Genomic DNA, 72089 nt, shown 5'->3' on the forward strand with positions numbered 1-72089 from the left:
TAAAGAGACTGTATTTTTTCCATCGGATATTCTTTCCTGCTTTGTCAATGATTAGTTGGCCATACTTTTGTGGGTCCAATTATGGAGTCTGTATTCCATTCCATTGGTCTATGTGTCTGTTTTTGTGCCAATACCATGCTGTCTTGATGATGACAGCTTTGTAGTAGAGGCTAAAGTCTGGGATTGTGATGCCTCCCGCTTTGGTCTTCTTCTTCACTATTACTTTGGCTATTTGGGATCTTTTGTGGTTCCATACAAATTTTAGGATGGCTTGTTCTAGCTTTGAGAAGAATGCTGGTGCAATTTTCATTGGGATTGCATTGTATGTGTTGATTGCTTTGAGCAGTACTGATATTTTAACAATATTTATTCTTCCAATCCATGAGCACGGAATGTTTTTCCATTTCTTTGTATCTTCTTCAATTTCCTTCATAAGCTTTCTATAGTTTTTTTTATTTTTATTTATTTTTAATTTTTTTTTCAACGTTTATTTATTTTTGGGACAGAGAGAGACAGAGCATGAACGGGGGAGGGGCAGAGAGAGAGGGAGACACAGAATCGGAAACAGGCTCCCGGCTCTGAGCCATCAGCCCAGAGCCTGACGCGGGGCTTGAACTCACGGACCGCGAGATCGTGACCTGGCTGAAGTCGGTCGCTTAACCGACTGCGCCACCCAGGCGCCCCTCTATAGTTTTCAGCATACAGATCTTTTACATAATTGGTTAGGTTTATTTGTAGGTATTTTATGATTCTTGGTGCAATTGTGAGTAGGATCAGTTTCTTTATTTATCTTTCTGTTGCTTAATTATTAGTGTATAAAAATGCCATTGAATTCTGTACATTAATTGTGTATCCTGCGACTTTACTGAATTCATGTATCAATTCTAGCAGACTTTTGGTGGAGTCTGTCGGGTTTTCCATGTATAATATCATTTCACCTGCAAAAAGTGAAAGCTTGACTTCATCTTTGCCAATTTTACTTTTGTAGCAACGTGGATAGAACTGTAGAGTGTTATGCTAAGTGAAATAAGTCATACAGAGAAAGACAGATACCATATGTTTTCACTCTTATGTGGATCCTGAGAAACTTGACAGAAGACCATGGGGGAGGGGAAGGAAAAAAAAGTGAGAGAGGGAAAGAGCCAAACCATGAAAGACTCTTAAAAACTCTAAAAAAATCCATGAGAGAATGAACTGAGGGTTTGTGGGGGTGAGAGGGAGGGGGGTTGGGTGATGGGCATTGAGGAGGGCACCTGTTGGGATGTGCACTGGGTGTTGTATGGATACCAATTTGACAATTAATTTCATATTAAAAAAAAGTTAAAGCTTTACTTCATCTTTGCCAATTTTGATACCTTTGATTTCCTTTTGTTTGATTTCTGGTGCTAGAACTTCCAACACTATGTTAAACAACAGCAGTGAGAGTGGACATGCCTGTAGAGTTCCTGATCTCAGGGGGAAAGCTCTCAGTTTTTCCCCATAGAGGGGGATATTAGCTGTGTGCTTTTCATAAATGGCTTTGATAACATTTAAGTATGTTCCTTCTATCCCGACTTTCTCGGAGGGGGGTTATTAAGAAAGGATGCTGAATTTTACCAAATGCTTTTTCTGCATTGATTGACAGGATCATATGGTTATTATCTTTTCTTTTATTAATGTGATGTATCACATTGTTTTGCAAATGTTGAACCAGCTCTGCAGCCCAGGAATGAATCCCACTTGATCATGGAGAATAATTCTTTTTATATGATGTTGAATTCGCTTTGCTAGTATCTTATTGAGAATTTTTGCATCCATATTCATCAGGGATATTGGCCTGTAGTTCTCTTTCTTTCCTGGGTCTCTGGTTTGGGAATCAAAGGAATGCTGGCTTCATAGAATGAGTCTGGAAGTCTTCCTTCCCTTTCCATTTTTGGGAACATCTTGAGAAGGATAGGTATTATCTCTGCTTTAAATGTCTGGTAGAATTCCCCAGGGAAGCCATATGGTCCTGGACTCTTATTTGTTAGGAGATTTTTGATAACTGATTCAATTTCTTCACTGGTTATGGGTCTGTTCAATTTTTCTATTTCTTCCTGTTTGAGTTTTGGAAGTGCGTGGGTGCTTAGGAATTTGTCCATTTCTTCCAGGTTGTCCAGTTTGTTGGCATATAATTTTTCATAGTATTCCCTGGTTATTGCTTATATTTCTGAGAGATTGGTTGTAATAATTCCATTTTCATTCACGATTTTATCTTTTTGGGTCCTCTCCCTTTTCTTGTGGAGAAGCCTGGCTAGAGGTGTATCAATTTTGTTTATTTTTTCAAAAACAAAATTCTTGGTTTCATTGATCTGCTCTACAGTTTTTTATAGATTCTATATTGTTTATTTCTGCTCTGATATTTATTATTTCTCTTCTTCTGCTGGATTTGGGGTATCTTTGGTGTTCTGCTTCTATTTCCTTTAGGTGTGCTGTTAGATTTTGTATTTGGGATTTTTCTTATTTCTTGAGATAGGCCTGGATTGCAATGTATTTTCCTCTCAGGACTGCCTTTGCTGCATCCCAGAGCGTTTGGATTGTTGTCTTTTCATTTTCATTTGTTTCCATATATTTTTAAATTTCTTCTCTGTCTGGTTGACCCATTCATTCTTTAGTACTGTGTTCTTTAACCTCCATGCTTTTGGAGGTTTTCCAGACTTTTTCCTGTGGTTGATTTCAAGTTTCATAGCATTGTGATCTGAAAGTGTGCATGGTATGATTTCAATTCTTGTAAACTTATGAAGGGCTGTTTTGTGACCCAGTATGTGATCTATCTTGGAGAATGTTCCAGGTGCACTCAAGAAGAAAGTATATTCTGTTGCTTTGGGATGCAGAGTTGTAAATATATCTGTCAAGTCCATCTGGTCCAATGTATCATTCAGGGCTCTTGTTTCTTTATTGATTCTGTGTCTTGATGATCTATCCATTGTTGTTAGTGGAGTATTAAGGTCCCCTGAAATTACCACATTCTTATCAATAAGGTTGCTTATGTTTGTGATTGTTTTTTATATATGGGGGTTCCAGTATTCGGTGCTTAGACATTTATAGTTGTTAGCTCTTCATGATGGACAGATCCTGTAATTATATAATGCCCTTCTTCATCTCTTGTTACAGCCTTTAATTTAAAGTCTAGTTTGTCTGATATAAGTATGGCTACTCCAGCTGTCTTTTGACTTCCAGTATCATGATAGATAGTTCTCCTTGCCCTCACTTTCAATCTGAAAGTGGCCTCAGGTCTAAAATGAGTCTCTTGGGGCGCCTGGGTGGCTTGGTTGGTTAAGCGTCCGACTTCGGCTCAGGTCATGATCTCACGGTCCGTGAGTTTGAGCCCCATGTCGGGCTCTGTGCTGACAGCTCAGAGCCTGGAGCCTGTTTCAGATTCTGTGTCTCCCTCTCTCTCTGCTCCTCCCTTGTTCATGCTCTGTCTCTCTCTGTCTCAAAAATGAATAAACGTTAAAAAAAATTTTAAATGAGTCTCTTGCAGACAGCAAATTGATGGATCTTGTTTTTTATCCATTCTGATACCCTATGTCTTTTGGTTGGAGCATTTAGTCCCTTACATTCAGTGTTATTATTGAAAGATATGGGTTTAGAGTCACTGTGATGTCTGTAGGTTTCATGCTTGTAGTGATGTCTGGTACTCTGTGGTCCTTGCAACATTTCACTCACAAATTCCTCCTTAGGATCTCTTGTAGGGCTGGTTTAGTGGTGATGAATTCCTTCAGTTTTTGTTTGGGAAAACCTTTATCTCTTCTTCTATTGTGAATGACAGACTTGCTGGATAAAGGATTCTAGGCTGCATGTTTTTTCTGTTCATCACATTGAAGATTTTCTGCCATTCTTTTATGGTTTGCCAAGTTTCAGCAGATAGGTCTGCTACTACCCTTATGTATCTACCTTTGTATGTTAGGGCCCATTTATCCCTAGCTGCTTTTAGAATTCTCTCTGTATCCTTGTATTTTGCCAGTTTCACTATGATGTGTCGTGCAGAAGACCGATTCAAGTTATGTCTGAAGGGAGTTCTCTGTGCATCCTGGATTACAATGCTTTTTTCCTTCCCCACATCGGGGAAGTTCTCAGCTATGATTTGTTCAAGTACACCTTCAGCCCTTTTCTCTCTCTCTTCCTCTTCTCGAATTCCTATCATATGGATATTGTTTCATTTGATTGCATTGCTTAGTTCTCTACTTTTCCCCTCATACTCCTGGATTTTTTTATGTCTCTTTTTCTCAGCTTCCTGTTTTTCCATAGTTTTATCTTCTAATTCACCTATACTCTGCTCTGCCTCTTCAATCTGTGCTATGGCTGCATCCATTTTATTTTGCACCTCATTTATAGCATTTTAGCATTTTATTTCTTAGTCTTTTGATCTCTATACCAATAGATTCTCTGCTGTCCTGTATGCTTTTTTCAAGACCAGCGATTAATTTTATGACTATTATTCTAAATTCTTTTTCTGTTATATTGCTTAAACCGGTTTTGATCAATTCATTAGCTGTGTCACTTCCTGGAATTTCTTTTGAGGAGAATTCTTCCGTTTTGTCATTTTGGTTAGTCCCTGCAGTAGCTCCAAACTGCTAAGGCACTTCCCCTGTGCTGTCTGGAGTAACTTGTGTTGGTGGGTGGGGCCACAGTCAGACCTGATGTCTGACCCCAGCCCACCACTGGGGCCACAGTCAGACGGGTGTGTACCTTATCTTCCCCTCTCCCATGAGCAGGACTCACTGTGGAGTGGTGTGGCCCCTGTCTGGGCTGCTTGCACACTTCCAGGCTTGACGTGCTGCTTCGAAGGGATCTGGCCAAGGGCATATAGACGGGGTGGATCCGCAAGGTGCACAGGGGTGGGAGGGGCGGGCTTAGTCAGCTTTGCCATCAGTGGTCCCCTGTGGGAGGGTTCTGCAGCACTGGGAGGGAGACAAACCCATCAGAAGGATGGATCCACAGAAGCGCAGCATTGGGCGTTTGCGCAATGCAAGCAAGATTGGTGGCAGGAACTGGTGTCCTTTGGAATTTTGGCTGGGCGATGGGAGAGCGAAATGGTGTTGGCCAGCACCTTTGTTCCCCTGCTGAGCTTTCTCCTTCCGGGGCTCAAAAACTCTTCCTCCCGGAGTCCTCTCACCCTCCCCGTTATCTGATAGCAGAGCTGTTAACTATTAACATTCCAGCTGTTAAGTTCTGCTGGCTGTCAGAACTCACCCAGTTCAGCCACTCTGCTTTTGCAAGCCAGACTTTGGAGTCTCTGCTTTGCCCTTGGGCCACCCCTCCACTCCCCCAGCTCCTTACTTTCAGTCCGTGTTGCACGCACCGCCTCTCCGCCCTTCCTACCCTCTTCCGTGGGCCTCTTGTCTACACTTGGCTCTGGAGAATCTGTTCTGCTAGTCTTCTGGTGGTTTTCTGGGTTATTTAGTCAGGTGTGGGTGGAATCTAAGTGATCAGCAGGACGCGCGGTGAGCCCAGCGTCCTCCTACGCCACCATCTTCCCCTGTTTCTAAGAAGTCACTTCAAATATGTTTGTCCTTTAAGTGTTAAAATATTCTAGAATGTGCATATATATCATATTCTCCTCAGAAGAGTTGTATGGCACATTAGTGTTGTGATGTGGAAAACTTTTAACTCCACGAAGGCTAAATTCAAAGTCTATGTTGGCCATGTTGGTAACATATATAATGAAAGTTGGTGTATATAAAAATCAAGGGAAGAACCTTTGTTTCTACAGGTAAATGCCTTCCCTCCAGTTTTCTTGAAATAAACAACACTGTCAATCTTTTACTTCCCCACTTTTCATTAAATAAAGACAAGAAATATTTCAGTTTTCTCTTCACTGTAAGAAGTAATAGCATTCATAGTAAAATAAAAAATGAACATTCTGTGTCAGTGTGGGAAGTCATGCAATAGGGAGTGATAAATGTTATGATGAACTGCTAGTGAGGGAACTGCTATCAGCTCCAGCCAGTTGTTTTCTTAAGGGAATGTAAAAATGTAGGCTCCATGTGGCTGAATCTTATTTTTTAAGATAAGCCAGAAAGCTGTACTTATATATATATGAAATCTCCCAATTTTCAGATGTTGACAACTATTTAAATAATAAACATTATATGCAAAAATTGTGGTCCTTAGGTCACCAATTTTTATCCTCTGTTGTAAACTATACTAATTAAAGGAATATGAGACATCTAAAACCAGATAAGCTAAAGTCAAAAGATGTGTTTGATTAATATTTCACGATTATCTTTGAATAAATAGAGTCAGAAAATCAGAAGTAAAAAAATAAATGGAATGAAATTAAAAGCAGAAACATGAAAAAGTTAGCATTACATACTTCATCTGGATATCGAAGAGAAGTTTTTTCATTGCTTGGGTTATTATGGAAGTTAATGAAAATGTTTGCCAAATTTTCAGAACTATCAAGGATAAATATAATATTCAACGAGAAAAATGGTGACACTACAACCATCCCTCAAAGACCCTTCCTAAAATAAGAATGCTTCTCATTTTTGACATGTCATGAGTAGTATAAATATGGCTTTCTTGTATTGTGCAGGCATTCTCAATTTATAGGCTCTTGTATAATGACCACAGTCTCTTTTTTGGCAAGGAGTGATAATATATATTTCATAGGTCAGGAAATCAAGGGCATAAACCTTGTTAGAGATAAAGGACTAGGAATAAATAACCTTTTATTCATGTAAATCTCAGTCACAAGTTCACATAGTGAAAGCAGAAATGTCAACTGGATGTCTAGAAATCAGAAAAGTCAGCAACAGTCTTTGCTGAGCTTTGAGTACTATTTTTAAAATCTTATCAATGTGAAAGATTCAGGACACCTTTTAACCTCATTTCTAAGGTTTTATCTTCTAGTACATGGGCAATATTTACAGAGAAAGAAACCTATTGATCATTTGACTCTGAAAAAAAAAAAACCCACCAGTTCAAAAATCTCACTGTCAAAACTAAGCAAGAAGCATACAAAAACAGAATTTCCTACTAAATAATTTTTCTCAAATTTAAATATTTTATTTTAATGCACTCACTAATGAAAGATTGAATAACAATATGTTTGCTTGTGGGTAATATAAATACAGACAATGCAACTTGAGAACGAATTTAGGTTTCCTTTATTCTTATTTAAAGGATGTTTGACCCTCACCCTCCCAGAAAACTGTCTAACTATGAATACTTTCTATTAATTTCTCAAAATAACTATGGCTGAATACAAAGCATCCTTGTTCTTCCATTGAAAGAATTCATTTTCATACACTGGGAACAAAAATGGTTTGGCAAAAGGCATGAGAACAGAGTGTTAGTTTAAAGTGAAGAAGTGAATGTCCACAATGAAAAGGCAATAGACTTTCTACTCAAAATATTAACTTACACGTTTATCATTAAACTGAGAATTCCAGGGGCGCCTGGGTGGCTCAGTCGGTTAAGCATCTGACTTCAGCTCAGGTTACGATCTCGCGGTCCGTGAGTTCGAGCCCCGCGTTGGGCTCTGGGCTGATGGCTCAGAGCCTGGAGCCTGCTTCCGATTCTGTGTCTCCCTCTCTCTCTGCCCCTCCCCCATTCATGCTCTGTCTCTTTCTGTTTCAAAAATAAATAAAGGTTAAAAAAATTAAAAAAAATAAACTGAGAATTACAATTTGATTCTCTTCTAGCACAATGGTGCCCAAATTTGCCCTCTATACACTTAGATCAACAAAACTACCTAGGGCCTTTATCTCTGTATAACTGCTCTGGTTGTCCTCATTGGCTCTGATTGCACCTGGCTTTTCCTACTCCAGCACTGTCTGTTCCCTCGAAAATATTTACAGTCTCTCAGGTTAGTCTTGCCCTCCACCCAACCACTCTCCATCATGTGGTTTTGTTTATATGAGTGGTTGTGGATGGGTGGGGAGACAATAAGCAGTGGTGGCTTACTTGATCCTATGGCACTAGGTTGCTCCCTGCACTGGTGACTGCTGAGATGTGACAGATTTTGGCTATGGCTTATTTTTTTGCTTTTCCCCCAGCCCTTTCATCTATGCAGTGTTTTCATAAATAGTGAATTGCATCTCTATTATCATATGTAAATATGAATGGAAAATAATGAAGGAAATAGATATTGCTGAGTAGGAAAATTCCTGCCTAATAGGATTTTGATGAAGAATATCAGATAAGCTATAGAAAGTGTCTGGCATATACTAGGCCTTTAAGAAATGTTAAGAATGTTACTCCCAGAATCCTCCTTTCTATAAAAATGAGATTTTGACATAAAAGAAATAGCATGACTAATAAATAACATATAAAAACATACACAAAAAACATGAAGTGTACACACATTTATGAGCTTTGGTACTATTTTTTTTCATTGTAGTATATGTTTCCTGATGGAGTTGGAAAGAGGAAAGGATATTTTTGCCATTTATTTTTATTATTTAATGATTTATCCTGTCTGATTCTTCAGTCTTCAGTTTAACAGCAGAGAAACGAATACACATATACACACTGGCTCTATACACGTAGAAAGGAATTGTAGTCATTTTTCTCCCAGTGACCATGTCCTGTAGGTAGTTGGAAATGAGAGTCTGGGGATCAGAGAGAACAGTGGGATGAACACGTGGACTTGAGCCAGCAGTGCTCCACATATATGTGCTGAATAAATGAATAGTTGTGAGAGACTCAGTTCTAGAAGTCATTAACCAATGAAACTGGTATACATACGATTTCAGTCATAAAATTTTATATATATATATATATATATATATATTCCTCTATATATGTGAATTTAAAAATAAATTTAGGACTATTTATTCCATAGTCTTTGTCTCTTTTTGTAAAAATTGACTTTTCTTTTGCAATAAAGGTAACATATTGAGATAATCACTACCTGCTGGTCAGAGTCACAACTACATTTCTGGATACCTCTGGTGGAGGCTCCACACGGATTTGGGGAGGGAGGGGCCTCTGGTCTGACCACCAAACAGGGCTTGTTCTAGATTTGAATGGCAGAGGCAGACCGTCCTGCAGAGTCAGATGCTGCCTGGTTCTCTGAACTTCTGACAGGAAGTTTCACCCATGCTTTATGAAGTGAAAGCTGCCAGTGTGAGTTTCTCTGAGGGATTGTGTGTTTGTGTGTGTGTGTGTGTGTGTGTGAATATGTGGCTATTTTTGGCCATATCCATTTAGACACATTTGTACTTACACATATACATATACGTTTGCACTTTGTTGTATTAGCAACAATAACTGGGATTATACTGTATATACCTCATGTAATCTGCTTTTTTTTTAATTTAGCAATTAACTATGAATTGCCAATAGATTTATATGAGGCCAATAGATTTATTTGAAAACAGGGATCAAATCATAACAAGTTGTTTCTTGTTTTCCAAAATTTATCTCATTTACATTTCTCAATTATAAAACTAATATATATTTGTAGTTGATAGAAGTCAAACAGTAAAGATATGTATATGTGGAAAATGAAATGATCGTGTATCTACCTCCTTTCATCCTGCTGAGCTATCTTTTGTTGATGGTGTGGAACACCTTCTGCAGAAGCTTTTCTCAAATGTATATGTACAATGTATATGCATATGCACAATATGTATGAGATACATACTTTTTATGTAAGAATGGGATGGCAGCAAACTTTCTCATGAAATTTATATTTTTTGGCTGAGAATAAATTTTCATGACTTTTATTTGTAGGTTTGTTGTTGTTGGATATCTTTTCATAAGTTTAATTGCATTCTTCTAGTTGTCTATGAGATTTTTGGTTTTCATCTATTTATCTCCTTCATGATTCAAGAGGGTTTCTGGTATACAAAGTATTTGTTGCAGTATATTTGGACAATTTCCCCTCTAACTTTTGATATATCTTTTAATCTTTAAATCTCATTGATTTTTATGATGAACTCATTTGATATTGTCAATTCATTACCAAAGTTTTGAAGGAGTGTTTGGAAAATGTTTATTGCTGAATTAAGGAATTAATTATGGTTTTATTTTACATACTGTTTCATAATCTCCATTCAAAGCAGAATTTGTTCATCTTGCCAAATGAATATTTTTTCACTGAAAAATAAAATTTAGTTGGTGCCATCTGGTGACCACATCCAGAATTGCAGTTTGGCTTCACTAGCCAGAAGCCTTAAAAGGAGGGAGAGAGGAAAAGAAAGCTTTCCCAGTGGAAGCCCTCTGGAGGAAATTTTATGGGGTTTATATGGCAAAGGAAGTATTAAGTGGTGATGCAGACAGAGCCCATGGTTATTAACTCCTGTGACAGGAAGTTTTCTTTGGCCCTTCTCTCAAATGATGGAATGCATGTATGGGTGTGGTTATACATGCAAAGCTGTGTGCAATCTTTTTATGTTCTAATATATTTAACATATTTAATGTCAAGAAACATATTTTTCAGCATTAGTTTTATAAATAAAGACACAACTAGGTTTATCTTATGCTGTCATAATTTTATCTTAGTTATTTTGTTAATTAAAAATCAGTGCATATGTTTCCCCAAGTCCCTGGAAACATAGGAGAAATATAGATTTGTGAGAGGAATTATCCTGTATCCCCTTCTTCAACTTCTATTTCCTTCTCAAAATAACCACTCAATATATTTGTTAATATTCCCCATACATGTTTGTGTGGGATTGTTTATAATTTAAAATATGACATATGTATGTTCTTATGAAAATATAAATATTTCAAAAATTAGGTCATGTTGTACATTATGTTCTATATCTTTTTATGTATTTATATATCTCAGTGTTTCTATTGCATTTATTTTTCATTTAACTTTTGGTGTGGTTGAGCAATTTTACATATATTTGATTGACATTCATTTTTCTTCCTTGAATTATCTGTTGGTATATGTGAACATGACTCTTTCAGCTAGTCAGATTTCCTTATATGGAAATTAATGGTATATTAATTATATCTGTAAACTATGTTGCAAATGTGTTGTGTTTGGTACAAAACCCTGACCTGATCCCATATCTACCTCTTTTTTCCCCTGCACAGACACTTTATGGATACTCTTCTGGGAAGAGGTGGCCTGGTATCTACCCTGGACTTACACTACTGAGCTGTGACTGGTCCCTTCTGCCTTTAGGGAGGTGAAATATACTGGCACCCAGTTCTTACTTCTGAGATCCAGACCACTGTTCTAAGGGCATTACATCTCTGTACATTATGGCCTCTTTGCTCTGACCCTAAGCAGTTTTGTCCACTGGCCTTCTCAGCACAGGGTTGAAGCCATTTAAATATGGCAGCTTTTACTATGAGTTATACATTTTAAAATAAAAATAGAAGTTTCATGGCTTATACAGATCTTAAAAAAAAGGACAATGACTATGAAATAAATAAGTCATGGGATGTAATGATGTAATGTAAAAAAAAAAAAAAAAAAGAAAAAAGAAGGAGGGTGCCTGGGTGGCTCAGTTGGTTAAGTGTCCAACTCTTTATCTCAGCTCAGGTCATGATCTCATGGTTTGTGGGATTGAGCCCTGGGTCAGGCTTAGTGCTGATGGTGTGCAGCCTGCATGGAATTCCCTCTCTCCCTCTCTCCCTGCCCCTCCTCTGCTCTCTCTCTCTCTCTCTCTCAAAGTAAATAAACTTAAAAAAAAAGTTTAGGGGCACCTGGGTGGCTCAGCTGGTTAAGCGGCTGACTTTGGCTCAGTCATTATCTCACATTTCGAGAGAGAGTTCGAGACCTCTTCAGGCTCTGTGCTGACAGTTCAGAGCCTGGATCCTGCTTCGGATTCTGTGTCTCCCTCCCTCTCTGCCCCTCCCCTGCTCATGCTCTGTCTCTCTGTCTCTCTGTCTCTCTCTCAAAAATAAACATTTAAAAAAAAGTTTAAAGAAAAAGAAGGAATACAGTCATTTCAGAATAAGGGTTATTATTTAATTGAAGAGTATTTAATAACGAGTATTTAAAAATAAAATTTTGGGGATTTTATTTATTTTGCCAAATTAGTATATCAGGATATTAATTCTGTGGCCAGAACTCCCACACCAACCAGAAGATACTCATTATTAATTATGTGATGCATATTCTGTCAATTTTTTCCAGGATATATGCTAATAAAATGCACAGATATTTATTCAGATATAAAGTGTATATTTTTACAAACTTGTGATCACTATCTACATATTGTGTTGGTATTTACTTGTTTCACTTAGGATGAGAGCATTTCATCAGTTTTTTAAAGGATTTTATGGGGCATTTATGTTGCTTTGAATGAACATTCTCTGTTGTAATCTTTGGTTCATTTTCTTGTTGGTTGGAAGAATGAAGATGTTAACCTCATATCTGCAATATATCTTCCAAATATTTTCTCCCACCTTTTCATATACATGCTACTTTTAAATTTTGCTATTAAAAACCATCTGTATAGCATATATAGATATATGTATATGCAGTGTATATATACATATATATAGTATACATCAGACATATACCGCCACCATATATATATTCGAATATATATATATTCAAATATAAAAGTAGTAATGAATTCTTAAAGCAAAACTCTAAATGATACACTTAGCTTCAATGACTCCTTACCCAAATAGCAGAGCAGAAAAACACTGGCACTTTGTGTAATTCCAGGTTTTGAGTTCCTGAGCATTAATTTATAAGGTTATTTTCCCTGGGTAAAGTTACCTAATTTCTTATAACTCCTGAACCGTAATCTGAATAATGTCAACAATGAACACAAATTGAATAGCCATAAGGATTAAGTTAATGTATAAAGTACCTGTTGACTAAAGTCCTTGTGTAAATGTCAACAACCTTTTCTCAGGTCACCCTCCAAAACAGGCAACAGCTCTGTTGTCACAACAGCCTTGCTTAACACCTCAGAGACCAGCTCATCCATGTGGTTTCTAGGCGTGGTCCTCCTGGCACAAGGTTCCATTTCTAAATTAAGTATCACATTGACTACCCATATGGACATAGTTCCAGAAGAGTTTAAAACAATCAGTTCTTGGGGCGCCTGGGTGGCGCAGTCGGTTAAGCGTCCGACTTCAGCCAGGTCACGATCTCGCGGTCTGTGAGTTCGAGCCCCGCGTCGGGCTCTGGGCTGATGGCTCAGAGCCTGGAGCCTGTTTCCGATTCTGTGTCTCCCTCTCTCTCTGCCTCTCGCCTGTTCATGCTCTGTCTCTCTCTGTCCCAAAAATAAATAAATGTTGAAAAAAAAATTTAAAACAATCAGTTCTTAAACTGTGGAAGCCCAACAGCGAAAAGGGAAGCTGATGGGTATATTGTGGGGAGTGAGAGAGAGAGAACCCCATTCTTGTTCCTGACTTGATGTGTAACTCTGGAGATGTATAGTGCTCTGTGAGCCTATCTTTTATCATCTGTATAATGGGAATAACAATACATTCTTCACAGAATGGGGAGAAATGGAAAAAACCTATAGAAACGTCTGGCACATTGTAGGATTTGGACAAACATTAGTACTGCCCAGCCTGCCTCTTTCTGCCCATAAAAGAGCTGACTTTGTAAAAAATTATGTATGTATGTATGTATTTATAATTTACATACAAGTTATCATATAGTGCAATAATGATTTCAGAGTAGATTCCAGTGATTCATCCCCTACATATAACACCCAGTGCTCATCCCAGCAAGTGTCCTCCTTAATGCTCCTTGCCCATTTAGCCCACCCCCCACCCACACCCCTTCCAACAACCCTCAGTTTGTTCTCTATATTTGAGATTCTCTTATGTTTTGTCCTCCTCCCTGTTTTTATATTATTTTTCTTCCCTTCCCTTATGTTCATCTGTTTTGTATCTTAAATTCCACATATGAGTGAAGTCATATATTTGTCTTTCTCTAATTTTGCTTAGCATAATCAACTCTAGTTCCATCCACGTTACTGCAAATGGCAAGATTTCATTCTTTTTGATTGCCAAGTAATACTCCATTGTATATATATACCACATCTTTATCCATTCATCTGTTGATGGACATCTGGGCTAAAAGGGCTGACTTTTAAGTAAGCCAAAGGGCATATCTCTCATAGAGAGTATCCAGAAATGTAGCCAAGGGAGATAAATGTACAGACATTTTCCTGGTGTATGAGCTTTGGTGTCATTCCTGTGCTGTCTGATGAATTAACCAACAAACTTTGAGAAAGGTAAGAAAATAGGTTTATTTTATTGCAGGTGATTTCCTGTCCCTTTCTTTTACCTTGTAGTTTGTTACTGGTGGAACAGTTTCCAACTGAGCCTCAGAAAAAGAGAGCATATATGGGAACAAAGTAATAAAATGTCTATTGGACAGAAGAATAGCTTCAGGAGACCTGTGCCCGTGTCAAACCACAGGACCTTGGGTGAATCATTTCTCCTGTGCTGGCCTCAGCCCTAACACAGAAGAAATATAACATAAAAACAGTGGTTCAGGGCATGGATTTGACCATGGGCACCTTTAGTTGCAGGATGCATTATTTTTTTCCTGATGTTTATTTATTTCTTAGAGAGAGAGAGACAGAGAGAGAGAGAGAAAGCACAAGCACAGGAGGGGCAGAGAGAGAGGGGGAGAATCCCAAGGAGGCTTCATGTTGTCAGCATAGAACCCAATGTGGGGCTTGATCTCACCAACCACGACATAATGACCTGAGCCTATATCAAGAGTTGGTCAATTAACCAACTGACTACCTAGGTGCTCCAGGATGCGTGATCTTTAGTGATCAGTTTCCTTTGAGTCCCACCTTTTCTCTTGTATTAAACGGAATCGGGATGGTAGTTGTCCCTTAGAGTTGTAGTTGTAGTGAAGATTAAATGAAACACTACATTGAAAGCAATCAGAACAATGAGCAATGAAAGCAATCAACACCTTTAGTGTTGAGTACATCTCTGTGTCATTCATTCTAATTACCACTACTCCCAGTCATTCAAAAGGATAATTGTGCGGATGGGCTTCACATTGCCAGGTAATGTGATTGTTCTGTGGTGCTGTAATTTCATCACTGCTGGGAAACAGACTGGTTGACATACAGATTAAGGAAGACTAGAAACCTCATGAGCAGGACCAGGTATTTCCATTATTTAATATGAAACAGGTGTGGCATTTCCAAGCCTAAGGATTAAAGTGCATTGTTCAAGAACTGGAACAGGTACAGTTGTAAAGGTTCAATAAAAATAGAAATTTAAAACATGGATGCATGTCATCATACATTTGTCCAAACCCATAGAATGTACACCAACAGTGAACCCTAATGTAAACTATGTACTTTGGGTGATTATGACTTGTCATTGTAGGTTCATTAGTGGGAATAAAAGTACCACTCTGGATGTTGATAATGAGGGAAGTTATGCATGTTTGGGAGCAGGTGGTAACTTCCCCTCAATTTTGTTGTGAACTTAAAACCTCTCTAAAACAATAAATAAAGTCTTTAAAAAATCAGAGTTAAATACTTTCCTCATACCCAAGTGACTTTTTTAATGTTTATTTATTGTTGACAGAGAGACAGAGCATGAGGGGGTGGAGGGGCAGAGAGAGAGGGAGAGAATCTGAAGCAGGCTTCAGGCTCTGCGCTGTCAGCACAGAGTCCAACCCGGGACTCGAACCCACAGACTGCGAGATCATGACCTGAGCTGAAGTTGGGCGCTAAATGGACTGAACCACCCAGGCACCCCCAAGTGATTTAATGTTAATTACAAAAATCAAAAAGATGGTAATAACATAAAAACTGCATATATGGTATCACAGTTCTATGAAATGCCAATGTAATGTATATACAATATATTTACATATATGCAAGAAAATTAACGTTAGGGGAATTGAACACAGCAAAGTGTGACTCTTTTTCAGTGATAGTGGGATTGTTGATTATTGATGTTTTCATCTCTGTAGTTAACTGTAGTTTAATTGTTTGGTAAAATGAATATACATTTTTGATAAAAAATTCAGACCTTATAAGTTTGTTACTTATCAAAAATATAAAGTATACTAAATTTTACAAAGAGCTATAAAAACCCACTTGTGTACCCACAACCTAGGTTAAGCAATAAACTACACAAATGCTTTGAGTCCATCTCCTTGATTGAACCATCCTTCTTTCCCCTCAGATGTAACTAATAACCAGAATGAGGTGTTTGTACACTCCATAAATTGCTTTATACTTTAGCTGTGAATGAAAGTATCTTTAAAAAATGTACAATAGCCAAATTATGGAAAGAGCCTAAATGTCCATCAACTGATGAATGGATAAAAAAATTGTGGTTTATATACACAATGGAGTACTACATGGCAATGAGAAAGAATTTAATATGGCCCTTTGTAGCAACATGGATGGAACTAGAGAGTGTGATGCTAAGTTAAATGAGCCATACAGAGAAAGACAGATACCATATAGTTTCACTCTTATGTGGATCCTGAGAAACTTAACGGAAACCCATGGGGGAGGGAAAGGAAAAAAAAAGAGGTTAGAGTGGAAGAGAACCAAAGCATAAGAGACTCTTAAAAACTGAGAACAAACTGAGGGTTGATGGGGGGTGGAAGGGAGGGGAGGGTGGGTGATGGGTATTCAGGAGAGCACCTTTTGGGATGAGCACTGGGTGTTGTATGGAAACCAATTTGACAATAAACTTCATATATTGAAAAAAACAAAACAAAACAAAACAAAAAATAAATAAATAAATAAATAAATAAAAATGTTATATACACATACATGCATATACATATATATTAATCTTCCATTTGATAATTTGATATAACATTACATTTTTAAGATGTATATATGGCTTGATTTCTATAGGTCTAAGACATTCATTTTTACCACTATACAATATTACACTGTAAGAATGAATCACAATGCATTTTTTTGTACCACTTTTGATGGACATTTTCTTTTTTCCTATAGTTTTCTCTCACAATGCTGAAATGAACATTATTATATTTTTTTTTTTTTTTTAAATTTTTTTCAACGTTTTTAGTTTATTTTTGGGACAGAGACAGAGCATGAACGGGGGAGGGGCAGAGAGAGAGGGAGACACAGAATCGGAAACAGGCTCCAGGCTCCGAGCCATCAGCCCAGAGCCTGACGTGGGGCTCGAACTCCCGGACCGGGAGATCGTGACCTGGCTGAAGTCGGACGCTCAACCGACTGCGCCACCCAGGCGCCCCGAACATTATTATAAATGAAGCCATGTGCTCACTTGCCAGATATTCTCTAGTTTCTTACTAGTCAAAATGTGATCCATGCAGTAGCAGTTTCAGCATTACGTGGTGTATTAGTTAGGGTTTTTCAGACAGAGTCAATAGCACATGTGTGTGCATGCATGTGTGTATGAGTATACATTTTTGATTTTATTCTTTCAGTTTGAGACATTATTGACATACAGAACTGTAAAGTTTAAGGTATGCAGAATAATGACTTGACATATATATTGTGAAATGATTACTACAATAAGTTTACTTAACATCCATCCTGTCACACAGATATTGTAAAAAGAAAAAAAATGTTTTTTTTCTTGTAATGAAAACTTTGAGGATTTGCTCTCTTAGCAACTTCCAAATATACCATACAGCAGTGTTAACTATAGTCATCATGTTGTACATTATATGGCCACTACTTTTTAATGTTATAACTTGAAGTTTGTACCTTTTTTCACTTTCATCCAATTCCCCACCCCTTACCCCCACCCCTGGCTTCTGGAAACCACAAATCTGATCTTTTTTCTATGAGTTTGTTTGTGTTTTCTTTTCACACATAATTGAAGTCATACAGTATTTGTCTTTCTCTGTCTGACTTATTTCACTTAGAATAATGACTTCAAGGTATATCCATGTTGTCTCAAATGGCAGAGTTTCTTCTTTTTTATGGTTATACACACCACCAAGAGTAGACAAGTGTACACTAGCATTTATATTTCTTTGTCTTTTTGGTGATAGCTATTCTAACATGTATGAGGTGATATCATATTGTGGTTTTGATTTGGATTTCTCTAAGTTAAGTTCCTTTTCATGTATCTGTTGGCCACTTCTATCTTCTTTGGGAAAATGTCTATTTAGGCTTTTGCTCATTTTTTAGTTGGATCGCTTGTTGTTATTGAGTTGCAAATGTATTTTATGTATTTTGGATACCCCTTATCATATATATGATTTGTAAAATTTTCTCCCATTGCATAGGTTGACTTTTTGTTTTGTTATTTATGTGTGTGTGTGTGTGTGTGTGTGCAGAAGCTTCTTAGTTTGACGTAGTTCCACTTGCTTATTTTTTATATTGTTGCTTGCCCTTAAGGTGTCATACCCAAGAAATCATGGCCAAGACTCATGTCAAGGAGCTTTTCTCTCTATGTTTACTTCTAGGAGTTTTATGGTTTTAGGTCTTACAAAACCTATAGTAAAAGAGAGAAGTCTAGTTTTATTCTTTTATATGTGAATATCTAATTTTCCCAGCACCATTTATTGAAGAGATAGCTTATTCTCCATTGTGTATTCTTGGTTTGCTTGTCAAATATTGGTTGACTGTATATACTTGGGTTTATTTCTGGGCTCTCAATTCTGTTCTATTGGTCTATGTGTCTGTTTTTATGCCAAATACCATGTAGTTTTTATTGCTATAGCTTTGTGCTATAGCTTAAAATCAGGAAATGTATATCTCCCAGTTTGTTCTTCTTTCTTAGGATTGCTTTGGTTATTTAGCATCTTTTGTGGTTCCATATAAAGTTGAGGATTGTTTTTTCCATTTCCCTCACAAAAAAAATGCCATTAGAATCTTGATAGGGATTGCATTGAATATATGGCTTTGGGTAGTATGGACATTTTTACAATATTCTTTCCATCCATGAAACAGGATACCTTTACAATTATTTGTGTTTTCTTTGATTTCTTAAATCAGTGTTTTGTAGTTTTCAGTGTAATGATCTTTCCCCTCCTTGGTTAAATTTATTCCTAAGTTTAATTGCTTTTGGTGCTACTGTAAATGGGATTGTTTTATATCTTTTTCAGAGAATTCACTGTTGGTGTATAGAAATGCTACTGAATTTTGTATGTTAATTTTGTATACTACCACTACTGAATTCATTGATTATATCTAACAGCTTTGGGTGAAATCTTTAAGATTATCTCTGTATAAAATAATATCTTCAAATAGAGATAAATTCACTTATTTCTTTCCATTTTATGCCTTTTATTTCTTTTTAACACCTAATTTCTCTGGCAAGGACTTCTGTGCTATGTTGAGTACAAGTGGTCAAAGTGGTCACTTTTGTGTTATTCTTAATCTTTGAGAAAAAGGTTTTAACCTTTCACCTTTGAGAATTATGTTAGCTGTGGGCTTGTCATATATGGCCTTTGTTATGTTAAGTTCTTTCTATAACTAATTTGTTGTGAGTTTTTATCATGAATAGATGTTGGATTTTGTTAAATGCTTTTTCTGCATCTATTAAATTATCACATAATTTTTTCTTTTGTTCTACTGATGTGATGTATCACATTTACTGATTTACATATGTTGAAACATCTTTGCATCTCAGTGATAAATCCCATTTGATTATGGTGAATTATCCCTTAATGTGTTGCTGGAATTGGTTTGCTGATATTTTATTGATATTTTTTGCATCCAAATTCATCAAGGATATTGGCCTGCAGTTTTCTCTTCTGGTAGTGCCCTTTTCTAGTTTTGATATAAAAGTAATGCTGGCCTCATAAAATGAATTTGGGAGTGTTCTTTCATATTCATTTTTTTGGGAGGGTTTGAGAAGGATTGACATTATTTTTTCCATAACTCGTAAAATTCGCCAGTGAAGCCATCTGGTCCTGAACTTTTCTTCATTGGGAGATTCTTTTTCATGCTCAATCTTCTTACTAGTAATTTGTCTGTTCAAATTTTTTTTTATTTCTTCCTAATTCCATCTTAGTAGGTTGTATGTTTCCAAGAATTTTTCCATTTCTTCTGGGTTGTCCAGTTTGTTGGTGTATAGTTGTTCATTCTTTGTTTTTAGTTAAGGAGTTCGCTGATGGTATTGTGGAACCTGACAAGCCCCAAAACTGCAGGAGAGGCTGGAAGGCTGGAGACCTAGGGAAGAGCTGCAGTTCAAGTTTGAAGGTGGTTCCTTGGCAGAATTCCCTCTTCCTTCAAGAAGGTCAGTCTTTTCTCAGGGCTTTCAAATGATTCGATGTGATCTACCCACATAATGAAGAGTAACCTGCTTTTCTCAAAGCCTACTGATTTAAATATTAATCTAATACCTATCCTCACAGAAAAATCCAGAATAATGTTTGACCAAATATGTGGGTACCACAGTCTAAGTAAGTTGACACATAAAATTAGCCATCACAGCTGGGATCCTGTTAAAACTGCAAAATTTCAGACCCTGACACAGACACTTGCCTTTCCTAACCCCTCCCCCCCCCCAAATCATGCCATCTTACCATTACTACCTTTCTTTGATGCAAGTTAGGGTGCTACACACAGCACTTCTCCCTGCTTTATTTTATACTGCTGGGGTGTGGGACAGTGTCTAATTTTGCATGATCTAGGTCTAAGACTTCTGCTCTTGGATATAGTCACTAAAGGGGTGATGTGATCACATCCAATGACTGACTTTATCCAGCACAGAGGTTATAGGGTGATAGAAATAAGGAGCAGTGCCTGAAGATAAATTTTGTGATCATTAAAAAATGGTAACATTAAGGCCTTATACGGAGGCAAATAGAATCCATATTTAGGACAATTAAGCAGAAGTTATACACTAGAGCTAGGGGTGGACTTCCCAGGCATGGATCCTAGAGATGAGGGTATTAGTTCAAAGCAAGATCTGGGACAAAGTGTTGGAAGCAGAGTAACAAACTGGCATCAGAAGGATTTTTAGTGAAGGCACAGAAGTTACTTGGAGATAGAAAAAGTCATCATCAAGGCTGCTCTTCCTGGAGTTCCTGCAGCTGCTTCTGGGGTTCCTTTCCCACAGAGGCTTCTAGGTCATGATAGGGTACAGTGAGGGGTCCACCAGCCATCTCCAGCAGCAGCCTTTGTGATAAGTGCATCTTGGAGTTGTCCATAAACTTGATGCCTTTGTACCAACGGGCCAAAGGAATTGGGAGGACTGGCAGAAGAATGAGTGACTGGAGGACCATGGCATCTGAGTTAGCTAGGGGATGAGGCCAAGGATGTGGAAACCTAATTATGTATATGTAATGATGTGGAGAGAATAAGTAAAGGGGCCATGAGATAAGTACCATGGTCCCTGCCCATGAGGGAACTCAGACAACTTGGAGAGCCTAATTTGAGCCAGATACTGAAATTTCTTGCTAACATGTGAGGCTGCCTCTGTTCCTCACAATGTGGCTGGAAGGTGTGCACTGCAGTCTCTGTCTTTGCACTTCTTGTCTTTGATCACTGAGACACTACATGGAATAACATGGAATTACTCCTTATGTAATAGCAATTATTCCCTTAGTTCACATTTCCAAGAAATCCACACACCACTATATGGGTTCTTCCTGTAAATGTACATAAAGAACTGTAAAGTGGCAAGTGGTAGGAAATAACTTGTGTGAGACCTGATAATAGAGGCATAATTTGTAAACTGGTGGTACCTCACCTGTGTCATCACTTATAGGATGGCAACTTGAAATTTGTTACTGTTATTATTTTAATTTCAAAAATTTCAAAAATGCCTGCTGGTGGTCTAAAGTCCAAATGTTACAGAAGCATGGAAAATATATTGTACAAGTGTCCCTTTCAACTCTTGCCTGCAATTCTCAACTTCCAATTGCCAGTCGTTGAGAAAGGTCCTACAGAACTGGCCATAATGTGAGATTCTATGCTACTGTTGTCTGTCTGGAATGAAGCAAAATGTCTGAATCCCCTCCCCACCCCAAGTACATGGATATAGAGCACCCTTGTCAGCTGTCTGAGAAATTAACTGGGGAGACAGTCTGACTCTCCCTCACTCTCAGGTGCTGAAGTGAGATCCCTCCTACAGTGCACTTTCAGAAAGGATGAGGGGGCAGTAGAGTGGATGGATGAGAAGACAAATGCAAGCATGGTGAGAGGTGTGAAAAGGCCCATTTCCCATTCACCTGTGTGCAAATCATAAAACTGATGATGGTGTGCCTTTGAATGCATTCAAATGATCAGGAATAAGAAGTAAAATAGGTGAGTCCTCATCTTCCTTCCTTCCACAGCCCTCACTAGCCAGTAGGCAACCCTTGCAAAGCCCCTGTTGTTCCAGGTCACATGGCTGCTTCTGCATGCCTCCAGGTAGAGCATCTGATTGAGCCACACTGTTTCCAAAGACCAATCCCTGAAAGCAGTGCGTGTCCCTTCTCATCAGAATTTATTGACACACTACCTATGAAGTCAAGCCTGGTGTACCTGCAAGGGGCCGCCAGTGTGAATAATGTGGAGGAGAGGGCAGGGCTTTTCAGTCCTGGACCCATTGCCTCATGCTTGGGGTAGGGGAAGAGCAATCTTGGACACACATACAACATGCAGCATCACTCTTTATTATGACGATAAACAGAAATCACGAGTGGGGGAAATACACAGAACAACTAATACTTCAGGTGGTTATGTCACCTGGCCTGCTAGTTAAAGATAACTTTGGTTTCATGGTTAGCCTGCCTCCATCCCCAGCCATGAACATGACCTTAGGCTGGAGTAAAGATAACCAAGATGATGTGGACATCCAAGGCTTCTTCTAGGCGATTTGCTTGAAGGCGTCCTCTGGGATCTTTCCCTCATTCTGAAGGGAAGGAGTTGGGACGTCAGAAGAGCCAGATCCCAGAGTTTCATTCCCAGGCTACCCAGCCTCCACCTTCTTGGCCTTCCTGAAGGCCCAGAAGCACCCATCCAACCTAATGGATCCCAGACCTCACCTTGAGCATAGTGAAGACCTGACCAGCTCTGGTGTAGTTCCACTCATTGTCCTGAAGGCACCTGGAGTGGGAGGACAGATGACCTCCATTAGTACCACAGTACAGAGACGCTGACCATGCGATGCTAAATATATGCCACCTTTTTGCTGGTATTCATGTACCACCAGTATGAGCACTATGTGTAATGGTGAAGAAAGACCTAGTGAAAATGTCTATCACATTGACACAAAATGCCATGCCCACTAGACTTCAAAACAGAAAATTAGAGCTCTCCAAAGAACAAGGGAGTTTAATATATGTTGATAAAGAAAAACATTCAAGTAGATAAATGGAAATTTATTAAAAGTACAAGTTTCCAATCATTTTTTATTGAGATATAATGTACATACCATTGTGTTATTATTTTCGTGTACATACCATTTTAAAGTGTACAATTGTTTTCTTAGTATATCCACAAGATTGCTCAATCACCATTATTTAATTCCCAAATAATTTTATCACCTCAAAAAGAAACTCCCTAGACATTAGACATGGCTCCCTATTCCTCCCCTTTCCCCAGGCCCTGGAAACCACTAATCTGCTTTTGGTCCCTGTGGATTTGCCTATGCTGGACATTTCATAGAGACGGAATCATACACTATGTGACCTTTTGAGGCTGGCTTCTCTCTCTTAGCATAATGTTTTCAAGGTTCATCCATGTCATGGCATACATCAGAACTGTATTCTTTTCTATGACTGAATGATATTCTACCATATGAATGTACCAGTTTCGTTTATCCATTTATCAGCTAAAGGGCATTTGGGTTGTTTCCACTTTTTGGCTATTATAGATAATGCTGCTATTAACGTTCCTGTACAAGTTTTAGAGTGAACATACCTTTAGTTCTCTTGGTGTATACTTAACAGTGGGATTCCTGGTTTATATGGTAACTTCATTTAACATTTTAAGGAACTGCCAAAACGTTTTCCCTAACCACTGCTCCATTTTACACTCATACTTGTAATATATGAGAGTTCTAATTTACTCACATCCTCACCTATGCTGATCTTCCATTTCAGTGACTAAAGCCATCTTCATGACTGTGAAGTGGTATCTCATTGTTTTTGATTTGCATTCCCTAATGACTAATGATGTTAGGCATGTTTTCATGTACTTGTTGCCCATTTATTTGTATATCTTAAGATAAATGTTCATCAAACAACTTCCCCATTTTTAAATTGGGTTGTCTTCCTATCATTGAATTGTTAGTCTTTCAGGTATGCTCGACAGTAGACCTTATTACATATGAGATTTGCAAATATTTTCTACCATTCTGTAGGTTGTATTTATATTTTCTCAGCAGTGTCCTTTGATGCATGAAGGCTTTTAATTTTGATAAAGTCTAATTTATTTGTCTGTTTTTTATTTGGTTGCTTGTGTTTTCGTGTCATATATGAGACCATTATCTATTTTAAGTTCATGAAGGTTATACACTTATATTTTATTCTAAGAGTTTTTATAGTTACAGATCTTACATTAGATCTTTAATCAATTTGAGTTGATATGCGTGGCATGGGTCAAATTTATTATTTTTTATTTTTTATTTTTTTGCATGTGGATATCCAGGTGTCTCAGCATTATTTGTTGGGAAGATTTTTTTTTCTTCATTAATTTTTTTTGGCACTTAGCTGGAAATCAATTGACTATAAATATCAGGGTTTATTTCTGGAGTCTTAATTCTATTACATTGACCTATATGTCTACCCAAATTTTAGTACCATGCAATCTTGATTATAATACCTTACCAATGAATTTCAAAATTGTGAGGATTGGGAATTCTGAGTCCTCCAACTTTATTCTTCACTTTAAATATTGTTTTGGCTATTCTGAATTCATTGCATTTTAATGTGAATTTTAGGGTCACTTTATCAATTTCTGGAAAGCAGCAAACTGGGATTTTGATACGAATTATGTTGAATATGTACACCACCTTAAGTAGTATTTCTATCTTAAAAAGGTTTTCAATTCATGAACATAGCATGTCTATTCATTTTTTAGGTCTTCAGTTTATTCCAACATATTTGAATGAACTTGTGTATCGATATTCTAATAGTTTCTTAGTGAATTACCTAGGATTTTCCATATGCAAGGTCTTGTCATAGGAACATTATAATGTTTTAAAAGTTTTTAATATATATCATCATAAAATTAGGATACTTTATTCACAGGCCTTCTTTTTTGGGGAAGCAAAATATCCAAATACTTATTTTTCAAATTGCCTATGCATTCTTATTATTTATTCTCCCAGCTCCCTCTTATTCCCCTGTATACCCAATCTCACTTCTGAGACCACTCGGGTTTCATCCCAGACTGAGTGGAGAAAGCCTGCACCATTTCCTGCTGCTCCTTGGAGAGGATGAACACAGAGCTGGAAGTGGATGAGGACACTGGGATGGAGGACATACTCTGAGTCTCATTTGGGCTGGCATCTCTCACAAACAGCTCGTCATTCACGATGCATAAACTGGAGGAAAAATGGACCCTCAGACAACTGACAAATGGACAATCCCACACCCCTAACAATGACCCTGCTGCCACTGTCTCTCAGCAACCAGATTCCTTCCATACCCCTGTGCCTGTCCCATAGCTTCCCTGGGTGGTAACTCTAGCCCTCCCACAGATGCAACTGTGGAGAGTTTGTCTACTAGCTTCACTAGATTTGTAAGTTTAAACCCAATGCATTTATTATGCAAAAACAGTCCAAGGGGCAGGATAGTCTAATACCATTTTCAGAGGAAGATGCTGTTTCACTGAAGGATTATGTGATTTGGCTAAGGTCACTCACCTAGTGAATGTTGGGGTCAGGAAAATAACACAATGCTTTGACTCCAGAGCCCACGCTCTTAACCACTAGGCAAGAATAATACTTTCCACAATACTGACAAAACCTCAAGGACATACAGTGCTACATTCCCAAACCCCTGAATCTCAGATGAATGGGGTGTTTCCACACACAGCACAGCACTCACCTGGAATTGTTGGTAGGTGTAGCAATAAAGGTCCGGGTGAAGGCGCGAACAGAACCCTGAGACCTTCCTTCCACTTCAACAACAAACAACAAGCAACTGTTCAGTTCATTAGAACTGAACATGCTTCACATGCTTACATAGCATTCCCCAGTCAGAGTTTAACTTGATATTCATGTTGAAGGGTACAATTGTTCTATGAAAGTCAGGATGCCGGGAATGGGGAGGGAAATAGGAACAGTCTGCTCCCAGTGACACAGACCTTTTTATGTGCTAGGCCCTGTGTAAATAACTTTATGAATTCATTTGATGAATTTTCACAGGCACACAAAAGATGGGTGTTATTAGCCCCATTTTGAAAATGAGGAAACTTGGAAGCTTAATTAATGGGCCTTCCTTCTCCGAGTGAGGATCTGGGATGAGAGCCATCAAGCTACATAGCCTGTGTCCCTAACGCCTGAGATCTGCAGGGCAGATGGGCATGGACCCATGTCAGATCAGGATGGTTTGGGAGCTGAGTGGAGGCAAGAGAACACTGCAATATGAAGAGAAGGGGAAAGAAAGTTGAGAGGGAGCCCAACCAGAGGGAAGGGAGCAGTGGGGAATCTGCAGAGGGGTTCCAACATATACTCACCTTCCTTGAACACCCCATTGACAGAGAAGCAGAGCATCATCTCCTAAAAAGGAATAACCCAGGTGCTAAGTCACCTAAACTTCCTACCCACCTGTGGCTTTCTAGAGCTGCCCTTGGGAGGAAGCAGGTGCTCACCGTATGGAACCACATGTCCACCACGAAGGAGCTGATGTCATGCTGAGTTTTGGGCAGTGTGCTGAGGGAGCACACAATGTCATGTTTTGTATGCTTCAGCAGCTGAACACGCAGATCTATAGGGGGGAAGAGAAACAAGTGAAGGTCAGGGGCTGCCACACCTTGTGCCTTATGATTACCCCCTCACCCCCCCTTTCTCTGCACAATCTTCCCCATCAAACACGCACAGGGGTCCTTGATCTTCTTCATATTCCTGCTTTCCTTGAAGTACATGCATAAGCTGCTTCTAGGGAGACAAAGAGGAAGAAGAGGTGATAGTCTGGCCAGTGTGGGTGTTTCCAGGAGCTGTCCTTCATCAACTGGGGAGTCACACAACCCAGGATCAGAGTCTGAGCTTTTCTACTCACGGGTCTGGGTCTTTGGGGTTGAAGGGAATGGTCAGGGAGAAGCAGGCCTTGTAGTGGTAAGCACAGAGGAGACCTTGGCGGTCTTCAGAGTCATAGATCAAATAGTACCTGTGGGGAAGCAATGAGGATAGTATATCTCTGGGGTCTGGACCTCAAATGAGACTTGAAAACCCCCATGAACAGACCTTTCTCAGCATCCAGTCCCCATTTCTTGTGGTCTCTAAAGTACTTACTGCTGAAGAAATTGCAGTATTAGACTCTTTAGTTTCTCAGATCCTCTGGAGCTTTCCTGTAATTAAAAGACATTTGAGACTATGTAGCTGATAAAGCCTCCCTTGTAATACCCCAAATGTTGTTTGATCCTACTTCCTCACCTTGCTGGACTTTATTAAGTATGGGGCATCAGTGTCAATAATTGCAGGGGGTAACGTCTGGCCATCCTAGAGAAGGGAAGAGGAAGTCAGCAGTGGAGACCAGGGAGGTGGCCCTGGATACTTAGGGAAAAGGATGAGCCCAGGAGAGGATGAGGGTCAGAAGACAGGTGTGAAAGGGCACTAGAAATGCCCTTTCTTTCCAGGGGAAAGATTACAATGGGTGTCTTCATCATGGGGTCCTGGAAGTCTCTACTATTATATGCAACAATGTGTGTGTGTGTGTGTGTGTGTGTGTACATTTTTTCCAGGAAGAATATCCTTATCTTTTTCAGGAGTCCATGTTTCCTAGTGCATAAAGGTCATGGATACATGCAATCTAGACAAGACCAATGAGTTTGAGGGCAGATATGGAGATGATCAAAGTTAGTAAGAGACAACGATGAGTGTAGGCACTTACCAGATGTAACAACTTGGGGAAACATTCCCTGATGGCACTGTCCAAGACCAAAAATAGAAAGAAGTGGTTGATAGCCTGGGGTTGCAATTCTTCATTTGTGTTAAAACACTGATGCCATAAACAAAGACCAATATGTTCTGCCCATCCAGAAGCCCCTTTTCCCATTTCAGCCTCTGATTTCAAGAGGTTTAGGTCCACTACTCTGCTGAGCACTAAACATCTTCCATATGGACTCTCTGAAGGTATAGCCTCCTTATCTCTCTCCACAGCTTCACATTCATATTCCCTACTGCTCTTCTTCCCTCCATCACTTTCTCTCTCTCTCTCTTGCTCTCTCTCTCCCTCTCTCTCCTCTCTTACCTACCTGCTTGGTATCTCCCACCTACACTGTCCTGACTCCCATCTCCAGTGCCACCAGGAGCAACATTTGGAGCCCAGCCTCTGGGGCTCCCTTCCCCTCCCTGCCTCCCTTCCTTCCTCCAGGTCTCCACTGAAGACTCCAGACAGAAGAGGGAATGAGGTGGGAACCCATGGCTCTGCTACCTCACTAGGGGCCCAGCATTCTGCAGGATCATGACACCTCCCAGGGATGTCCCAGAATGCCAGGGCAGAGAGGTGAGTGAGGCGAGACCCAGGAGGCAGGGAAGGAGGGGGAGGGGGTGGGGGTTCAAGAAAGAAGAGGGAGTAAGGGGAGGAGGGGAAAGGTGAGAGAGACATAGGGGAGTAGTGACAAAGGAGGAAGAGAAAGCAAAGCAAAGTGAAAGGAAAAAAAGCTCCATTATGTTGGTGGGGGCCAGGGAGGAAGAGAGAAGGGGGGAATGGCTCTGTAGCTGCAGCCCTCTCCTTCATCTGCCCTGGCTGGCCCTGGCACCTGAGGTAGGAATGGAAAACATGCAGGTGTTAGGCTGGGGGTCCATTGGATGCTGGTTGAAACTTTGTCACCTGTGTGAGCTCAGCTGGAGCTGGGTATGGGAAACGAGGCAGATACAGGGGAAGGAGGCCTTCCCCAGAAGGAGCAGAGGGTCAAGCCCCAGCTCACCATGGGCCTGAAGGTCCATGTCCCCCTCTAATTCTCACTGCCTTCCCTCCTGATGGCCCCTGTGCACCTGTGCCTGTCTCAATAGATTCCTTGCCTGTGGAATTATACCCATGTCAGGCTACCCAGGGCTCTTCTGAACGACCAGATGGGATGATGTGACATATGTGGGAGGTGGATAGGGGGCAGTGCCTCTGAGAGGCCTGTCCTTCTGTCTTCTCAAGCACTTCTGCCCTCTGCCTTCCATTCCTACCTTGGGAAGCCCTCTGTTCACTGGCAGTGGTCCAGTTCTTGCCCCTTGACTCAGGGAACCCTAGTTTCTCCCAAAGAAGGTTCAGCTCCTGGCATATGGCCAGAGAAATAGATGTAATGAGAGAAGCCATTCAGGGCCTTGAGGCACAAAGCCACCATGGAAACCTGGGACAGATGGGGGGACATTTCGTTTAAGAGAAGGAAAGCCCTTCTCAGAACAGTTGAAGAAAGCCCCATACCACCACAGAGGCAGGGAGGCCTGTCTCAGCATGAGGCTCAGGGCTGGAGGAACCTACTTGGTCCAGGTCACCAGCATCTGTTTCAAGACTGCTTACCCCTGGTCCTGGTGAGGAGGGGGAGACCTGCTTCTTGGAGCACATCATAGGTGGGTATCAGAGAAAGCTAAGTGCAAAGTCAGAAACAGATGCCAGAACATGTAAAGAGGTGAGCAGGTCAGAGGGATAAAAGATCTTTAAGTGAAGGTGAGGGACACAAACAGAGAAGGCAAGGCTTGTGATACTCCCAGAGGACTAAGGATGCCACCACCAGCAGAGGGGCACTGTCAGGGATAGTTCAGGACCCCATGGGTGAAGTTATCCAAGAAGGGTGACAGAGGTTCACACTGACCTTATGTAGGTGGACTGGTCTGGGAAGGTGTCGCACAAAGGGTTCCCTTCTAGCCAAAGCTCTTCAAGCTTCAGCCCTTTCATCTTGTTTAACTCCCACACCAAGGTCAGCTGAGAAATATGGGGAGGAAGCTGGGAAGGAGTCCCAGGGAAAGAGAGACACGCGGGCCCTTGCACCCCCAGCCCCCACCCTTCTACATAGGTACCTTCTCTTGCCTACTGTCATCACTCGGATGAGCACTACCACCCACCGTCACCCCCAACTTTGATCTGGCTCCCTCTTCCCACCTCATTTTTGGAGAGGTTCAGGATCTTGACTGTGGGGACCATCTGTATAATGTCAGACAGGCCATCCAGCTGGTATAGTTTGTTGTTGCTCAAGTTCAAGGACAACAGCTTTTGGTGAAGAAGAGTTAGAGTGACAGTTACTATCTAGGGCCTCAGAGACAAATCTGTCCTCCACCTCATGAGTTCCACCACCTACTATTGATAACAGCACTGGGACTAAGGCCTTACCTCAGGGAAATTCTCTTCAATGATCTGCAGGGTGGCAGCCATGCAGTTTCTTCGATTCAGGATTATATCAATATCATGGCCCACCAAGTCTTCAGGAAGCCAAGAGGAGGCAAACAGAAGGCTGAGAGGGGTCCAGGGCCAGCATCATCCCCTCCCCACGTTACCATTCCTCAGTCTCCCTCCCAGGCAGATCCCTGTGCCCTCACTGCCCTAGCATTACTGCTATCAACTGTACCTGGGTCAAAGCGGAGACTCTGGAGGTCAAGAGCTTCATGGGAGACATCATAGCGTTTGTGCATGGTCAGCTGCAGAGAAAGGCAGAGAAATCCACTCTGAGGCTCTGGTAGGGATAGGAAAATCAGGGGCTGGAGGAAGAGGAGGTGGGTCTGGGTGTGGGCATGCAGCGGGCCTTGAGTCTGCATTACCTTTAGCTGCTTCATTTCTTCTGGCTTCAACTTATACCGCACAGAGTAGGGTACATTAGAGGGACTGACAAAGATCGATATCTGCAGGAAGGTGAGGTGCTCGGGTAAGCACCAATAACTCTGCTTCCAAAGAAGACCACCAGACCCTGGCTTGTCCTCCCACCCCGGGACTAGGTACAGGTAATGCCCTCAACACATACCTTTTGGCTCTCCTCATCACATATCTTGTAGCTGACATCTTTCAATGCAGAGGCAATGCCAGCATCCTGGACAAAGAACCGAGCTTGGTTTTTCACATAGTGAAACTACAGGAGAGGGAGGCAACAATAATTTTGAAGGATAGAGTCTACCTGCTCAGTGGGCTCCCTCTGCCCCAGCCCCTCTTTCCCTGTGTCCACTCATATGTCTTCACCATCCTCTCTTACATCCACTGGAGTGAAAGGGACACTGCAATGGTCCTGTATTGAATTCACTAGCCATGTCTTCTCATACTTTCCCCCATAGGGAATCTAAAGATGAAAAGAAGGGATGGGAGTGAGGAGAGACAACACGGAATTAAAGCTGGAAAACAGACCCAACAGTGTTCTTTTCCAACTCTCTACTGAGCTGTACAGGGCTTCTAAAGAAGGGACCACCAGCATTATTTCTTATTTTTGTGCAAAATACGGATTTTCTAAACCCTCTTTCTCTCCATTGGAAAACTCTCCTACAAATAATCGATGTAAAGTTGTTTAAAGTGGTATTCCTTTGATAAAGTTCCAGGATATTCTAATTAAGATCTTGACAGGACACTCACGGTGATCTTGAACCAGCTCCCTGGGGTTCCATCTTGTGTGTTCTCCCTCATTTCTCTCTTCAGAGGTTTTCTATCTCTCCACACAGTAACATGGATATGGCCTTCATTATGCCATTTCACTCTCCTCTTGTTCTGTTGGTTGCTATAGAAAGTGCTGCAGAAGGGAAGTGGAGAGGAGAATGGTGGCCATAAATGCTAAGAAAGTCTTCATTTATACACCCTAACCTCTCTGCCACCAGGACTACAAGTAGGATTGCTCAACCATTATTCCACTTTGAGCATTCTTCAATTTTCCAGTGAGAGAAGGAAAAGAAGAGCAAGTAGAGTGAAAGAGTTGCATAATCCCAGGGGTTGCTACATGCAAACCAGGCTGTATGGTCACTTACTGTCTTACTTGGGGGTACTCCTGGACATTCCTCATCATCACATTTCCATCATCCTCCTGGTGGTGTGAAAGCTGAGGCTCATATCCACCATGTTCATATTGGGGGTTACTCTTGCCAAAATTACCTCGCAAAGAACTCCAAACTCTCTGTCTTCCTTGAGGTGAGTTACCACCATCGTTGGATTCTAAAAGGGGGACAGAAATACAAGTTTGAAGATACACCAGTGGTCCACTTACCAGGTACTATGTCTTAGGCTCACACCATAGTAGGGCAAGCAAAATGCCAACCTGCCCTAAGGGTCCAATCCCACAACCCCCAGAAAAGAAACTCCTCTGTCTAGACAGGAGAACCTTATTTTACAGATGGCACTATCAGGGGAGGAATCTTGGGGGAGGAGAAAGAGGTGACTGAGTAGGAGCAGGGGAAGAGGAAACTATATTGAACCCTTTAAAGAATGAAACAGGATTTATAAAAACAAACAAATAAAAACAATGTGTGATCCATGGGTTAGACTGCAAACCAGCCATACACCAGGAAGGCATCTGAATTGTGCCTTCTCTCAGGCTTAACAACCACACCAATACCACAGAGGCAATCTCTCTCATGCTTCCCAAATATAATCAGCCACCAAACTGATCCCGCTAACAATCAGCAAGCTGTTTCCTTTGCTGGTGTAGTACAAGCTTTAACGTCAAGAAAGACTGATGTAAACAGCCTCCTAAGTTGTCCCTTTCCCTCCAGCTTGCTGTCAACAATACTCAGTTTGAAACATCCAGAGTGAGCTTTCTTTTTGCCCAGCATGAAATGCCTTTCAGCTGAGAAGACAACTCTTTCTAAACTCAGCTCCTTTATAACAAGTATCTGAACGACAACGTGGAATAAGTCAACTACCATTTCCAAGTGTGTAGGGATTCTTTTTTTTTCTATTATTGATTTCTAATTTAGGTCCATTATAGTCAGATAATGTATTCTGTGTGATTTCAATTCTTATAAAATTTGTGGAGGTTTGTTTGATGGTCTAGGAGATGATCTAGATTGATGAATGTTACATCGACATTGGGGGGAAAATGCACTCTGCTGTCATTGGGTGGAGTGCTCTATTTATGTCATATAGATCCTGTTAATTTATTATGTTATTCAGATGCCCTATATCCTTGCTGGTTTTGTCTCTAGTAATTTTATACCTTGCTGAGTGGCGGGTGTTGAGGCCTCAACTATAATTATGTATGTGGTTATTTCTTCTTTCAGCTCTATCAGGCTTTGCTTCATGTACTTTGAGGCTCTGTTGTTTGCTGCATATACTTTTAGGATCATGACTCCCCAGTGGATTGATCCTTTTATCATTATGTAACGCCTCTTTCTGTCTCTTATCAATTTTCTTTGCTCTGATGCCTACTTTATTGGACATTGTAGCCACAGGTATACTTAGACTATGTTTTGGTGGTATTTCACCCTGTATTCACCCCTAGTTGTATTGATGTTCACCCCTCCCTCCACAAATACTCCCCGCCAACATATATCATTCACCACGTAAATTATAGATTTGGGAGTTTTCTGGCATCTACAGAAATATCAGTCCCAATTCCCTCTCCCACAGTGGATTCACTAAAGGTATTTTATTTGTACCATGTTAAACTCAAACACTGTACCAGCAGATAATAATACTAGTGGTTTGGGTGGGCAGTAGGGGGAGGATTAAGGTAACCAGACTGGTAGAAACCAGCTTCCTTTTGGATTCTAATATTTAAGGCTCTCTTGGTTTGTGTGTTGTACATTTTGTACCTCAATTACTCCATGCTGTCTCAGGGCACGATTATGAGTAAAAATCTGTTCACTGCTGATTGCTCCCTGATGTAGTGATTACGACCAGGCCTCAGATTTACTCCTCTGGGAAGTCATTGCTTTCACTCTGTGGCCTTGCTGTCAAGACAATCCTGCTATTCACAACCTTTGGGACTTTTCCTGTGTGGCACTGGAAGTGGAATTAAACATGGATAGAGCATTTGACCCAGAAATGCCAATGGCTCAGTCCTCAAAACTTGAAAGCAACTTGGAGTGCTCTCTCTTTCACACTCCATATCTAACAGATCAGGAAATTCTTTCACCCCCTCTCTCCAGTACATCCAGAATCTAGCCACTTCTTACCACCATCATCATTACCACCACCCTGGCCAAGACACCAACATCTATCTGTCTCCTGGATTATACTGCCTTCCAGGTCCAGGTCACCAGCAGCAGAGCATAAGTCAAATCATTTGACTCCTCTGCTCAAAACAATGTAACAATGGTTTGATGTCATCAACATGTTAAAAGACCATGAGTTCATAATGATACTAAACAATAACAACAACAAAGAGGAACTTTATTGATGACACTTGGAGAATGGCAGGAAACCAACCGGTTTTCCTGAAAATCCACCAATTAAAGGAAAAACTTAAATATTAAAAGGAGGAATAAGGGCCTGTGGTCAACGTATGGTGTATGGGGGCATCAGAGTCATTTTTGAGACGTGACATTACTTCAGAAATAACATCAACAATGGGAAAGTGTAAAAGTGAGCTAGCTAACAGCTACAGCAATCCCCAGACTGACCAGTTAAGTTGGGTGCCTAAACAGGGACAGAGGCCTCCCTCATCAAGGTGATTCATACCAGAGCAATCTTGGGCATAGCCTTGTTTTGGGAATCTCACAGGAGAGTGGGCACGTGATTAAAAAGCCAGAGGGACCACGTGTACACACACGTGTGTGCACGCGCATATCCACTTACTGAAGGTTTTCATCTCAACACGATCCCTGTCTTGCCGTCGCTCTGTGAGAATCAAAGGCAATAACAGGAGTATCACAAATCACCTGGTAGCTCTCACCCAGGCTGCCTGAGTTACCCCTCAAGCTCCACCAAGCACCAACTGATCCTCCCTCCCATGGAGAAATGGTCGCGAGTATCATTTATGACATCATATGTATTCACATGGCTACTTCCCGTGTCAGTTTGGAATTCTGCCTACATCATTGCTAGGCCTCTGAGCACATGGCAATGGCATCCCTGCTATAGTATGTAAAGAACAGGATGAGAAGTAAATCAAAACTTGCCCTGAGGCAGCCAACATTTGCTCAGTGTTGGGCAGACTCATTAGATTTCTTTGACCTCCTCACAGAAACCCCATGATGGCTGTATCTACAATTCCTTCTCAGACCACAAATGTTAGGCTCACAGGGGTTAAGTCCATTTCCCAGGGTTTCTCAGTCAAGTTAGTGTCAGAACAGAGATTTTATCCTCACATTTTGGTCTGCCTCCTAAGTATTTGGTTGGCATCCTAAGTATTCCTGTAGCTACTATGCTGGTTCTAATTTAATGGTGAACTTTTGGGCCTCAAGGATAGATTTCTTTGACCAGACAAGGGATGATGTTTTGTGAATAGGATCTAGTAACTCTTGCTTGGGGGTTGGGAGGGGGAGTGTCCAGGTGCCTTGGAACAAGTGGAGATATCTGTCTTGAACTAAATGGACAAATCTTTTTTAGATCACAGTTTTTACAGATTAGAAGTCACTTTGAGCTGTCAGTGTCTGGTATGTAATGGGGCTTAATTAGTATTTGTTAAATGAATGTAGACAACCATGTAGATTTGGGATCAAGAAAGCCACTTTGGAGAATCCATACATCTCAACCATTTCTACCCACATCTATTTATTCCATAAAAAATGGGCTGCAGAACTGTTTCATAACCTGTTTGTATAACTAACATCTTTTGAACTTTTCTTATGCAGAATTAGTATTTTTTAATTAGTGTACAGTTAGAAATAGAGCTAATTACCCCCCTCTTGATTAATGCTAAAACTACTGATTTTCTTAGGAAGGGAGGGTTTTGTAACTGGTGACAGAAATGAGGAGACGTTTCTCTTAAATCCAGCACAGATAGCTTCCTGAGTATGTGGTATGTGTAGTATGATTGTTCTGGACCTACATGCATGTCTGTGTGTGTTAAGCCTTTTGGTACCATTATCGTCCTTGTCTCAGAGAAAAGTAAGAATGTGTGTGTGTGTGTGTGTGTGTGTGCGTGCGCGCGTGTACATGGGCATGTGTTAATATTATCTGTTTTAAATTTGCATAATTAGATTACACATACATATATTTCATATCATGTTGGAAAATGCATTGCCACAGAAAACTGGACCCTAATGTACATTTTCTTTTCATGTATTATGCATTATATATGGCCAATTTTTCCTTCTTGTTTTTTTTAAAATCTTGTCATTTTAACATTTGAATTGATTTTCAAATTTAAAGTCTTAGATTTCTGTATACAAGGTATTCCTAATGGTGGAGGCCAAATAACCCAGTGTAGCATGGCTTGGGATTTAGGGTGGTTCCAAGATTTGAGTCCATGTTCTACAGCTTCCTAGAAGAAGCACATAAATATCTTAAATTATAAGAGACAATTTCCTACAGATATTTACACCAATATACTTCTCCACTAATAGTGCAGGAGAGTCTGATTTCCTAGAGTATGCTCAACCATTCAAAAGTCATTCTTACACTTTGACCCAGACATTTCACTTTTAAACTTTATCATACAAAATATTCTCTGCTGGAATATATGCTTATAATTATATGGCTGTGCTTTACAGGCTCTTTGACACAGAAAAACAATGGGACCAGAGAGTGGTTGATATTGACAGAAGAGGGGGTAGAAATGATTGTCCCTGGAATCAAGGGCAGATGGGAAGTAAGGGACATGGGTACCCTACATGCAGAGCAAAAAAGCCAAGGGATGGATGTATGGGCCAGAAAGGTGAGGGTGATCATTGGTAAGAAAATGAAACACAACTGGAAAAAGCCTCTTAGGACCTGAATTCATCCTGGCAATATGCACCTCTCTGGAAACCTTCCTTTCTCTCCATGTATAACTTGTCTGTTACTTCATCTTCAAGCCAAACAGTTCCCACACAGAGAAATAGTTCCCACACAGACAGAGAAAGGAGAGATGGTACAGGGGAACAGCATGCAGTTATGAGTCTCTTGGACAGAAGGCTGGAGCTCAGGGCATGTTGTTCCCAGACACAAAACCCATCATTGCCCACTGGACTTTTTGAGTCCTGTCCCAGTGCTCATTTCAGCCCTAACATGGAGTCACACATTATTGGTTTGGGGCATAGGATCTGAGGTCAGATTAATCAAGATTTGAATTGTGGTGCTAAATTCTATGGTCCAGGGAAAGTAACTTTGACTTCATGGTGACTCACCTTATTTTTTTTTCCTCTTACATTCAAAATAGTCACAGTTTTGCCTCATAAGATAATTGTGACAATTGAGTTAATATATGAAAATATATATAAAACACCTGGAGAAATGCCTGTGGCCCAATAAGCATGGTAAGTAAGTTAGCTACTACTATGTCATTACTTAGTACAAAATCTGGTATTTAGTAAAGAATGAATGTGTGTTATTTGCATTTATTGTTATTAGTCTTCTGGGAAATGAGAAAGAAAATGGAAGGGTGTATGGGAAAGATTGTGGTGCCATCTATTAATGTATTTTACCAAGTAGCAACAGTAAAACGGGATAGCCCTGGTGAGAAATGATCTGACATACTGATTAAGAGAACCAAAGTAAAAAGCTTAGACTCTGAAACAGGCATACAAAAAGTTTTGAAGGGGGATTTACATTCCCAGTTGCTACATTTTTGCTAAAAATGTATTATTATTCAAAATATGGTTCAGCTTAAAGTGTTAGGCTAAGTAAAGTAAGATAGAATACTTCTGGAACCTTATATGACACTATAAGAAAGAAAAAATATCAGGATATAAAACTGTATATTACAGAGTGATGTAAGAAACATGGCTGACCAGGAAGCTACAGGTCTTTCTTCTGCCACACAGACATTGAGTTAACAGCAATATACGAACCAGAATACCTCTGTAAGAACTCTGGAGATCAACTGAGAAGATATGGCACTCAGGCCATTATAAAACCAAGAAGGGATTTTTGCTAAAGGGGTAGGAAAATTCATGTTGTTTTGCAGTACTGTTCATGCCCATCTGCCTATGTGACATACCATGAAACGACTGGGAGAAACTCCCCCTTATTCCCTTTCCTTCATTAGTATGGAAACAAAAGTAGACCATGTATCCAACATTCTGGCTTGTTAGGGGGATGATCCAGGACTAATTTCTGCTTTGTTTAGATTAGAAAACTTACTTGACTTGCATCAGAATTTAGAAAGTGCTGAAAACAGAGGTGAGCAGTAAGTTAGAGGTTCAGTTTCACAGGCAGATGATAGGGAGAGTAAAAGAGATCAGAAAAGTTATGAAAGGTCTTAGAACTTTCAGCAAGGTTGACTTTAGTGAAGGTCATCCCCTGGATGAAGCCTGTATACAACAACTGGCAGAGATAGTTGTTTTTTCTAATGATCAAGTCTCAGGAAAAATTACAAGGCCTACAAAGAAACAGGGAAACATGGCCCAATTAAAAGAACAAAACTCCAGAAACTGACTCTAAAACAAAAAGCAGATCAATGAGCTGTCTGACAAAGACTTATAAAATAACTGTAAGAAAGATCCTCAATGAACTAACAGTGAAAACAGATAGACAATTTGATGAAACAGGAAAAAAATATCTGAACAAAATGAGATCATCAATAAAGTGATAAAAACTTAAAAAGCAGAAATTCTAAAGCTGAAAAATAGAAGAACAACTGAAAACTTTGTAAAAGGAGTTCAACAGTAGAATTGGTCAGGCAGATGAGATAATTAGTGAATATGAAGACAGGTCATTTGAAATCAGTGAGTCAAAATAGCAAGAAGAAAAAAGAATAAAGAAAAGTAAGGAGAACACATGGGACTTATGATACATTATAAAGAAGAGCAATATGTGTAGGAGGGGAATCCAAGAAAGAAAAGAAAGGGACAGAGATCTCACTTGCAAAAATAATGGCCCCAAACTTCTCAAATCTGAGGAGAGAAAGGGACATGAAGATTCAAGAAGCTGAAGAAACTCAAATTAGGATGAATTCAAAAAGAATTACACTAAGATATATTATCAAATTGTCTAAAGTCAAAGACAATGAGAGAAATCTTGTAAGCATCAAGAGAAAAGCAGTTCATCATGTGCAAGTGAACTTTTTATAATATTATCAGTTGATTTGTCAGCCAAAACTTTGTAAGCTAGAAGGGAATGAGATGATACATTATAAGTACTGAGGTAAATAAGAAAGGAACTGTCAACCAAGAATACTGTACCTGGAAAAATTGTCCTTCACAAGTGAAGGGGAAATTAAGACTTTCCAGATAAATGAAAGCTGAGGGAGTTCATTATCACTAGAATTGCTGTATAAGAAATGCTAAAGGGAGTCCAATTTAAAATGAAAAAAATAGTAGAAAGAAAATAGTAAGCTGTATGAAAATAATATGTTCTGCAGTAAAGTTTAATACATGCACAAATATAGTAACCTGTACTATTGTAACTTTGGTGCATTTCATGACAATAAGAATTTACATGACAAAAATATTTTTAAAAACCTAAAAATCTATGTTAATTAATATACAATATATAAAGATATGATGTGCAATCTCAATAGCATAAAGTAGGGAAGGTGGAGGTGTAAAGCAGTAAAATTTTTGTATGTAATTGAAGTTAAACTGTTACCAACTCAAAACAAATGCTATAACTTTAAGATGTCTTATGTAATTACAATGATAACCACAAGGAAAATACCTACAGAATATACACAAAAGCAAATGAGTAGGTAATCAAAGAATATCACTACAAAACATCAATTAAATACAGAGGAAGACAGTGAGAAATGAAAGTAGGGACAAAAAAGCTACAAGGCATACAGAAAACAATGAAGAAAATGGCAGTAGTAAGCCCTTCCCCATCAGTTATCACTTTAAATTTAAATGTATTTATTTCCCCAATCATAAGACACAGATAGGCTGAATGGATTGAAAAAAACATGATCCAACTATATGGTGTCTACAAGAGACTCACTTTGGATCTAAGGACATACATAAGTTGAAAGCAAAAGGATGGAAAAAGATATTCCATGAAAATGGTAACAAAAAGAGGGCAGCAATGACTATTCTAATACCAGAAAAAATATACATTAAGTCAAAAACTGTCAGAAGAGACAAGGAAAACATTATGTAATAATAAAAGGATTAATTCACCAAGAAACTATAACAGTTATAAATACTAAACTACAGACTCTCTAAATACATGAAGCAAACTGATAGAATTGAAGAGGGAAATAGCAACACAATAGTAGGAAACCTTACTACCTACCTTTCAACGATGGATACAACAGTCAGAGAAAAGATCAATAAGGAAATAGAGGACTTGAGCAACAGTATAGATTAATTGGGCCAAACGTATACAAAATGCTCCCCCAACAGCATACGTTCTTCACAAGTGCACATGGAACATTCTCCAGGATAGACTGCATGTAAGGCCATAAAATAAGTCTTAGCAAATTCAAGAAGACTGAAATAATACAAAGCATCTCTTTCAAACACAATGGAATGAAACTAGAGATCAATAGTATGAAGAGAACTGGAAAATACATGATTGTATTGAAATTAACACATTCATAAATAACCAGTGGGTCAAATAAGAAGTCACAAAGGAAATTAGAAAGTACTTTGAGACAAATTAAAATGAAAATACAACATTTCAAAGCTTATGGGATGCAGCATGAGCAGTGCTAAAAGGAAAGTTTATAGTTTTAAATGTGTACATTAAAAAGATGAATGATCCCAAATCAGCAACATACTTTTATAGTTCAAGAAATTAGAAAAAGGATAAGCTGAATCCAAAACTAGCAGAAAACAGTAAATAATTAAATAAAAGCAAGTAATAATGAAATAGAGAAAACAAAAACAATAGAGGGAGGAGGAGTTAAGATGATGGAGATGTAGGGGGACCCTAGACTTGCCTCCTTCCTCAAACAAAGCTGTATTGAGGTCAGATTACTTGAAACACCCAGGAAATTGATCTATGGAGTGGCAGAAGGATCTCCACAGTGGGAGGGAGACAGCTTGGCAAGTGTGAGGTATGTGGATGTAAATTGGGGGAGAGGAAAACAGTGCTGCTGTGGAGTGGAGGGAACCCTTTCTGTAGAGGGACAAAAGGGAGAGAAGAAGGGAGGTGTTGAGATAGTGCTGCATCGAGTTAGCATAACAGGAAAACCTCCTGGGACCACGAAATGGGGAGCAAGAAGTACTGAAGTACTGAGGGTCCCAGTTCTTTTTTGCAAACACCATCTGGAGCTCAAACAATGAGGTTTGGGAAGCATGTGACTTTCTCCAGAGCAGAGCTGTGGTGCATGCCCCTGGAGAGCAGGGAACTGGCTCTGGAGTGCATAGCATGGTGTAGAGATCTCCAGGTGGACTGGGAAAGAACAGTCCCCTTCCCAGAGTACTTTTTGGAAGGGGGTTTATTGCCTTCTCAAGGACAAAAGAGCCTGCAGGTGCCAGTCAAAGGCCTTTCATCAGAAGGGTGGCGAGGCTCTACTCCAGGGGAACGGGAGCAGATCTATGCCATGCCGAGTCGTTTAAGACTTTGGATTTTGAATCCAGGCTGAGTGCCAAAGTAAAAGAACAGGAGAGTTGTGGCGCAGGGCAAGCCAACTGTCCTTGCCATTCTGTGAGGACTGCCTGAACAGCAGGGGTTGAGATCCCCAGTCAGGGGAGAGATTGGGGTGGCACCATTTTCCCCCCAATACCAGCACAGTGGGACTTCAGAGAGCAACACAGCAGCCTCTAATGTAGGCGGAACCCACTTACACCAAACCTTGCTCCTCCATGCCTGGCAACTGCTTATTTACTGGTGCAAGACTGACTGAGCCAATGCAGCTAGCCTCTCCTCTAGACCAGCACAGCCAGCACCTCCCAGGCACCAACAGACAACTCTTTTTTTTTCTTTTTATCCTCCTTTTTTTTTTCTTTTGGAATCAGGTGCATAGTTCCTTTCCTTTCTTTTCTTTTCTTTTCTTTTCTTTTCTTTTCTTTTCTTTTCTTTCTTCTTTTCCTTGTCATTTACTTTTCTTTGTCATTTACTTTTCTCTTGTTTTTGGACCAGGCTTTTTTTATTCTTTTCTTTTTCTTTCTTTTCTGCTTTTTTTTTTTTTTTTTTGCTTTTTGTTGCCTTTTTTCCCCTTTGGAATCAGCCTTATAGTTTTCTGATTATCTGGTTTTTTTTGTTCCCTTTATTTTTCTCTTTTTATGGAATCAGGCTTCCTGACTCCTTTTTTTCCAGGTTTAAATCAACAAATGAATCAAAGCACACCTAGTTATTTAACTAGCCAAATAATCCACCACTGGAAGCAAGGAGCAGCTCTGCAGAGAACTGACTCATGGTAAAGAGCAACCAAAATGCAACAGCAGAGGGCACACAGCATAAAAAAGAAACACTTCTTGAAATGCCAGGCCCTGGAGAACATATGACCATTTTTTAATATAGTTGTGCATTCAGGTATGGGAAACATAACAAGTTTTTAAAATATGAAAAGATGGAAACTTAGCCAAAATGACAAGACAGGAATTATCCCCAAAAGAAAGGTCAAGAAGAATTCACAGCCAGGGACTTGCTCAAAACAGATATAAGAAATATATCTGAACAAGAATTTAGAACAGCAGTCATAAGACTACTAGCTAGGCTTGAAAAAAGAATAGAAGACACCAGAGAAACCCTTGCTGCAGAGATCAAAGACCTAAGAACTAGTCAGCACGAATTAAAAAATGATATAAGTGAGATGCAAAATAAACTGGATACAGTGACAGTAAGGATTGCAGAAGCAGAGGAGAGAATAGGTGAAATAAAATATAAAATTATGGAAAATAATGAAGGTGAAATAAGAGAGAAAAGAAATTACAAGAGCATGAGGGGAGACTTAGAGAACTAACTGATTCCATGAAATGAAACAATATCCATAACATAGCAGTATCAGAAGAGGAAGAGTGAGAAAAAGGGGCAGAAGGTTTATTTAAAGAAATTATAGCTCAGAACTTCCCTAGTCTGGGGAGGGACACAGGCCTCCAAGTACAAGAGGTACAGAGATCTCCCTTTAAAATCAACAAATAAAGGTCAACACCACAACATACAATAGTGACACTTGCAAAATACAAAGATAAAGAGAATTCTGAAAGCAGCTATGGAGAGAATGTTCTAAGTCTACAAGAGCAGACACATAAGGTTAGCCACAGACCTGTCCACTGAAACTTGGCAGGCCAGAAAGGAGTGGTAGGAAATATTCAACATGCTGAATGGGAAATATATGCAGCCAAGAATTCTTTTTCCAGCAAAGTTGCCATTCAGAATAGAAGTAGAGATAAAGAGTTTCCCAGACAAACAAAAACTATAGGAGTTTGTGACCACTAAACCAGCCCTGCAAGAAATTCTAAGGGGGACTCTCTGAGTGGGGAAAAAAAGAAGACCAAAGCAACAAAGACTACAAAATATCAGAGAACATCATCAGAAATGCCAACTAGAGATAACACAATGGCACTAAATTCCTATATTTTAATAATAACTCTGAATGTAAATGGACTAAATGCTCCAATCAAAAGATATAGGGTAGGGGCACCTGGGTGGTTCAGTTGGTTGAGCGTCTGACTTTGGCTCAGGTCATAATCTCACAGTTCGTGGGTTTGAGCTCTGTGTCGGGCTCTGTGCTGACAGCTTGGAGCCTGGAACCTGCTTCGGATTCTGTCTCCCTCTCTCTGCCTCTTCCTTGCTCAATGCTCTCTGTCTCTCAGGGAATAAATAAACATTAAAAAAAAGATATAGGGTATCAGAATGGATAAGAAAACAAGACCCATCTATCTGCTGCCTACAAGAGACTCATTTTAGACCTAATAATACCTGCAGATTGCAAGAGAGGGGATGAAGAACTGGAGGTCAAAAGAAAGCCAGAGTAGGAGATGCACCAACATGATGGAGAAGTCGTCCCTCAAACACAGCAGTGTTAAGGCCAGAGGACTTTGAATTCCAAGAGTCCGGCTTCAGAGTGACAGAGACGTCTCCAGGGACCCACGGGGACAACCTGGCAGGCTATAGGTGTTTGCAAATTGGGAGAGATAAAACGGGCTGCATAGGCATGGAGGGGAGGGATCCCCTTCTGTGAAGAGACAAAGGGAAGAGAAAGGGTGTGGAAGTGTAGGACTGTATTTGGACAAGAGAAAAACCACGGAGAGGGGATCAGAAAAAAAACGGAGAAAGATCCAATCTCTAACTGCAGGGCTTTCTTCAGACTGGGGACAGCTGTTCTGTGTGAGCACCTGGGGAGGAGGGGAGCCAGTCCTCACCCCAGTTACTAGTCCAGAGGCACAGTCCACAGTGGGAGAAAGCAATCCCCTCCCTTGAGTGCTGTGGGAAGAAGGTATGCAGGTTCAAAGGACAAAGGACCCTACCTGCGCCCTCTAGCCAGAGGCCATTTATCGGCTGGGCTAGCGGCACTTCCCTGGAACCGGGTGCGTGCAGAGCGGAACCTGTTAAGACATCTGGGTTTGAATCCCAGATGAACTCCAGGGAGGTACCGGAGACTGTGGGTGGGGAAAAAAAAGAGCCCGCTCTCACCCCTGAGGAGAGGCTGGATTGTTGCCATTTTTCTCCCCATCACCAACAAGGTGGGGCTTCAGGGAAAGGAAAACATGTCCATAGTGGAGGCAGGACCTGCCTACACCAAACCGCGCCCCTCCACACCTGGTAACTGTGTATCTACATGAATGAGGTTGATGCTGACCATCCAGACAACCCCTCCTCCAGGTCAGTGCTACCACGGGTTCCAAGGCACCCAGCGTTTTTGCATTTTCTGATTTAATTCTTGGGAAATTCTTATTTTATATACAATATATACATATTAATATTAGTATTAATATATATGAGTATATATATAAGTATATATTATATATAAGTATATATTAATATTAATATATATAAGTATATATTAATATATATCTTCCTTTTCTCCTTCTTATTCCTTTCCTTCTCTAGTCGGGTCATTCCGGCTGTTGGTTTGTTTCAGCAGACATATTTAATCTATTCTCTTTATACCTGTTTTCTATCTCCTTCTTTATTTTCCTCTCTCTCTCTGGATTAAGCTGTATAGTTTCTCTGCCCGATCATTTTTCTTTTCTTTTCTTTTTCCTTCCTCTGTAATTTCTCTCTTTGTATGGGATATGGTTTTTTCCACCACTGCTTCCACCTTTTTTCTTTTGTAAGAAAATATTTTTTCCAAGGATACTTCAATGAACAAATCAAAGAGCACCTGGTGGAGGGTCCAAAACATCACTACGAGTAGGAAGATAAAGCAATCAGAGTTACAACAATAGACAGCATGCAACACACTCCAAAACACAGCTCCTGAAGGGCCAGGCCCTGGACAGCATATGATCTCTCTTTAATACAGTAGTGCTCACAGGTGCAGGACACATAACAAGCTTTTATTTTTTTTTTTTTTTTTTTTTTTTTTTTTTTTTTTCTGAAATTTATTGACAAATTGGTTTCCATACAACACCCAGTGCTCATCCCAAAAGGTGCCCTCCTCAATACCCATCACCCACCCTCTCCTCCCTCCCACCCCCCATCAACCCTCAGTTTGTTCTCAGTTTTTAACAGTCTCTTATGCTTTGGCTCTCTCCCTTTCTAACCTCTTTTTTTTTTTTTTCCTTCCCCTCCCCCATGGGTTCCTGTTAAGTTTCTCAGGATCCACATAAGAGTGAGACCATATGGTATCTGTCTTTCTCTGTATGGCTTATTTCACTTAGCATCACACTCTCCAGTTCCATCCACGTTGCTACAAAAGGCCATATTTCATTTTTTCTCATTGCCATGTAATATTCCATTGTGTATATAAACCACAACTTCTTTATCCATTCATCAGTTGATGGACATTTAGGCTCTTTCCATAATTTGGCTATTGTTGAGAGTGCTGCTATGAACATTGGGGTACAAGTGGCCCTATGCATCAGTGCTCCTGTATCCCTTGGATAAATTCCTAGCAGTGCTATTGCTGGGTCATAGGGTAGGTCTATTTTTAATTTTCTGAGGAACCTCCACACTGCTTTCCAGAGCGGCTGCACCAATTTGCATTCCCACCAACAGTGCAAGAGGGTTCCCGTTTCTCCACATCCTCTCCAGCATCTATAGTCTCCTGATTTGTTCATTTTGGCCACTCTGACTGGCGTGAGGTGATACCTGAGTGTGGTTTTGATTTGTATTTCCCTGATAAGGAGCGACGCTGAACATCTTTTCATGTGTCTGTTGGCCATCCGGATGTCTTCTTTAGAGAAGTGTCTATTCAATAACAAGCTTTTAAAACACATAAGGGACAGAAAACTAGCCAAGATGATGAAATGGAAAAATTCTCCTCAAAAGAAATTCCAGGAAGAAATGACAGCTAAGGAATTTCTCAAAACAGATATAAACAATATATTTGATCAAAATTTAGAATAATAGTCATAAGATTAATCACTGGGCTTGATAAAAAGCATAGAGTAGAGCAGATAATCTATTGCTGCACATATCAAGGAACTAAACAATAGTTATGATGAATTAAGAAATTCCGTAAATGAGGTACAAAATAAACTAGATGTGGTGACAGTGACGATTGAAGAAGCAGAGGGGAAATTAAGTGAAATAGAAGATAAAATTATGGAAAAAGATGGAGCTTAGAAAAAGAGAGATAAAAAAATTCCAGACCACGAGGGAAGAATTAGGGAACTTAGTGATTCAATGAAACATAATAATATCCATCTCATAGGAGTTCCAGAAGAAGAGAAAGAAAGCAGAAAATTATAGCTAAGAACTTCCCCAATCTGGGTAAGGAAACAGACAGGGAAATCCAGGAGGCACAGAGAACTCCCTTCAGATGTAACAGGAATCAATCTTCAGCATGACATATCATAATGAAACTGGTAAAATACAAAGATAAAGAGAGAATTCTGAAAGCAGCTAGGGACAAATGGGACTTAACCTACAAGGGTAGACACATAAGGGTTGTAGCAGACCCATCTACTGAAACTTGGCAAGCCAGAAGGAAGTGGCAAGAAATATTCAATGTGCTGAATAGGAAAAATATGCAGCCAAGAATCCTTTATCCAGCAAGGTTGTTATTCAGAATAGAAGGAGAGATAAAAGTTTTCTCAGACAAATAAAAACTGAAGGAGTTCATCACCACTAAACCAGCCCTACAAGAGATCCTAAGGGTGCATCTGTGAGTGGAATGTTGCAAAGACTACAAAGGAGCAGAGACATCACCACAAGCATGAAACGTACAGATAACACAATACCACTAAATCCATATCTTTCAATAATAACGCTGAGTGTAAATGTACTAAATGCTCCAATCAAAAGATATAGAGTATCATAATGGATAAAAACCAAGATCCATCTATTTATTTGCTGCCTACAAGACACCCATTTTAGACCTGAGGACACCTTCAGATTGAAAGTTAGGGTATGCTACTGGAAGTCAAAAGAAAGCTGAAATAGCCATACTTTTATCAGACAAACTAGATTTTAAACTAAATGTTGTAACAAGAGATGAAGAAGGGTATTATATCATAATTACAGGGTCTATCCATCAAGAAGAGCTAACAGGGGCGCCTGGGTGGCGCAGTCGGTTAAGCGTCCGACTTCAGCCAGGTCACGATCTCGCAGTCCGTGAGTTCGAGCCCCGCGTCAGGCTCTGGGCTGATGGCTCAGAGCCTGGAGCCTGTTTCCGATTCTGTGTCTCCCTCTCTCTGCCCCTCCCCCGTTCATGCTCTGTCTCTCTCTGTCCCAAAAATAAATAAACGTTGAAAAAAAAAAAAAAAAAAAAAAAAAAAGAAGAGCTAACAATTATAAATGTTTATGCATCCAATTTGAAAGCACCCAAATATATAAAACAATTAATCACAAACATAAGCAATATTATTGATAAGAATACGGCAATTGCAGGTGACTTTAATATTCCACTTACAACAATGGACAGATCATCTAAGCAGAAAATAAATAAATAAACAATGGCCCTGAATGATACACTGGACCAGATGGACTTGACAGATATATTCAGAACTTTTCATCCTAAAGCAGAAGAATACACATTCTTCTCGAGTGCACATGGAACATTCTCCAAGATAGATCACATACTGAGTCACAAAACAGCCCTAAATAAATATAAAAGAATTGAAATCATACCATGCACATTTTCAGATCACAACGGTATGAAACTTGAAATCAACCACAAGAAAAAATCTGGAAAGCCCTCAAATACATGCAGGTTAAAGAACATACTACTGAAGAATGAAGGGATTAACCAGAAAATTAAAGGAGAAATTAAAAAATGCATGGAAGCAAATGAAAATGAAAACATGACAGTCCAAACCCTTTAGGATGTTGCAAAGACAGTCCTAAGAGGAAAGTACATTGCAATTCAGACCTATCTCAAGAAGCAAGAAAGGTCCCAAATACAAAATCTAACCTTACCCCTAAAGGAGCTAGAAAAGGACCAGCAAATAAAGCCCAAATCCAGCAGAAGAAGGGAAATAATAAAGATTATGGCAGAAATAAACAATACCAGAACAAAATTAAAAACCCCAGTAGAACAGATTAATGAACCTAAAAGCTGGTCTTTTGAAAAAACAAACAAAACTGATAAACCCCAAAAAACAAATAATCCAGTGAAGAAATGGGCAGAAGAAATGAACATTCTTCCAAAGAAGACATCCAGATGGCTTAACAGACACATGAAAAGATGCTCAAAATCACTCATCATCAAGGAAATACAAATCAAAACCACAATGACATACCACCTCATATCTGTCAGAATGGCTAAAATTAACAACTCAGGAAACAACAGATGTTGGTGGATGCAGAGAAAGGGGAACACTTTTGCACTGTTGGTGGGAATACAGACTGGTGCAGCCACTGTGGAAAACAGTATGGAGGTTCCTCAAAAAATTAAAAATAGAGCTACCTTACAATCCAGCAATTGCTCGACTAGGTATTTATCTAAAGGATACAAAAATGCTGACTCATAGGAGCACATGCACCCCAATGTTTATAGCAGCATTATCAACAATAAATAGGAAACTATGGAAAGAGTCCAAATGTCCATCAACTGATGACATGGATGTCATGGATGTCTGTGGAGATTATATGTATATATAATCACACACAATGGAATACTACTTGATGAAAAAGAACAAATATTGCCATTTGTAACAATGTGGATGGAAAACCATAATTATTATGCTAAGTGAAGTAAATCAGTCAGAGAAAGACAAATATATGTTTTCATTCATATGTGGAATTTAAGAAACAGAATAGATGAACATAGAGGAAGGGAAAGAAAAATAAGATAAAAACAGAGGGGGAGGCAAACCATAAGAGACTCTTAAATACAGAGAACAAGCTGAAGGTTGCTGGATGGGAGGCAGGTGGGGGGGATAGGCTAATGAGTGATGGGCATTAAGGAGGACACTTGTTGGGATGAACACTGGGTGTGATACATAAGAGATGAATCACTGGGTTCTACTCCTGAAGCAAAGACTACACTGTAGGTTAACTAACTTTAATTTAAATTAAAAAAAGCCCCACAATGAGATATTTGTATATACCTATTAAAATGGTGATAATAAAAAATACCATGTGCTCAGAAGTTCCAGAGCAACCAGAACTCTCCTACACTGTTCGTGAAATGCAAAATGATACAGTCACCCTGGAAAACAGTTTAGCAGTTTCCTAGGAAGTTACACATACGCTTACCATATGACACAGCAATCCCACTCCTGAGTGTTTACCTCAGAGAGAGAAAAACTTAGGTACAAATTAAAAGGAGCTACTCATAATCACTAAAACATAAATGTCCTCCAATGAGTAAATAGATAAACTATGGTTACTTTATAGAATACATGATAAGTGGGGGAAAAAACTATTGATACATGTAACAATTTGTATAAATCTCAAAGGCATTTTGCTAAGTGAAAGAAGCCAGTCTCAAAAGGTTAAATGCTATATAATTCCATTTAAATAACATTCTTAAAGAAAATTATAATGATAAAGAATCAGTGGTTGCCAGGCATTGGGGTTTGGGACGGCATGACTATAGACTTACAGCATGAGGGAGGTTTTTGGAGTGACAGAATTGTTTTGTATCCAGTGGAGATGGTTATAAAATCTACACATGGGTTAAAATTTGTAGAACTGTACACCAAAAAAATAAACTCAATGTATTATTCTTTTAAATAATAAAAGAAAACAAAAAAATTGATAACTTCTTTCCATACTTCTCAAAAAGAAAAGAAAGAACCCAAATAGATAAAGTTACAAATGAAAGAGGGGAGATCACAACCAACACTACAGAAATACAATTATAAGAGAATACTATGAAGAATTATATGCCAACAAACTGGACAATGTGGAAGAAATGGACAGAGTCCTAGAAACTCACACACTACCAAAACTCAAACAGGAAGAAATAGAAATTTTGAACACGTCCATAACCACCAAAGAAATTGAATCAGTAATCAAAAATCTCCCAACAAACAAGAGTCCTGGGCCAGATGGCTTCCCAGGGGAATTCCACGAGACATTTAAAGGAGACTAAATACCTATTGTTCTCAAACTGTTCCAAAAAATAGAAATGGAAGGAAAGCTTCCAAACTCATTCTATGAAGCCAGCATTACCTTGATTCTCAAACCAAAGACCCCACTAAAAAGGAGAATTATAGGCCAATATCCCTGATCAACATGGCAACAAAAATTCTCAACAAGATACTAGCAAACTGAATTCAACAGTACATTAAAAGAATTATTCACCATGATCCTTTCTTGAGAAAAACAATAGAAAAAAATCAATGAAACTAAGTTGTTTTTTGAAAAGATAAAATTGACAAACCTTTAGATAAGACTCACTAAAAAAATAAAGATTCCAATAACTAAAATAAAAAAAGGAAAGGTGGACATTACAACTGATACTACAGAAATGAAAAGAATTATAACAATATACTATGAACAATTGCATGCCAGTGAATTGGAAAGCTTAGAAGAAATGTATCCCTAGAAAAACACAAAATACCAAGACTGAATCATAACGATCATCTATATCTATATGTATATCTGTATCTATATCTATATACACAATGGAATACTAAGTGGCAATCAAAAAGAATGAAATCTTGCTATTTGCAGCAATATGGATGGAAATAGAGTGTATTATGCTAAGTGAAATAATCAGCCAGACAAAGACAAATATAATATGGTTTCACTCATTTGTGGAATTTAAGAAAAAAGAGATGAACATAGGGGAAAGGAAGGAAAAATAAGATAAAAACAGAGGGGGAAGCAAACCATAATAGACTCTTAAATACAGAGAACAAACAAGCAGTTTGCTTGGGAGGTGGGTGGAAGGATGGGCTAAATGGTGATGGGCACTAAGGACGCACTTGAGATGAGCACTGGATGTTGGAGGAAATGATGGATCACTGGGTTCTACTCCTGGGACCAGTACTACACTGTATGTTAACTTGAATTTAAATTAAAAAAAGAAAATCTGAACAGATCAATAATGAGCAAAGAGAGTGATTCAATTATCAAAAAATTCCCAATAAGGTAAAGCCCAGGACCAGAGGCCTTCACTAGAGAATTCTCTCAAATATTTAAAGAATGAATGCCAAATTAAACTTTTCAAAAATATTGATGAAGGAACACTTCTAAGTGTACTCTGTAAGACCAGCATTACCCTTATAATAAAGCCAGACTGACACTATAAGAAAACCATAGACCAATAACCCCTGGTGAATACTGGTGCAAAATCTTCAAAAAAATATGAACAAACCAAATTCAACAGCACATTAAAAGGTTTATACATTGGGGTCCCTGGGTGGCTCAGTTGGTTGAGCGTCTGACTTCGGCTCAGGTCATGATCTCACAGCTCGTGAGTGGGTGCGAGCCCCGCATCAGGCTCTGTGCTGACATCTTGGAGCCTGGAGACTGCTTCGGATTCTGTGTCTCCCTCTCTGCTCCTCCCCTGCTCACACTCTGTGTCTTTCTCTCTCAAAAATAAATAAACATTTAAAAAATGTTTAAAAAAGTAAAAAAAAACCACATTTGACAAACTAGGAATAGAAGGAAACATCATTAATCAGCAGAGGGATGTAAATAAAAAACACAGTGAAATATCACCCATACCCATTAGGATGGCTACAAAAAAACACACACATAAAGTGTTAGCAAAGTATGTGAAGAAATAGGAACCCTTATGCACTATTGGTGGGAGTGCAAAAACAGTACAGCCTCTATGGAAAATAGTATGGAGATTCCTCAAAAAATTAAAAATAGAACTACAATATGACTCAGCAATCCCAATTCTGGGTGTATATATTCACAGAATTGAAAGCAGAGTCTCAAAGAGATATTTGCACACCCATGTTCATAGCATTATTCAGAAAAAGCCAAGAAGTAGATGGTAAACTGTTCATTGATGGATCAATAGGTAAACAAATTCTGCTGTAAACAAATTCTGCTGTATACATACAGTAGAATATTATTCAGACTTAAAAAGGAAGGAAATCCTGTCACATGCTACAAGATGGATGAAACTTGACAACATTATGCTAAATTAAATAAGCTGGTCACAATAAGACAAATACTGTAGGATTCCACTCTTATGAGATATCTAGTCAAATTCATAGAAATGGATAGTAGAATGGTAGTTACCAGGGGCTGGGGGAAGAGGGCAAAGAGTTTCAGTTTTGCAAGATGAAAAAGTTCTGGAGATCGGTTTCACAACAATGTGAGTACACTTAACAGTACTGAACTATACACTTAGAAATGGTTATGATGGTAAATTTTATGTTATGTGTTTTTTTACCAAAATTAAAAAAATGTACATCATATTACTCAGAAGTAACTATTAGTGGAAATTTATATTCTGATTTATAAATAAAAACATAAAGAAGTCAAGGTAAAAGAACATAAGAATGTCAACTGTGTTTATAAATGGGTGGTTGGAATGTGGAATATTTATACTTTCATGTCCACGCTATACTTCTACATAAGGCTGGGTTTGGGTTTTGTCAGGTGCTTGGGGAGAAGCATTACTCCTGTTGACTCATTACACAGCACAATAGAAACAATTTATTATTTATAATCAGATCCCCCTTCCTTCTCTGTGATTAACAAGCTGCAACACTTTGGATGATTCACCCAATTTATCCTGATCCCAAACTACTTATATGTAAAAATCAGCGATTAGAGTTAGCCACCACCTTGATCAAGATATAAAGCATATTCCACACTTTAAGAGGCTCCCAATGAGTCTCTTCATCTCTTAGCTCCATGTAAACCTTGACCTGCATTCTGTCACTATATATTAGTTTTGCCTGCTCTAGAATCTCATATAAATGGAATCATACATCCTGTATGCCTTTGTCTCTGGCTTCTTCAAGTCAGCATAATGTTTTTGAGATTCACCCATGTTTTTGTCTTTTTAATTGCTGAGTAATATCCCATTGTATGTACCTGTTTACCTTTGATATTGTTTTAAAGAGATATCAGGAAGAAGTCAAAGTATTTATATTAAATTAGCAATTTTTCTTGATCAGTTTTCTATTATTTTATAATGACATAATTTCTTCCTTTACCACTCCTTTATCTCTCTAAAAATATTATCTTCAGGTCCTGTTCAGCCTTTTCTATTTTTTTTTATTCCCTTAGTGAAAATAATTTAATTTACTGAATTTGTTCTGTCTCTTCCACCTTTACCTTGGATTGTGACTGTCTCCTGCAAAGAAAGCTTCACTGCCATTCTTCATTGTGCTTGTGGGTGCTTGGCTTTCACCTATACCTTGTTCTGGCCTTGCCACTGGTTTAGCTTCCTTCCTGACCCACCACTGGTGATCCCTGATTTCCCACTGTATTTTCCCATTTCCTTTCTTTTTTTTAAAAAAGAGATTCTTCTCTCTTTCTTACATGGGAATTTTTACTTCATATCTCCAGCATAACTATCTATTTATTACTGTTTCCATGATATATGTATTTATTAATGTAACATTATTGTTCCAAAACCACAAATATATATTTTCAAATTAAATATTTTTAAATACTTGCACTCTCATCATTTAAATCATTCAGATAGTTCTGAACCTTGTTCACATGCTAAAGCCACTAGGGGAGATTGAAAAAACTTACTAGCACCAGGCTACACCTATAACACTTAAAGCAGAATTGGAATCAGACTAGGCAACTACATTTTTAAAACTCTCCACATTACTGCAGTGTGCAACCAAGATTGAAAATCACTGTGTTAAAGTATCAGTTTTTTGGTTTAGGCTTGCCAGAAGATCCTAAGAATGACTTCCATCTCATTTGCTGATCTTTCACTCAGTGATGTTTTGGAGACCTAGTGGTTCCATTAACATAGAGCAGGGAATTGGCAAACTGGTCCATGGACCAAACCTATCCTGTTGCCTGTTTCTGTGGGCCCTGTAAGCTAATAATGGCTTTTACATATTTCAATGGTTGAAAAATCAGTTCCCACAACTAAGCCACACCATAAACAAATAGATTCCTGAGAAAAAAACCCTACAATCTTCCTGGGCTTAGCCAAAGGCAATTCCAACCACTTACCAGTTACTGTGCACTAGCTTTAAGAACACTTGCTCTAAGCCAGAGTTCAAGAAACTTTTCCTGGAAAGGATCAGTTCATAAATACTGAGGCTCTGCAGACTTTTCACTCTTTGATGGAGCTAGTCAAATCTGTTGCTGTTGGCCAAAAGCTGTGTTCTAATATAACTTTATGTATGCCATGGACATGTAGAATTTCAAATAATTTTCACATGTAATAAATATTATTTTAAATTGAAGAAATTGAAAATAATAATATAAAGAGTATTCTTTTTAAAATTTCTTTAACGTTTTATCTTATTTTTTTGAGAGACAGAGAGAGACAGAGGACAAGCAGGGAGGGGCAGACAAAGAGGGAGACACAGAATCCAAAGCAGGCTCTAGGCTCTGAGTTGTCAGCACAGAGCCCACCATAGGGCTCAAATCCATGAATGGGAGATCATGACCTGAGCCAAAGTCAGACACACAACTGACTGAGCCACCCAGGCATCCCTAAAGAGTATTCTTTTTTAATAGAAAGCAGATTCTTGACAAAAATGCACGAAAAGGCAAAATTACTATTCAATCCTAATTAGCTAAAGAAATGCAAAAAATTAGAAATAATAGCAAACCAAATCCAGCAATGGCTAAAACACATAATACAACATTATAAAGTTGTGTTTATCCCAAGCTTGCAATGTCAGATTAACATTAGGAGATCCATAATATAATCCAACACATTAATAAGATAAAGGAGCAGGAAAAGGATAATCATCACAAAGATTTCAGGAAAAAAGGCATACCATAAAATCCAATAACCAATCAAGATTAAGCAACAACAATTCTCAGCTAGCCAGGAATAGAGAGATATTTCTTTAAACAGATAAAAGGTTTTTTTTTTAAACTAGAACAAACACCATACATGATAGTGAAACATTAAAAGCATTCCATATTAAATCAAGAGGCAAAGACCACTCATATAATCAGTTCTGTTCAACATCTTACTGAGTCTCCTAGGCAGTGAGTGAGTGCAGTAACCAAAATAAATACATACACACATGTATACATAAATTATTAAATGTGTAATAGTGAAGAAACAAAACCATCTTCATAAAAGACTGAAGAGAATCTACAGAAAATTATAATAGAGATTAACCATGTTATTGGATGTAATACTAATATACACAAAAGAATTATAACAAACAGAAAATAATATTTCATTGTGAATATATCATTTACAATAGCAAAAAGATTTGGTTCTGTAAAATATAGTATGAATTGGCTCACTTTGCAACCCTTCCACTTGTAAACTCCATGATGTTCTGTTATAGCAGCCTGAATGGGCTAACACTACTTCTCTCTTTGATATTCAAATTGCATATTAGCATAGTTATCCTAAAAACATGACAATATAAAAATCTTTTTACCTTCATTTCTGTATGTCTCACATTTCTTTAATGGAAGAACACATTTTTGTTGTTGCTGTCTTTCAGACATAGTGTTTTGTAGATCAAACTTGGAAGTGCTGAAATGAGAGAAAAAATAAAGTGGATATACTATAATAAAAATATTACACGTGAAGATATTCTTTAACCATCTATCAAACAATACTTAAAAACACCATAAATGTAAACGCAATCCTTTATTTGCTGAATTCAACTCATTAACACCTACATTGTCTTTATGAAATGTATCACCTGTAATTTTACTTAATATGCTTTTCTAAAATAAATTGCTGTTTCCACATGAAGAAAACGAGGGAGGGAGAGGGTTTTCAAGGAGTCTAACAAGCAATGGATAGAAAATCAGGAGGAATATCAGAAGTTAATAGTGTCTGGTTAGATTAGTTTAAGCCATTTAGAAAGTCCTAGCACAAAAATATATGTGCCCAATATGTACTTTGAAAAACTGCTGAACTACAAAATAATATAAGAAATATATTTTAAAACTTCATATAGTGGCTACTTTCACACTTAAAAATATTTTTTATTATACTTGATCTTTCACACTTTTATTCAAAAAATGTCCAATTCTTAAAAGAAGTCTCCTTCCCTATTTTCTAGAGAATCAAGTAACTGACAGAAATTAAAATCAGATTTGGAATTGTCTATACAAATTAGCATCTAGGAGGTCTCCAGGGTCCTTGATAACAATATGGTCAGATGATGGCAGATGAATCCATTACACTGCACACACAGTTAATATGCAGGGCGATAATCAAGAGTATGGCTTTGGTGTGGGGGTGGGGAAGAGGAACGTGAAGGAGGTCCCACCGCGTTTCTAGAGACTAGCCATTGAGAGCAGTCCATGAACCCCTGCCGCATCCTTTCGTTTCAATTCTCCGAGTAAACATCTAGTACTTGCTGCTGCCCCACCTACCCGAGTACTTTTTGCCACGGCACGGTATACAAGTTGGTGGAAACACTGGGATCTGAACCAGAGTCTCCCGAAAAGTTTCCCATTTGTCAGGGTGCAAACCACAATTTTAAAAGACTTCGTGTATAGGTTTGACTTCTCAGAAAGCTAAGTTGAATAACACTTCAGGAGATTCTCCACACACTTAAAAGCACAGACAGACACTCGCACACGACCGTAGGGGGATCACATGACTGCAGGATCCCTGTAACCCACAGCTGTTGGGGTCTACCTGACTTCCAGGGCTTTGACTGGCAGGGTCCGTTTGGCGGAAAAATCTAAGCTACCTCAGGTTCAGGAGCCCTCGATTTTCGCGTGACTGAGAACGCTGAGCCTCACGTGACCATTGGATATAAGTGACCAACAGTGATTGGATAGCTGCAGTGTTCACGTGACTGCAAGGGTTTGCCTGTCATGTGATGGTAGGAGCAACATGGCTTCTGACTCATAGATCTGAAGAGTTTGGCAGTCCATGAACTTGTGTGATAGAGACAACTAAACCTGACATGTGACCATAGCATTCCATATGACCATCGGAAGCAGGATACCCACCTGACTTCCAGAGCTTAGGCTTCCACATGCCATTAGCTACTCAGGTTCACATGACAGTAAGAATACACGTGATGGGCAGGATTTAGGAGTCCATGATGCTGTAGTGACTTGAAGAGCTGAATCTACCACATGATCATAGTGGCAACTGGTCCAGAGAGACCAGGTAAACTCAGGGTTTAGAAGCCCATGGTATTGACATTACCAGTAGGTTTGGGCTTGCCACATAATTGTAGTGTCCACATGATGACAACATTCACGTGACCACAGCCTCAGGAACCCACGATGATCACTGCTTTGTGACAGTTGGGCACAATGACAGTAAGCGTCTCCCAATCTGCATGTTTCAGGAGAACATGCTCTTCATGAGACCTGGAGATCTGATTGCCCACGTTCTTCGGCTCCCTAGTGATGGTGGTGATGACAAGTGACCTTCCTCAGCACACAAGCTTGGGCTTTTACCTGCCTCATCCTTCTTTAATATGCTAATTCGATGTTATTTTTCTAATATCTGAAATTTAACACATAAGTTAATACATAACAATGAAATAGGTCCTCCACAAAGCCATAACAATTGTCATATTGTACAGATTACTTCAAAAGCGTAAGGAGTGGTTACAGGTAAGCATTGGTGACAATTTTATTCAAGTGTAAAGGAAATGAGAGCAAACCAAATAGGTGAGTTTTAGCTGTGAATTTGATAAAAAGGCATAATAATTACTATATGTCAAGGACTTAAATGTTAACTCATTTAACAGTGGTAATTCTATGGAGTAGGTACTATATTATTCCAGTTTTCATTGATGAGGAAGTTGAAGCACAGATGTGTTAAATCACTTGCTTAAGAAATCAGAATTTAGGGGCACCTAGCTGGCTCAGTCAGTTAAGCATCCGATTTCGGCTCAGGTCATGCTCTCCCAATTCATGAGTTCAAGCCCCATGTCAGGCTTTGTGATGATAGCTCAGAGCCTGGAGCCTGCTTCAGATATTGTGTCTCCCCCTCTCTCTCTGCCTCTTCCCTGTTGGTGTGTGCTCTCTCTCTTTCAAAAATAAATAAACATTAAAAAAAATCAGAATTTATATGTGTCAAGACAGGGATTGCTCCCAGGAACTCTCCATCCAGAGTTTGTATTCTGATCACCCACCAGATTCTCAAAAGAAAGTTAATATTAATTCAATCTTCCTTATTCAGACTATCTGGAAAGCCATCCACAGTTTGTCAAAAGTCGAGATAATGGAGGAAATTCCATTGAAATAATTTCAAGTACTACCAGTTACTAGAACTAATCAAAGAAAGTTGAAGCTAATTAAGACCTTTAGATTTATTTTAATACAGAAATAAAAATGTATTAATATATGAAATATTTGTTTGTATAATAGGTGTTATAAAATGATACATGCTAGTTGAAAACATCTTTTAAATAAAACCCAAAAAAGAAATATTGCAGAGTTTAAAAATCATGCCTGGCTCTTGCCTGAATTACAAAAATTAAAAATGAGTGGAATCTGAATTAGGTATTACTGCATTTATACTTTTAGCTTTCCGAGAAAGAACAGAGAGAGGGGAAGAAGAATATACAATGTAGTTTTTTTTTGCAGTTTTATGAATACCATTTTTGCTGATTTGTGTAAAACTGAAGCTTTGTATGTATATCCACAGACAATTTGATGTGATCTTTCCAGTTTGCTGATTTAGGCAAACTTAATGCTATGAAAGCAATGGAATTATTTTGCTGGGTCCTTGTAATGTAGCATAGTTACATAAATAAACTGAAGAAAATTTAACAGACCAAATTTTGCAGCATGGGTAAATTTGAATATTTTAGAAAGGACAACAGACTGTGTGTTTGTAGTTCTAAGATTACTGAAGGAAGTTGTGATTTTTTTGAGTGACTATACTTGTGAAAATTGGTGCACTGTAGATAATTTTGAAAAATTATTTATGGGACACATGTAAATGCAGGTTATGAAAATGGAGCCATGTATTTACAATAGAACCTATTATAACACTTCAAATTGGATTTAGGAAGCATCTATATACAGTCACAGGATGGAATCTGACATCAAGACCTGATGCTTGTCCCAACCTTAGTTTCTATAATTATCTATAGATAGATGAATCACAGTCTAAGACACAGAAGAATTAAATCTAGCCTATTTATGCTCAAATGAGAATTACACATGTTGATGGTGATTGAGATCAGCTTCTTTCACCTTTCAATGAAAGTTGTTCAGATCAGTTGTCTTCCAAAGACAAACACTATAGTTCTAATTATAGCTTTTCCTCAGAAGAATCAGATTTTCTCCTGTCAGACCTGATAGTCATATCATTTATTTTTTTTCTCTGAAATTACTACCAGGAATTTTTAGGATTAAAAAAATTAGTTACATCAATGGGTGCCTGTCAGCACTCTCTAAAATATACACTGGGGAGGAGGCTAAGCCTGTGGATAAACATCTGTATGAACACAGCTTATATGTGCTAGGCAGTTTATGCACTGCATTTATCAGGTGCTGAATTTATTTAGGTGAAGCAGATTGATAAACTATTCTTTTTGAACATTATTTGGCAAGATTTACTGAGAACAACTCTTACTTCTTTTATATTTCTGTTTTGTGGTGAACATTTTGGAGGTTAGTGCTAGTGGCTTTCGGAGGAGTGGCTTTACCTAACACAGAAAGATGGGAAAGGGGAATAACAGTTGTGATCAGTTAAATTAAACATAAATACTCAAATGCTTTTGGTTCAAAACAAATAGGTAAAACTGAACTAGAAGTCCCATGTGAATTTACGTTCAGAAAGTAAAATTGACTACCTGATAACATTATACAAGGGAATTAATCAGATGTGGAAATATCTTTATAGAAATTGATATCAAAACATGTTTTCTTTGTTCCTTTAAGAAATGTATTATTTAACTTGAACTAACTTTACTGTCAGTGTCAAGCAATGGGAAAGAAGAGGACCAGTTGTAGATAATGCTCAGTGTCAAAGTGCTCAATATGCTCCCCTCCCCCAACATTAATGTATAATTCAAAAGCTACAGATAATGAGCTTATTCCTGAGGACTTCCACAGCATGGAAATAGAAAAAATTATATCTACATTGAAAACACAAATAGAAAAAATTACACCCACAATTAAAACTTCTTTTTTTTTCAATATATGAAGTTTATTGTCAAGTTGGTTTCCATACAACACACAGTGCTCATCCCAAAAGGTGCCCTCCTCAATACCCATCACCCACCCTCACCTCCCTCTGACCCCACATCAACCCTCAGTTTGTTCTCAGTTTTTAAGAGTCTCTTATGCTTTGGCTCTCTTCCACTCTAACCTCTTTTTTTTTCCTTCCCCTCCCCCATGGGTTTCTGTTAAGTTTCTCAGGATCCACATAAGAGTGAAACCAGGGGCGCCTGGGTGGCGCAGTCGGTTAAGCGTCCGACTTCAGCCAGGTCACGATCTCGCGGTCCGTGAGTTCGAGCCCCGCGTCGGGCTCTGGGCTGACGGCTCAGAGCCTGGAGCCTGTTTCCGATTCTGTGTCTCCCTCTCTCTCTGCCCCTCCCCCGTTCATGCTCTGTCTCTCTCTGTCCCAAAAATAAATAAACGTTGAAAAAAAATTAAAAAAAAAAAGAGTGAAACCATATGGTATCTGTCTTTCTCTGTATGGCTTATTTCACTTAGCCTAACACACTCCAGTTCCATCCATGTTGCTACAAAGGGCCATATTACATTCTTTCTCATTGCCACGTAGTACTCCATTGTGTATATAAACCACAATTTCTTTATCCATTCATCAGTTGATGGACATTTAGGCTCTTTCCATAATTTGGCTATTGTTGAGAGCGCTGCTATAAACATTGGGGTACAAGTGGCCCTATGCATCAGTACTCCTGTATCCCTTGGGTAAATTCCTAGCAGTGCTATTGCTGGGTCATAGGGTAGGTCTATTTTTAATTTTCTGAGGAACCTCCACACTGCTTTCCAGAGCGGCTGCACCAATTTGCATTCCCACCAACAGTGCAAGAGGGTTCCCGTTTCTCCACATCCTCTCCAGCATCTATAGTCTCCTGATTTGTTCATTTTGGCCACTCTGACTGGTGTGAGGTGATAGCTGAGTGTGGTTTTGATTTGTATTTCCCTGATAAGGAGCGACGCTGAACATCTTTTCATGTCCCTGTTGGCCATCCGGATGTCTTCTTTAGAGAAGTGTCTATTCATGTTTTCTGCCCATTTCTTCACTGGGTTATTTGTTTTTCGGGTGTGGAGTTTGGTGAGCTCTTTATAGATTTTGGATACTAGCCCTTTGTCTGATATGTCATTTGAAAATATCTTTTTCCTTTCCGTTGGTTGCCTTTTAGTTTTGTTGGTTGTTTCCTTTGCTGTGCATAAGATTTTATCTTCATAAGGTCCCAGTAGTTCATTTTTGCTTTTAATTCCCTTGCCTTTGGGGATGTGTCAAGTAAGAAATTGCTACGGCTGAGGTCAGAGAGGTCTTTTTCTGCTTTCTCCTCTAGGGTTTTGATGGTTTCCTGTCTCACATTCAGGTCCTGTATCCATTTTGAGTTTATTTTTGTGAATGGTGTGAGAAAGTGGTCTAGTTTCAACCTTCTGCATGTTGCTGTCCAGTTCTCCCAGCACCACTTGTTAAAGAGACTGTCTTTTTTCCATTGGATGTTCTTTCCTGCTTTGTCAAAGATGAGTTAGCCATACGTTTGTGGGTCTAGTTCTGGGGTTTCTGTTCTATTCCATTGGTCTATGTGTCTGTTTTTGTGCCAATACCATGCTGTCTTGATGATGACAGCTTTGGAGTAGAGGCTAAAGTCTGGGATTGTGATGCCTCCTGCTTTGGTCTTCTTCTTCAAAATTACTTTGGCTATTCAGGGCCTTTTGTGGTTCCATATGAATTTTAGGAATGCCTGTTCTAGTTTTGAGAAGAATGCTGGTGCAATTTTGATTGGGATTGCATTGAATGTGTAGATAGCTTTGGGTAGTATTGACATTTTGACAATATTTATTCTTCCAATCCATTAGCAGGGAATGTCTTTCCATTTCTTTATATCTTCTTTATTTCCTTCATAAGCTTTCTATAGTTTTCAGCATACAGATCTTTGACATCTTTGGTTAGATTTATTCCTAGGTGTTTTATGCTTCTTGGTGCAATTGTGAATGGGATCAGTTTCTTTATTTGTCTTTCTGTTGCTTCATTATTAGTGTATAAGAATGCAACTGATTTCTGTACATTGATTTTGTATCCTGCAACTTTGCTAAATTCATGTATCAGTTCTAGCAGACTTCTGGTGGAGTCTATCAGATTTTCCATGTATAATATCATGTCATCTTCAAAAAGTGAAAGCTTGACTTCATCTTTGCCAATTTGGATGCCTTTGATTTCCTTTTGTTGTCTGATGGCTGAAGCTAGCACTTCCAACACTATGTTAAACAACAGCGGTGACAGGGGGCATCCCTGTCGTGTTCCTGATCTCAGGGAAAAAGCTCTCAGTTTTTCCCCATTGAGGATGATGTTAGCTGTGGGCTTTTCATAAGTGCCTTTTATGATCGTTGTATGTTCCTTCTATCCCGACTTTCTCGAGGGTTTTTATTAACAAAGGTTGCCGAATTTGTCAAAAGCCTTTTCTGCATCGATTGACAGGATCATATGGTTCTTACCTTTTCTTTTATTAATGTGATGTATCACGTTGATTGATTTGCGAATGATGAACCAGCCCTGCATCCCAGGAATGAATCCCACTTGATCATGGTGAATAATTCTTTTTATATGCTGTTGAATTCGATTTGCTAGTATCTTATTGAGAATTTTTGCATCCATATTCAGCAGGGATATTGGCCTGTAGTTCTCTTTTTTTACTGGGTCTCTGTTTGGTTTAGGAATCAAAGTAACACTGGCTTCATAGAATGAGCCTGGAAGTTTCCTTCCCTTTCTATTTTTTGGAATAGCTTGAGAAGGATAGGTATTATCTCTGCTTTAAACGTCTGGTAGAACTCCCCTGGGAAGCCATGTGGTCTTGGACTCTTATTTGTTGGGAGATTTTTGATGACTGATTCAATTTCTTCGCTGGTTATGGGTCTGTTCAAGCTCTCTCTTTCCTCCTGATTGAGTTTTGGAAGAGTGTGGGTGTTCAGGAATTTGTCCATTTCTTCCAGGTTGTCCAGTTTGTTGGCATATAATTTTTCATAGTATTCCCTGATAATTGTTTGTATCTCTGAGGGATTGGTTGTAATAATTCCAATTTCATTCATGATTTTATCCATTTGGGTCATCTCCCTTTTCTTTTTGAGAAGCCTGGCTAGAGGTTTATCAATTTTGTTTATTTTTTCAAGAAACCAACTCTTGGTTTCGTTGATCTGCTCTACAGTTTTTTTAGATTCTATATTGTTTATTTCTGCTCTGATCTTTATTTTTTCTCATCTTCTGCTGGGTTTAGGCTGTCTTTGATGTTCTGCTTCTATTTCCTTTAAGTTTGCTGTTAGATTTTGTATTTGGGATTTTTCTTGTTTCTTGAGATAGACCTGGATTGCAATGTATTTTCCTCTCAGGACTGCCTTCGCTGCATCCCAAAGCGTTTGGATTGTTGTATTTTCATTTTCATTTGTTTCCATATATTTTTTAATTTCTTCTCTAATTGCCTGGTTGACCCATTCATTCTTTTGTAGGGTGTTCTTTAACCACCATGCTTTTGGAAGTTTTCCAGACTTTTTCCTGTGGTTGATTTCAAGCTTCATAGCATTGTGGTCTGAAAGTATGCATGGTATGATTTCAATTCTTGTATACTTAGGAAGGGCTGTTTTGTGACCCAGTATGTGATCTATCTTGGAGAATGTTCCATGTGCACTCGAGAAGAAAGTATATTCTGTTGCTTTGGGATGCAGAGTTCTAAATATATCTGTCACGTCCATCTGATCGAATGTCTCATTCAGGGCCCTTGTTTCTTTATTGATTCTGTGTCTAGATGATCTATCCATTTCTGTAAGTGGAGTGTTAAAGTCCCCTGCAATTACCACATTCTTATCAATAAGGTTGCTTATGTATGAGTAATTGTTTTATATATTTGGGGGCTTCTGTATTTGGCGCATAGACATTTATAATTGTTAGCTCTTCCTGATGGATAGACCCTGTAATTATTATATAATGCCCTTCTTCATCTCTTGTTACAGCCTTTAATTTAAAGTCTAGTTTTCTGATATAAGTATGACTACTCCAGCTTTCTTTTGACTTCCAGTGGCATGATAAATAGTTCTCCATCCCCTCACTCTCAATCTAAAGGTGTCCTCAGGTCTAAAATGAGTCTCTTGTAGACAGCAAATAGATGGGTCTTGTTTTTTTATCCATTCTGATACCCTATGTCTTTTGGTTGGCGCATTTAATCCATTTACATTCAGTGTTATTATAGAAAGATACGGGTTTAGAGTCATTGTGATGTCTGTATGTTTTATGTTTGTAGTGATGTCTCTGGGACTTTGTCTCACAGGGTCCCCCTTAGGATCTCTTGTAGGGCTGGTTTAGTGGTGATGTATTCCTTCAGTTTTTGTTTGTTTAGGAAGACCTTTATCTCTCCTTCTATTCTAAATGACAGACTAGCTGGATAAAGGATTCTCGGCTGAATATTTTTCCTGTTCATCTCATTGAAGATTTCCTGCTATTCCTTTCTGGCCTGCCAAGTTTCAAAAGAGAGATCAGTCACGAGTCTTATAGGTCTCCCTTTATATGTTAGAGCATGTTTCTCCCTAGCTGCTTTCAGAATTTTCTCTTTATCCTTGTATTTTGCCAGTTTCACTATGATATGTCGTGCAGAAGATCGATTCAAGTTACGTCTGAAGGGAGTTCTCTGTGCCTCTTGGATTTCAATGCCTTTTTCGTTCCCCAGATCAGGGAAGTTCTCAGCTATGATTTCTTCAAGTACACCTTCAGCATCTTTCCCTCTTTCTTCCTCCTCTGGACTACGAATTATGCGTATATTATTTCTCTTTAGTGTATCACTTAGTTCTCTCATTTTCTCCTCATACTCCTGGATTTTTTTTATCTCTCTTTTTCTCAGCTTCTTCTTTTTCCATAATTTTATCTTCTAGTTCACCTATTCTCTCCTCTGCCTCTTCAGTCCGAGCTGTGGTCGTCTCCATTTTATTTTGCAGTTCATTTATAGCATTTTTTAGCTCCTCCTGACTGTTCCTTAGTCCCTTGATCTCTGTAGCAATAGATTCTCTGCTGTCCTTTATACTGTTTTCAAGCCCAGCGATTAATTTTATGAATATTATTCTAAATTCACTTTCTGTTATATTGTTTAAATCGTTTTTGATCAGTTCATTAGCTGTTGTTATTTCCTGGATGTTTTTTTGAGGGGAATTGTTCTGTTCGGTCATTTTGGATAGTCCCTGGAGTGGTGGGGAACTGCAGGGCAGTTCCCCTATGCTGTCTTGAATAACTTGCGTTGTTGGGCAGGGTCACAATCAGACCTGATGTCTGCCCCCAGCCCACCGCTGGGGCCACAGCCAGACTGGTCTGTGCCTTCTCTTTCCGTTTCCCAGGGGCAGGAGTCACTGTGGGGTGGCGTCGCCCGTCTGGGCTACTTGCACACTGCCAGGCTTGTGGTGCTGAGGATCTGGTGTATTAGCTGGGGTGGATCAGCAAGGTGCACAGGGGCAGGAAGGGCAGGCTCAGCTCGCTTTTCCTTCGGAGATCTGCTTTGGGAGGGGCCCTGTTTGCTCCGGGAGGGAGTCAGACCCGCCAGAGGGATGGATCTTCAGAAGCACAGAGTTGGGTGTTTGCGTGGTGCAACCTAGTTCACTGGCAGGAACTGGTTCCCTTTGGGACTTTGGCTGGGGGATGGGTGAAGGAGATGGCGCTGGCGAGCACCTTTGTTCCCGCCAAGGGGCTCAACAACTCTCTCTCCCATTGTCCTCCAGCCCTCCCGTTCTCCAAGCAGAGCTGTTAGCTTATAACCTTCCAGATGCCAAGTCCTTCTTGCTGTCGGAACACAGCACTGGCCCCTCCACTTTTGCAAGCCAGACTTGGGGGCTCTACTCGGCCTGCGGGCCGCCCCTCCACCCTGGCTCCCTCCCGCCAGTCCGTGTAGCGTGCACCGCCTCACCGCCCTTCCTACCCTCTTCCGTGGGCCTCTTGTCTGCACTTGGCTCTGGAGACTCCGTTCTGCTAGTCTTCTGGCGGTTTTCTGGGTTATTTAGGCAGGTGTGGGTGGAATCTAAGTGATCAGCAGGACACGCGGTGAGCCCAGCGTCCTCGTACGCTGCCATCTTCCCAGCTGCCGTTTCTTTTATTAAAAACATCAAAAAGTATGCTGACTGTTATAAAATGACTGATTGGCCAGGTTTCTCTGTTGGCTTAGTCAATCATGAGATCAGTAACAAACGAAACAACCAACATTATTATTTTTATTTATTTATTTTGGAAATAACACTTAACATGAGATCTATCTTCTTAACAGATCATGTACCAACACAGTATGGTTATCTGGAGGCACAATGTTGTACATCAGCTCTCTAGAGTTTATTCATCTTACATAATTGAAATTTATACATGTTGATTAGCAGTAACTCCCCATTTCTCCCTCCTCCTCCCTAGCCCCTGATAACCACCATTCTCTTCTTTGAATATATGAGATTGATTATTTTAGATGCCACATATAAGGGTCATCATGCAATATTTATCTTTCTGTGACTGGCTTATCTCACTTAGCAAAATGTCCTCAGGTTTCCTCCATGTTGTTGCATATGGCAGGATTTTCTTCTTCCCTAAAGTTTCATAATATTCCATTGTATGTATATATCACATATCTTTATTCATTTATCTTTCTATGCACCTTTTGGTTGTTTCCACATCTTGGCTATTGTGAATAATTCTGCAATGAACATGGACTGCTAATATCTCTTCAAGATCCTGATTTTAATTATTTTCAATAAATATTCAGAAGTGAGATCTCTGTATCACATGGTTGTCCTTTTTTTATATTTAAAATTTGTTTTCCATTAAAAATTTATTTACCTTGATTTTAATTTAAACAGATTGCATTTTTCTTATATTGATCATATTATATACAATACATTGGACTGATTATATATATGTACATTATATATATATATGTGTATATGTAATGTATTATATATACATATATAATATACATATATATTTATTACATATTTATTATATATATAATGTATTGTCAAATTGGCTAACATACAGTGTGTAAAGGGTGCTCTTGGTTTTTGGGGTAGACTCCTTTGATGGTTGTCTTGTTTTTAATTTTTGAGCAACCTCCATACTATTTGCCATAGAGACTGAATTATTTTGCATTCCCAGCAACAGTGTACAAGGGTTCCAGTCTTTTCACATACTCATTAACATTTGTCTTTTGTTTTTTGTTTTTTTTTATCATAGCCATTATAATATATTTGGTGTGATCTCGTTGTGGTTTTAATTTGCATTTCTCTGATGATTAGTGACATTGAGCATCTTTTCAGATACCTGTTGGCCATTTGTGTTTTCTTTGGAGAAATGTTTATTCAAGTTTTTAACACAAAGGAAGATAGCAAAAGAGAAAAATAAGGATAAAAGAACTATAAGACAAACAAAACAGTTTTTCAAATGGCAATAGTAAACCCTTCCCTATAAATAATTACTTTAAATATAAATGAATTAAACTGAAAAGACATAAAGTCATTGAATGAATAAATTACAAGATCCAACTATATTCTGCCTATAAGTGACTCACTTTATTAATTTTTTAATATAATTTATTGTCAAATTGCCTAACATACAATGTGTAAAGTGTGCTCTTGTTTTTTGGGGTAGATTCCCGTGGTTCATTGCTTACATACAACACCCGGTGCTCATCCCAACAAGTGCCCTCTTCAATGCCCATCACCCATTTTCCCCTCTTCCCCACCACCCCATCAACCTTCAGATTGTTCTTTGTATTTAAGAGTAAGGGACTCACTTTAGATTTAAGGACCCACATAGGTGGAAGTAAAGGCACAGAAAAAAATATTCCATGCAAATGGTAATAAAAAGAGAGCAAAATGGCTATAATTATATCAAACAAAATAGATTTTAAGTCAGTCAATAGCCATCAGGAAAAAAGAATATTATATAATGATAAAAGGATCAATTCACCAGGAAGATATAACAATTATATATGCATACCACACCAGAGCACTTAAATATATAAAACAGACCTTGGCAGAAAGGATAAATTGAGAGCAAAAGACTCATAGTAGGAGACTTCAATACCCAACTTTTAATACTGGATAGATCAAACAAACAGAGAATTTTTAAAAAGTAGGAGATTTGAATAACAGACATACACAGAATTTTTTTTAACTTTACTTTTTATTTTTTAAAATTTACATCCAAGTTACTTAGCATATAGTGAAGCAATGATTTCAGGAGTATATTCCTTAATGCCCCTTACCCATTTATCCCATCTCCCCTCCAACAACCCCTCCAGTAACCCTCAGTTTGTTCTCCATATTTATGAGTCTTTTCTGGTTTGTCCCCCTCCCTGTTTTTATATTATTTTTGCTTCCTTTCCCTTATGTTCATCTGTTTTGTCTCTTAAAGTCCTCATATGAATGAAGTCATATGATTTTTGTCTTTCTCTGACTAATTTCACTTAGCATAATACCCTCCAGTTCCATCCACGTAGTTGCAAATGGCAGAATTTCATTCTTTTTGATTGCAGAGTAATACTCCATTGTATATACATACCACTTCTTTATCCGTTCATCCATTGATGGACATTTTGGCTCTTTCCATACTTTGGTTATTGTTGATAGTGCTGCTATAAACATGGGGGTGCATGTGTCCCTTTGAAATAGCACACCTGTATCCTGTGGATAAATGCCTAGTAGTGCAATTGCTGGGTCATAAGGTAGTTCTATTTTTAGTTTTTTGAGAAAACTCCATACTGTTTTCCAGAGTGGCTGCACCATCTTGCATTCCTACCAACAATGCAAAAGAGATCCTCTTTCTCCACATCCTCACCAACATCTGTTGCCTGAGTTGTTAATGTTAGCCATTCTGACAGGTGTAAGGTGGTATCTCATTGTGGTTTTGATTTGTATTTCCCTGATGATGAGTGATGTTAAGCATTTTTTCATGTGTCGGTTGGCCATCTGGAGACATACCCAGAATTTTTAACTCAACAACAGATTTTACATTCTTCTCAAGCATCCATGGAACGTTATCCAGAATAGATCACATGTTAGGTTACAAAGCAAGTCTTAATGAATTTAAGAACACTGAAATCATACCAATTATCTTTTCTGACCACAATGTAATGAAACTAGAAATCAATTGCAGAAATGGCCAAAGTGTACATAATGAAAATTTTCTTAATTAAAAAATAAAAATAAAAAATAGCACAAAGAAAATTACAAAATTCATAAATAGGTAGAAATTAAACAACACAGTTTTGCACAACCAATAAGCCAAAGAAAACATTAAAAATGAAATATAAAAGTATCTGGAAAAAAATGAAAACAAAATCGCAACATATTAAAACTTATAGAATATAGCAAAAGCAGTACTACAGGAAAATTTATAGTGAAAATGTCTACATTAAAAAAAAGATATTAACTAAACAACCTAACTCTACATCTCAAAGAACTATAACAAAGAACAAACTAAAGAGTAAACATGATTAAACTAGTTTGACTGTGTAGATGCAGCCTGAGGCAAAATGTGAGCAAAAAAACCACAAACAAACAAAATACACCACACAATTTATCTAAATGATATAAAGCATGTTTATTAAAAGTTTAAATTTTTATCTCTTGGTGTTTGGTTTTCATATCTGTATATTTTCAGATTGGATTGTTATCTTATTTTAAATTTTCTTTTACATGCATATTTTGTGTTTAAGACAAATATTCCTATTAACCTACAGGAATACCTCGTTTTATTGCATTTTGCTTTATTGTGCTTCACATACACTGTGATTTTTACAAATTGAATATTTGTGGCAACTTGTGTCACATTTTGGCAGTTTTCCAACATTACTTTCTCACTTCAGGATTCTGTGTTACATTTTGATAATTCTCACAATGTTATAACTTTTTCATTATTATTTTATTATGGTGATTTGTGATCAGTGATTATGACTCACTGCTCAGATGGTGGTTAACATTTTTTAGCAATAAATTATTTTTAATTTTTTTTGAGAGAGAGGGAGACCGCAAGTGGGGGAGGGGCAGAGGGAGAGGGAGAGAGAATCTCAAGCAGGCTCCATGCCTAGAATAAAGCCTGATGTGGGAATTGATCTTACAATCGTGAGATCATGACCTGAGTCAAAATCAAGACTAGGACGCTTAACTGACTGAGCCACCCAGGTGCCCCAGCAATAAAGTACTTTTAAATTAAGATGTACAATTTTTTTTTACATAATGCTATTGCACACTTACTAGACTTCAGTTTAGTATAAACATACCTTTTATATCCATTGTGAAACCAAAAAATTCATTTGACTCACTTTATTGAGATATTCACTTTATTGTGTTCTGGAAGCAATCCTGCAATGTTTGAGGTGTGCTAGTATTTACAAGTACATGTGCTAATGGAAGATATTGTTTGATTTTAGTACATTTATATGAGGCTGACTTTCTTCTAAAAGCCCAGAGCTTTTAAAGATATTCCATATTAAAATTCAATGATGCTCTTTTTTTAAGTTTGTTTGTTTATTTATTTATTTATTTATTTTGAGAGAGAGAGAAACAGTGTGATTGGGGAAGGGGCAGAGAGAGGAGAGAGATCCCACAAACTGTGAAATCATGACTTAAGCTGAAATCAAGAGTTGGATGGTTAACCAACTGGGCCACTAAAGGGCTAATAATGCCCTTTAAAGAAATTTGTTGATGACTATGAATGGTAACAATGTTCTTTGTTCCTGTCTTTCATATCTTTATGAAATTTGTGTTATATGTTTACAGAATGGTAAAACTTGATAAAACAATAAAGATGAAGAATTCATTCCCTTATAGTAAAACTATCCTGACACAATAATATCTAAGTACAATAGTGAAGAAAAGGCCCTGCTAAAAACTTGAGAAAGAAAATGAGATTTAAGCTTGTCCACACTGGATGTCTTTGAGATTCTTCTAAAATTTATGCTGCATGAGTGAGAGCTTTAGTACTTTGTAACTACCCATTAACTAATTCTTTTTTTTTTTTTTGAGAGCGAGGGAGAGAGAGAGAGAGAGAGAGAGAGATTGCACAAGCGCAGGAGGGGCAGAGAGAGAGACACAGAATGTGAAGCAGGTTCCAGGCTCTGAGCTGTCAGCACAGAGCCCGATGTGGGGCTCGATCCCACAAACTGCAAGATCATGACCTAAGCCTAAGTCGGACCTCAACCGACTGAGCCACCCAGGCTCCTCCGCCCTTATTCATTAATCAATGTAGGTATTTCCTGAATAGAAATACCTGTCTTCATTACCTGGATAGACAGTATTTGGAAACAAGTAAAGATTTAACTATTATAGGTATTACTATACTCATATTCATAAATGTGCTTTGAGTTGGTGCCTACAGTTTACATCTTTGTTTACCTGCACAATATTCATTCCTCACTGTTCTAATGGACTCAGATTTTCATTATTGCACCTCTTCTCTCCTACAGTCATGTGTTTGGGTGGAAAT

The 72089-nt window shown here is 38.8% G+C and overlaps 1 protein-coding gene across 4 annotated transcripts; it reads right to left on the reverse strand.

Annotated features, from left to right (window-relative positions):
- Nucleotides 1-22459: 22459 nt before the first annotated feature.
- Nucleotides 22460-57210, reverse strand: LOC125157357 (nuclear RNA export factor 2-like). Of its 4 annotated transcripts, none has more exons than XM_047843985.1 (22): nucleotides 57111-57210; nucleotides 55891-55988; nucleotides 31882-32065; nucleotides 31496-31649; nucleotides 31125-31208; nucleotides 30900-31004; nucleotides 30700-30780; nucleotides 30510-30579; nucleotides 30275-30363; nucleotides 30047-30154; nucleotides 29760-29869; nucleotides 27845-27881; nucleotides 27388-27453; nucleotides 27247-27302; nucleotides 27014-27121; nucleotides 26834-26892; nucleotides 26607-26722; nucleotides 26472-26514; nucleotides 25841-25913; nucleotides 25153-25335; nucleotides 22832-22892; nucleotides 22460-22698 (listed from the first exon to the last, which is right to left on the reverse strand). In XM_047843985.1, the coding sequence occupies exons 2-22, from the start codon at nucleotides 55958-55960 to the stop codon at nucleotides 22654-22656; spliced, it is 1902 nt and encodes a 633-aa protein (XP_047699941.1). In that variant the 5' UTR covers nucleotides 55961-55988; nucleotides 57111-57210; the 3' UTR covers nucleotides 22460-22653. The 4 variants fall into 4 exon arrangements, with proteins under 4 accessions (XP_047699941.1, XP_047699940.1, XP_047699942.1 ...); XM_047843984.1 differs by having other exon boundaries at nucleotides 57166-57175; XM_047843986.1 differs by lacking the exons at nucleotides 55891-55988; nucleotides 57111-57210 and adding an exon at nucleotides 34649-34776.
- Nucleotides 57211-72089: the final 14879 nt, after the last annotated feature.

This window comes from Prionailurus viverrinus, chromosome X, assembly GCF_022837055.1.
Source record: "Prionailurus viverrinus isolate Anna chromosome X, UM_Priviv_1.0, whole genome shotgun sequence".
Classification (NCBI taxonomy): Eukaryota; Metazoa; Chordata; class Mammalia; order Carnivora; family Felidae; genus Prionailurus; species Prionailurus viverrinus.

Bases quoted from the DNA above. Each gene is read 5' to 3' on its own strand.
- LOC125157357 (XM_047843985.1), bottom strand. From the start codon at position 55,960: ATGTCTGAAAGACAGCAACAACAAAAATGTGTTCTTCCATTAAAGAAA. The intron at 31,650-31,881 runs GTAAGTGACCAT...TCCCTTCTGCAG, and splicing joins GAGTACCCCCAAGTAAGACA to CACTTTCTATAGCAACCAAC. The intron at 31,005-31,124 runs GTAAGAGAGGAT...CCTCTCCTGTAG, and splicing joins TCCCTTTCACTCCAGTGGAT to TTTCACTATGTGAAAAACCA.